The following is a 57719-nucleotide window of genomic DNA, read 5'->3' on the forward strand; positions in this document are numbered from 1 at the left end:
AAGCCAAGGCTGCCTCTGAGTTGGGGTCTCAGAGACATGGACCCTCGTTCTGCCACATTAGGTCTCCATGAGTGCTGGCAAGTCGTGTGACCTCTTTGAGCCTCAGTTTCCTCATTTGTGAAGTAGGGATAATCTCTCTTCTAGATGGCTGTAAGAATTAGAGATGATGGGTTTTATTTTTGCAGATAGTCAACCAAGGGTAGTGCCTGTTTTGTTAACAGGTAGCAGTGCCCAAGTCAACTCCATTCCAGTAGCTGAGGGCCAGGGGAAGGACTTGTCAGCCAATCACCGGAAGGCTGCTCCTCCTGGGCCCTTCTGTTTGAACCTTGCATGGTGCAAATCTGTGGCCTGAGATGGGGTAGCAGCTCCCACCTGAGCACTACATCCAAGAATAACTGGTGGTCAGACAAGCAAAGACTCGCCTCAAGGCAACAGAGTGCTGTCCCGTGGGGCCTCACCATGGTCTGGATGGAGTCCGGACGAGCCTCTTGGCTCAGCCATCTGCATGAGAGTGAAGCGGGACAAGAGGGACTGCTGAGCAAGCCAAACCACCGAGGCTCAGCTCAGCACAGGGGAACGGAGAGCCTTGTCAGAAACATGGGGACCCATTGCAGCAGCCATGTCTGGCTCAGACTCAGGTGGGAAGGGGGTTCTCGTTCCTCATGGAGAAGGAGGGGACTTTGGTAGGTGACGGTGAGCGGGAACGCTGACCACCTTCCTCACAGCCCTGTCAGTGTGGAAGTCAATTCCAGACCCCGGACTTGCTGGAGCAAACGCTCCCTGCACGCCCCTCGCACAGCGACGCCAGCATGGTGTGACACTGCTCACTGGAACGTATCGCTTCCAGGTTTGCCTGTAGAGGGCAGCCTTCAGTGCCCACAGCTCACACGGGCAGCTTGGATTCCAGGCGGTTTCTCTGCCCCTGCGCTCCTGGGAATTCTTGCAAGAAGGATGTGGTTTGGTCAGCCTGGAGAAGGGGGGCCTGGAAAGATCTTCTGACGTCACAAGTTCCAGGCTCTGCTCCAGACATGGCAAATAAGTGGAGGCTGCTCAGGCGACGTGAGGAGGGGCCATCGGTACGTGCAGTGCAGACAGGGCTATGGCGTGATTCCTACTTACCAGGCGTGCATAATATCTTGTTCGTTCAGATTGTGAAAAACTCAAAGCATATTGAAAAGTTTAGAGTATAATGATAAGAAACATAAGGGTGCCTACCACCTCGCTTTGTCCTATTTTCTTGACATTTTATTTTCAGAATTGAACCATAAGAGGTCCAACTGAAACATCCTGTCTACCCTTCCCGCTTGCATTCCTGCCCCTCCCAGGTGGAACTGCTCCCCGGAATTTTCAGTTCACCATTCCCACGAATGTCTTTACACTTTGGCTGTGTGTATCTACAAACTATGCATAGTATTGCTTTGCATCTTATTTTTAACTGTGGTAAAATATATATAACATAAAGTTTACCATTTTCACCATTTTTAAGTGTAGAGTTCAATGGTATTTAAGTACACTCACGATGTTGCACAACCATCACCACTGTCCATCTGCAGAACTTTTCATCTTCTAAAACTGAAATTCCATGCCCAGTAATCAATGACTCCCCTCTTCTCCCCTCCCCACATTGGCAACCACCATTCTACTTCCTGCCTCTGTGGATTTATGGTTTTTCATATAAGTGAAATTATACAGTATTTCTCCTTTTGTGTCTGGTTTATTTCACCTAGCACAGTGTGAGTTCATCTATGTGGTAGCATGTGTCAGAACTTCCTTCCTTTGAAAGGCTGAGTAATATTCCATTGTACGTATTCACCATATTTTGCTTGTCCATTCACCCATTGATGGACACTTGGGTTGTCTCCTCCTCTTGGCTATAGTGAATAATGCTGCTATGAACATGAGTGTACAAATATCTGTTCAAGCATTTGCTTTCAATTCTTCTGGGTCTATACCCAGAAGTGGAATTGCTAGATTGTATGGTAAGTCTATGTTTAATTTTTTGAGGAACCACCATGCTGCTTTCATCTTTTAAAATCTGATATACAGAGTATTGTTCTGTATCATTTGCAATTTTCTGCCTTTTTTTTTTTGGTGCTGATATGTTTCTGAGATTTAGGCATATTGAGATATGGATCTAATCTGAGAATCAACGTCTTTTCACTTATAACTTTAAGTATTGTTATTATTTGGACTTATTTTTACCATCTTATTTTGGAAGGTTTTTTTGTTTGTTTGTTCCCCTTCCTGTGTTTTCTACACCTATCAAATTTATTTTCCTGGTTTTATTCATTCATTTGTTTTCTTGGAAATTATAGATTTCATTCCTATTCTTTAGTGCTTATCTCTACACCTTTTCACATGCACACTGACTTTAATCAGAAACTCAATTGTCCCTGAAGGAGGAAGGGCCTTTGGGGTGCTTCAGCTCTGATCCCCCCTCCGCCTGCCGTGTTGTCATCCAGCACTTTCCGTCGCCCTTGTCTTCATTCCCCCAATCCACCAGCATCGCTGCTGGAGTTTCCACAATCAGTGCTTGATTCCAAATCCCGTGGGCTCACCGACTTGTTTGTTCTCCATTGCCTTTACATCTCACTTCTTCTGACTTCAGTTTCCTTTCTCTTAACATAAATGTGTTACCAGCTCTGACACCAATGATATATTATGGTAAACTCTCTCAATCTTCATCTGCAAAGGTCTTCATTCCCTTTCACTCATTGTGGTGGATTGTCACACAAAGATGGCCACCAACAGTTTTGTCCATCTCTCTAATGTACACACCATCTTCCCGTTGAGAGAAGGAGTTTATTCTACCCACTTAAATGTGGGCTGACCTTGTGACTTGCTTCGACCAATAGAATTTGCAAGTGACACCGTGCCAGGTCCAGGCTGAGGTCTTAGGAGGACTGGAAGATTCTACTCACCCTCTTGGGAGAGTTTCACCATGAAACTAAGTCCAACTGCCCCACTGGAGAGAAGGAGGGCCTGGAAGATGAAGGACGACAAAAGAAGAGGAGGCCCAGCCAGTCACCAGCCCTCCCAGTCCCTTCAGCTGAGGCACCGCACATGTGAGTGAAGCCATCTTGGAACCTTCAGTCCCAGCTGGGCCACATCAACCAAAACACCACATGGAATATAGATGAGCTGTCCCCACGAACCCTGCCAAATTGTAGAATTGTGAGCAAATGAATGGTGGTGCTTATCTAACTCCACTAAATTTTGGAGAGGTTTACTATGCAGCGGTAGATAACTGAAACACTGTTGAATGAATTATTTTTTGTGAGCACTTTGAATTTAGAATCCCACTGACTTCTGTCATCTAGCGCTACTGTTGAGAAGTCTGCTTTCTAATTGTTTCCTTTGTCAGGTTACTTTCTGTTTAAATTGAGATATAATTGGCATATAACGTTATATTAATTTCAGGTGTTCATCATAATGATTTGATATTTATATATATTGTAAAATGGTCACTATGATATGTCTAGTTAACATCTGTCACCATACATAGTTACAACATTTTTTTTCTTGTGATGAGAACTTTTAAGATTTACTCACTTAGCAACTTTCAAATACAGAATACAGTATCATTAACTATAGTCACTGTACTGTACATTACATTCCCAGGACTTATTTATTTTATCACTGGAAGTTTGTACCATTTGACTCTCTTCCACTCATTTTGCCCACCACACTCCCCCCACCTCTGGTAACCACAAGTCTGATCTCTTTTTCTAGGAGTTTGGGGTTTTTTTTAGGTTCCACATATAAGTGAGATCATTCAGTATTTGTCTTTTTTTGTCTGACATTTCGCTTAGCATGATATCCTCAAAGTCCATCCATGTTGTCACAAATGGTAAGATTTCCTTCTTTTTTATGGCTGAATAATATTCCATTGTATATATCTATACAACATTTTCTTTACCCATGCATCCATTGATGGATACTTAGGTTGCTTCCATATCTTGGCTATTGTAAGTAATACTGCAATTAACATGGGTTTTGAGCTAGTGTTTTCATTTTCTTTGGATAAATACCCTGAAGTGGAATAGCTGGATCATATTATACTTCTATTTTCAATTTTTTGAGAAAGCTCTATATTGTTTTCCTTATTGGCTATACCAATTTACATTCCCACCAGCAGTGCATAAGGGTTCCCTTCTCTCTACATCCTCGCCAACACTTGTTGTTTCTTGTCTTTTTGATAATAGCCATTCTAACAGGTGGGAGGTTGTAAGGTGACTTTTAAAATCATCTCTTTGTCTTCGATGTTCTTCAGTTTCTGTAAAATATACGTAGTATAGGCTTATTTTTATTTTTTCTGCTCAGAAATTGGCTGCTACTACTGCTTCCACCTTCTCTTCCTTTCTCTTCTACAGATATTTTTGAGTGCCTATTATGTGCCTCTTATGGTCCCCATTTTAGTGGAGGAGAGAGCCTGAGAAGGAAGCTAGCATGGATGGGAGCAGAGCTGAGATTTGGAGAGCAGGTCCTGAACACCTAGTTGAAACCTGCACCATGCCCCACCTAAAAGCAAGGGGAAGATCTGCCTACTCATATGTTCCCAGTACTGTAAGCAATAATTGTCTTTTTTGCTTAAGGCAGTTTTAATGGATTTTTATGCCATTTATAAATGAAAGAGTGCTAGCTGACACACACCTCATCCCAGTCTGATCTAGATGTCCTTTCTCTGTGCAATTTTACATTCATATCTTCATTTAATTAGTTTATTTTTATTTAATTAATTAATTAAATTCATTTAGTTTTTTTGTTTCCACTTGGCTTTGTTCCAAAAAAGATTTAAAACCACTTCCAAAGATGCACGAAATACAAGGTAAACTAATTTAGAAGTTAAGTATTACTGTGCTTATTGAATCTGAAGAGTCATATCTTGCATTCATACTGCAAAATTCTCAACCCTTATCTCTCTCAATACTGCCTCAGCCATTCTCTCTTCTGGAATTACTATTGGACAAATTTTGGATCTTTTCATCTTATTCTTTGTTTCATTTAACCTCGTTTTCATAATTTCTATTTCTTTTTTCTCTGGGTAATTGTCTTAGGTCAGCTTTCTAGTTCATTATTTCTCTTTTCATTTGTGTTTAATCTTCTGTTTAACCCATTTATTGAACTTTGCATTTCAGTTACTATATTTTTTATTTCTATAACTTCTATTTGGTTCTTTTTCATATCTGCCTATTCATGGTGTTTTATTCTTTTCTTATGCTTTCAATTCCTTGCACACATCTAGACATTTTAATCACATCTATTCTATAATATCTTTATAGTGTTTAACTACCATCTGAAGTTCTTGGGGTAGTCTAGTTTTGAGATTAATCCTGCTGACTCTTTTTTTTTTTTTAAGATTTTATTTTTTTCCTTTTTCTCCCCAAACCCTCCAGTACATAGTCGTATATTCTTCATTGTGGGTCCTTCTAGTTGTGGCATGTGGGACACCGCCTCAGCATGGCTTGATGAGCAATGCCATGTCCACGCCCAGGATTTGAACCAATGAAACACTGGGCCGCCTGCAGTGGAGTGCGCAAACTTAATCACTCGGCCACAGGGCCAGACCCTCCTGCTGACTCTTGATCATGGTGGTTGTTTCTTTTGTGCTTTCTTTCTTTCTCTCTTTTTTTATAATTTTGGATTGTGAGCTCATGTTTGATGGGGCTTTGTCCTTTGAACCCTGTGCGACCTGGGTTGAGAGGATGATATTCCAGAGTTATTTTGTGATTGCTTCTATCAGGCACCCCAACAGTATCACCCAATATGAAAAAAAATGTTATGTTATTCTCTTGTCTTGCTGCTGGATTCCACTTAAATAACCAAGAAGGTAGTGTAAACTCAGGCCCCAAACTCACATGAGGCATAGAACTGTGTTTAGCAATTCTGAAAAGGAAAATTCCATTTTCCATCCAGAGCTCAGGCTAAGACACACCTCTTTGCTATCGTCCTTGGCTGGGGGAAGGATGCTTTTCTAGCTCACCCTCTCACTGAGGCTGTCACTCTCAGGATTCTAGATTTAGGTGGGGACTCGGCCCCACCTCTCCACAGTGGTTGGGTGGTATTGATTACTACCCCACAGGGTAGCTTTGTTCCGACCCTCATTGAGTCCTCCTTTCTCATGAGATCAGATATACATTTAAAAGAATCTTTGCTACATTTTATCCAACATTTTAGGCATTTGTTGTGGGAGGGTTTTAGGTTACCTCGTTTTTGGTATTTTCAGAAATAATAATCTAGACCTCCCCCCAACTTGTCTGTGATTACATTAAAAAAATTAATGTGAAATCTTAATCTCATTTATTGGTATTCTTCTCTGTAGGAATAACTTCTTACACATTTATTGTAGGAAATTCAGAAAACTTAAACAAAACAAAAATATCCCATAATTCTACCATCTTGGGGCAACGTTTCTACATTTGTTCTTTCAGGCTTTTTTCTAAGCATATATCAAGATCTCATTTTCTAAGTCAAAAATGGATCATGCTATGCATATTATTTTATAGCCTGCTTTTTTTTCATGTAACAACATAATATGTGTGTTAATTTTCTTTCTTTTTTTCTTTTTGGTGAGGAAGATTGACTCTGAGCTAACATCTGTTGCCAATCTTCATTTTTTTTCTCCCCAGAGTCCCAGTACGTAGTTGTATATCCTAGGTGTAAGTCCTTCTGTCTCCTCTATGTGGGATGCCACCACAGTATGGCTTGATGAGTGGTGGGTATGTCTGCGCCCAGGATCCGAACTGCTGAACCTCGGGCCACCAAAGCACAGCACACGAACTTAACCACTATGCCACTGGGCCAGCCCCGTGTGTTAATTTTCTATTGCTGCATAGTAAATTAAAGAAAGCTAGAGGCTTAAAACAACACACATTATCTTACACTGTCTGTAGGTCGGAAGTCTAGACACAGTTTACCTGAATTCTCTGCTTCAGTCTCATCAGGATGCTTCAGGCATTGGCTGGGGCTGTGGTTTCATCAGAGGCTCAAGTGGAGAGACATTCACTTCTAAGCTCCTCATGTTGTTGGCTGAATTCACCTCCTTATATTTGGAGGACTAGAACTTGGGTCCCCATTTTTTGCTGGCTTTTGGCCAGTGGGGGCACTCAACTCCTAGAGGCCACGTGGTCCTTTCCAGAGGCCCTCTCACAATATGGAAGCTTACTTCTTCAAAGCCAGCAATGGAGAAAGAGTCTCTGACCCTCTGAGAGGGCCTAGGACCTCTTTCAAATCCTTCCAACTGATTAGGTCAGGCCCACCCATGACAATCTCTCTTTTGAGTACAGGCGTGCATCACTTAATGATGGGTATACATTCCGAGAAATGCATCGTTAGGTGATTTCATCATTGTGTGAACATCATAGAATGTACTTACACAAACCTAGATGGTACAGCCTACGACACACTTAGGCTCTGTGGTACTAATCTTACAGGGCCACCATATATATGCAGTCTGTTGTTGACCAAATGCTGTTATGTAGCCCGTGACTGGACTTCAAAATCAACTGAAATGGGACCTTAATTACACCTGCAAAATCCCTTCACCTTTGTCATATTCTATTGGCTAGAAGCAAGTCACAGGTCCCACTCACACTCAAGGAGAGTGGATTACACAGGCGTGAACACCGGGGGGTGGGACTCCGGGGGACCGCCTTGGTGTCTGTCAGCACACGTTTCTCTTTCCACTTCACATCACAGCAGAATGTATTCTACTACCGTGTAACGTGAACAGCCTCACGGCGTTCTGTCATATGGATGTACCGTAATTTATTTAACCAGCTCTCTATCACTAAACACTTAATAAACATAAGCGTTTAAGTTTACTCCCTTTTTTCCCTATTACAAATAATGCTGGAGAGAACGCCTTTGTACTTATATCTGCAGGCACAGTAGTGTTATTTCCTTAGAATAAATTCCTAAACATGGAATTGCAGGGTGAAAAGATTCACAAAATGTTAGGCTTTTGATACAAATTAAAAGACATTCTTTTTGAACAACAAAGAGTTGAGGCCTTTGCCCCCGGCATTGTGCAGCTGAAGATGAGCTCATGGCGTAAAGAGAAGCAGCAGCGTTTAGAGGAAGTGGGTAATGGTTGTTGTGTTGTACTAGTTCTCACTTGGAAGTTGAATAATGGGAAGGTGTGTGGCTGTGGTCCCGCGTCCTGCCCCTGTAGGAGCTGGGGGAGAGTTCGCATCCCTAATCCCCTACATTCACGGGTAGTGATTGTGGGTGAATTAGAGAGACTGAGAGCTCTCATGCGGCAAAGGCTGTAGCCTCGTCACTGTCATGGGGCACAGCACACATCTCCCCAAGGCCCCAATTTGTTTGGATTCATCCAGAATACACGTGACTTCTGATGGTGTGAGCTGGCAGACAAAAGGGCCTCTAATGTGCCCCAAAAGAACTTCACTGTGTCCCAGGCAGGAGACCAAATATGATAACTTCCCAGTAGGGTGGATCCCCAGGTTTTGTGGGGCCTGAGTTTAAGCAATTTGGGGGCCCTCTTTAAGGAAAAGAACAAAATTATGAATACAAAGTTAGGTTAGGGCCCTTGATGGGTCCCACGTGCATGAGGGGCCTGGGGCTTAAGCATCATTAACTTCGCAGGAAATCTGCTCCCTGCTTGCCAGGGCTAGGTTTGCCCTGCCCAGAGTCCAGCTTTGTTCGTTTGTTTCCAAATGTATTAAATTAGACATTTTCCCTTCTCGCCTTTTGCAAGTGTATTAAAATTTTAAGAATTGAGCAGGCCTTCAATAAAATAGTCATTTTTGGCAAAATTTTCCCAATTTAACCTTTCCCTACTCAAATCACTAACATGCATGACTGGAACACAAAAGATGCCAGACCCCACTAGCCTCGCTTGTAGTGTGGAGCCTGGGGCAGGGAGGAGGGTGATGGGGCAGGGGGAGGTGGGAAGGATTCTTCTAGCATTTACTGAGTCTGTCGCACCAGGCGCTGTGCTAGGTGATCACCTTGTCTTAGTTCAGCCTTTTGCCTGCCATGGGGCAGATACTCCTGGTCGCTCAAAACAGCTCCTATTTGAGGGGAGGAAATGCCAGGACATCACAAGTTGAAGTTCAAATATGAAACTGTTAGCAGAGTAATCTTGGCATAAACCCCACTGCATCAGTCAGTCTCCCAACAGGAAACAGATGGCACATTCAAAATAAGATAATTTGAGGAGGGTTTATTTACAAAAAAGATGTGGGTGTCAGGCAACCGCAAGAGATGGCGCAGTAACCCAAATTTAGTAGCAGCCAAGCATTGCCACCACGAAGCTTGAAGGGATGAGGGAGGAAATAGCTACTGGCATCCACAGGGAGAGAGTTGTACCTCGAGGCCACAGTGGGAGAAGGCATGATCATTGGTTGAGGGACACAGGCAGCTCACAGGGAGGGAGTAAACGAACTGATGTCGCTCTCCTCTCTCTCCACTCTCCTGCGGGGCTCCGCCAGGACACAGAGGGCACAGGATGTGGACCATACAGGTCAGCCTCCTGAGGCAGAGGGCAGAGTGGAGAAGGCAATGAGGATCTAAAGGGGCAAACAAAGGGTAAGGGGCATAGTCCCCCCTTTGGCCCCTCAGCATCCTCTCTAGACCTTTGTCCAGGGGGAAATCTCGCCTCCTCAACGCTGGGGACCCATAAAGTCCACCAGCTATCATATTACTGTGGGATGTCAACTTGTCGTACTCCCAGCTGAAATCACTGGTGTTCTTCAGATAAGGTAATGGGTAAAAAACGGACAAAAAGAAAGAACTACGGTTCATGAAATGTAGCTGCTACAGTCCCCACCTCCTTTACTGACCCCCAAGGCCACAGTAACCCTAGCTGCCCCCTTACACCTTCCATTCTCTGTTCTCCTTAACTTTCGCCGGCACCTTCCCGGACAGGGTTCTTTACCTGGTGGGGTGACCCGAATCTTCATTCTTGCAGAATCTGAATCCTTGGTGGCCTTAGTTTTTGGGTTGCCACAGTTTTCCATTGACTAGGACTATCGGACTAAGGGGCACCCCAGGGATGCCCGTCATTTCAGTTCATTAGCAGCCACCCTGTTTCACCCTGGCAGCCAAGGTAAATCACCCCACCCAGTACTGTGACCCCTTTCTTTGCCAGTTGGTTCAGTGGCGTGTGGAGCCCCGAATGAACTAGGGTGATTTTAGCTCCCAAATCATCAGAAACACAACTGTGTTCCCTGGTAACAGCTTTTCTTCTCTGGGTACCAAGACGTCCAACTCACCAATTTCCAGGTTGTGGGGAGATAGGAAGCAAACATTTTTCTAGTGGGTTATTAGGAATAATAGCAAAAGAGGCCATTCTCCTCTCTACCCCTTGTTTCTTGGACCCTCATTCTGCCTGTGAGGAAGATGGCACTATATGGCCACTAGTTTACGGCATATACTGTATCTTGTAGGACAGCACTCAAACCTCGCTAGGCGTTGTTTCTCAGCGGATGATTCCACCATTCCATCAAGCCAGAGTCCTCCAGGGGTCTTAACGAGACCAGGCACAAACCGTTAATCTCACTGTAATCAATAAACAATATTGACATCCAGTACCAACCTCCCTGAAAGTCATCGGAGCCATGGTTATAAAGCAACACTGTTAATCATTACGTTTTATGCCTTGACCGAGTGTCGGTGCCATACAAATACTTCAGCTGATCAGCTCAGGCCAATTCCAGGCCTGTTGGGACTGGCCTTCACGATGCGGTCCTCCTCCAGTGCTTCGTCATGAGCGACTCCCCATGAGGCCATAGGTGTATTTAGGCAGCACTTTAGAAGGTCACAGTATCTTAGTAGAGACCCTGTGTTCATCTAGCCATGGCCACAGATCCACGTGGTTCAAAACACTCGAGGACCATTTAGGCTCCATGGCACACTGTGGCAGCCTTGCTTACCTTGTTTCTGATGGTTAAGTACCTGGTCTTTGCCTCTCAGAGTCTCCTTTACTCCCAATGAAATTAGGGAACCCAGTTTCACCATCCCCACTGTCACCACCAATGGCTATCACAGTGCTCTTTGAGGACGCTGGTCCTCACCCCACCAATTCCTTTCTCAATGCCTCGGCGAAGGGCACGTCTTTTAGTCCTCACAGAGAGTACAGGTGGGGGAGGCTGAGCAGTCTGCGTGGAATAGATCCATTCCAATGCACTCATTACCTGGAGCCTTAGGATTCCTTTCCTGAAGAAAGTGTGCATCACAATCACCTGAAGGGCCTGTAACACAAACTGCTGGGTCTCTTCCCAAATACTGACTCAGGAGGTCTGGGTAGGAGTCTGAGACTCTGCATTTCTCACAACTTCCGGGATGCTACCGATGCTGCTAGTCCAGGTGCCACACTTCAAAGTTCTTCGGAACCACTGCTGTAGGCCACCAACAGTCCAGGCTTTAATTTGTCAAATTGCAAATGCTACTCGAGGCTGCCTCAGCCAAAACATTGGTAACTGTCTGCACCCATTACCTAATTCGGCTTGATCAACTGTTACCTTCCACCTGCTTTAGTCTAACAAGCTGAGAATTCGCTCCTACGTGCGTCCCCTCAGTTCTTGCTAATACAGATGAGCAAGATCTTGCAACTCTTCGGTGTAGAAGCAGAGCTTGTGCTTCTCTGAGAGCGTTGTGTCTCTCATCACGGGCCTGGCAGGATGAGAAGGGGAGCTTGGGGACAGTCGCATCAGCTACAGCCACTTAAAAGATTTCACGCAGAGAAAAGTTCGCTCCTTGGCTGGCGGGATGGAAGGGGGTTGGAAAAGTGGCGTGGTGCATTTAGGGGAATTTGGAGGTTCAGACCTTGGTTTATGTATTTATTGCAGACATTAAGAGATATTGTTGGCCCTATGACATTAGATCTGAAAGTGTCCCCACCCCAACCTAATTCCAAGAGAGAGGCATTTATGAGCTTTTTTCAATTTTTAAAAATAAACTTCTAATTTTAGAACAGTTTTAGGTTTACAGAAAAGTTGCAAAGATAGTACAGAGAATTTCCCTTTACCGGTTTCCCCTATTATTAACATCTTACATTTGTACTCCACATTTGTCACAATTAATGAACCAATGTTGATACATTTTTAGTAACTAAAGTCCATACATTACTCAGATTTCCTGTTTTTCACTTACGTCTTTTTTGTTGCAAGAGCCCATCCAGGATATCTTGACATTGTCACCCTGTCTCCTTAGCCTCCTCTTGGCTGTGACAGTTTCTCAGACTTTCTTTGTTTTTTATGACTTTGACAGTTTTTGAGGAGGACTGGCCAGGTATTTTGTAGAATGCCCCTTAATTTGGAGAGTCTGATTTTCTTCTCATGGTTATCCGGGGGTCGTGGTTTGGGAAGGAAGGCCACAAGAGGTGAAGCGCCCTTCTCATCACATCATATCAAGGCTGGATACTATCAACATGTCTTCGCTGTTGATCTTGACCTTGTTCACCTGGCTGATGTCAGGTTTGTCGTCTTCCATTATAAAGTTACTCTTTTCCTCCCCTCTTTCCATACTGTCTTCTTTGGAAGGAAGTCACTACGTGCAGCCCACACTTCAAGAGTGGGCAAGGTTACGAGGTTTTCGGCCTGGTTCATGTACGCCAAACGCGCCTTCCTGCATCTCAGAGGGCTGCCCCTGCCCCCCCAGTGGCCTTCTGCAACGTCAGAGACTGGCCAGGGCTCGCGTTTGAATCCTTGCTGCAACTGTGTAGACCTTGCAATCAGCCCCAGGGCTGGGTCCGCAGCTGTGTGTGTCCTGTGACTACATATGACTCCTTCAAATCTGCCCTTAAGGCCTTCGGGGACTCCTTGCATGCTCTATTTTTTCAAACAGCTTTACTGAGGTATAATTGACCTACAATAAACTGTACATATTTAAAGTGTGCAATTTAATGTCTTAACATATGCATATACCTGTAAAACCATCATTACGATCAAGATAATGAGCATATCTACCACGCCCAGAAGTTTCCTTATGCATCTTTATGATCCTGCCCTCCTTCCCACCTCCCTCCCAGCTCTCACAGCTCCTCACACCTATTCTGAGATTCATTCACGTGGTTTTGTATATCAATAGTTCATTTTTTTTTATTGCTACGCAGTATTCCACTGCACGGGTACACCACAACGTGCTCATCTCTTTACCCGTTGATGGCTATTTGGGTTGTCTCCACTTTTTGGCTATTACAAATAAAATTGCTGTGAACATTCATATATAAGACTTTACAAGGCCATACACTTGTTTTTCTTAGGTAAATATGTAAGAGCAGAATGGCTAGTTCATATGGTAGGTGTATGTTTAACTTTTTAAGATACTGCCAGCCTGTTTTCCAAACTGGTTATACAACTTCACATTCTCATAAGCAGTATAGGACAGTTCCAGTTCCTCCACGTCCTTGCCAACATCGTCTGTCTTTTTAACATCAGTCATTCTAATGGATGTAGTAGGTTAATGTGATTATCGACAAGGTTAGGTTTATGTCTGTCATCTTGCTATGTATTTTCTACTGTCTCATCTGTTCTTTGGTACATCTTTTCCTTATTTTCAGCCTTCTTTTGGATGAACTGAGTCTTTTTCATAATTCTATTTTATTTCCTTTTTTTGGCTTATTATCTATAACTCTTTGTTTGGCTTTTTTAGTGGTTCCTTTAGTGTTTACAGCATGCATCACTAACTCTTCACAGTCTACTTTCAAGTGATATTATACCCGTGGAAGTATGGAGCAAGAACCTTACCACAGTACGCTTCCATTTCTTCACTTTCTGATATCATTGGCATATATTTTCCTTGTACATATGTTATAAATCCAACACTATATCTTTATTATTTTTGTTTAAACAATGTACCTTTTAAAAGTATTAAAATAATAATAAAAATGTATGTTTATCCATGTGATCACCCTTCTCAGTGCTTTTTATTTCTGTTGTGTAGATCCATATCTCCACATGGTATCATTTCCTTCGGGCTTTTCCTTTAACGTTTCATGGGACAGATGGTGATGAATTCTTTCAGCTTTTGTTTTTCTGAAAATTTATTTATTTAGCCTTTATTTTTGAAATGTATTTTAATGGGTATAGAATTCTTAACAGTTTTTTTCTTTTAGTACTTTAAAGACGTTGCTCTACTGTCTTCTCTCTTGAATTATTTCTGATGAGAAATCTACTGTCATTTTTACCTTTGTTCCTCTGCACATAATGGGTCTTTTTTTTCTGGCTGCTTTTAAGATTTTCTCTTTATCATTAGTTTTGAGCAATTTGATTATGATATACCTTGTGGTTGTCCTCATATTTCTTGTGCTTGGGTCTATTGAGTTTCCTGCATCTGTGGGTTTATAGTTTTAATCAAATTAAAAATGGGGGGGGCATTATTTCTTCAAAAATGTTTTCCTTCCCTTTCTCCTCACCTCCTTTGGGAACATGGATTACACAGATATTAGGCCACCTGAAATTGTAAATCCTATAGCTCTGTTGATTAAAACATTTTTTTTTTTCATTTTGGATAATTTCTATTGCTCTGTTTTCAAGTTTACTGATCTTTTCTTCTGCAATGTCTAATCTGCCTTCATCCCCTCCAGTATATTTTTCATCTCAGACATTGTAGTTTTCATCTCCAGAAGTTTAATTTGAGAGGTTTTTTTTACATCTTCTATCTCTTTACTTAAGTTTTGGACTACCTGGAACACAGTTATAATTGTTTTAACGTCCTTGTCTGCTAATTCTAATATCTGGGTCAGTCTGACTGATCAATTATTCTCCTTATTATGAGTCACGTTTTCCTGCTTCTTTGCATGCCTACTTATTTTTTGTTTTTTTTTTAAAGATTTTATTTTTCCTTTTTCTCCCCAAAGCCCCCCAGTACATAGTTGCATAATTTTAGTTGTGGGTCCTTCCAGTTGTGGCACGTGGGATGTCGCCTCAGCAGACATTATGAATTTTACTTTATCGGATGCTGGATTTTTTATATTCCTATAAAGATTCTTGAACTTTGTTCTGGGATGCAATTAAGTTACTTGGAAAGAGTTCGATCCTCTCAGGTCTTGCTTTTTACGATTTGTTAGGTGTGACCATATCAGCACCCATTCTAAGGCTAATTATTCCCCATTACTGAGGCAAGACATATCTGAGTAATCTACCCAATGCCCCATGAATCGTGAGGTCTCCCAGTCTGCCTGGTGGGAACAGGCTCTATTCTCAACCCCATGTGAGCACTGAGCACTGTTCCCCCTACTCCTTTTGGGTGGTTCTTTCTCTGGCCTCAAGTAGTTTCTGCACATGCTTTGGATGATCAATACTCAGCCAAACTCTCAAGGGAGACCCTCTGTGCATCACTGGGGTTCTTTTTCTGTGTAACTCTCTTCTCTCTGGCACGCTGTCCTGCCATCTCTAGCTGCTTGGTCTTCTCAGAGTCTCGATTCTATTTCCTCAACTCAGGTAGTTTTCTGGGCTCCAGCTGGGTTCCTTTCCCTGCATCATAGCTGGGAAACTCTCTCAAGGTAGTAAGCTGGGTGATCACAATAATAGGGCTCATCTTGTCTTTCTTATATTCAAGTTTCACTGCCTTTCATTGCCTGGTGTCCAGTGTCTTGACAACTCTTGTTTCATACGTTGTTCATTGTCAGTTGTTTCAAGAAACAGAGTACATCTGGTCACCATTACTCCCTTTTGGCAGAAAGCGGAAAGGAGGAGTCCTCCTCCCCCACCCTTCACTGGTGTGTTCCTAATTGCATGTTTATAGTTTTTAACTTCTTTTCTTCTTCTATGTGCTCTAGGGTCCTATATTGGCCAGAGTTAAATCAAGGAAGCAGAACTACAATGAATATTATAGAAAAAGAAATTTATTACAGGAATTAGACTTTACTCCAGTGATTCTCAAAGTATGGTCCTTGGACCAGCAGCAGCAAGCATCAGCATTACCTGGATGTTTGTTAGAAATGCAAATATCTAGGCCCCACCCCAGACATACTAAATCAGCAGCTTTGGGGTTGAGACTCAGCAAACTGGTTTTGATAAGCCCTCCAGTGATTCAGATGCATGCTGAAGTTTGAGAACCACTGCTTTATATAATTGGAGGAGAGGCTGGGGAAGTATTGATCCAAATGGAGGTCTTGGAAAACCAGGGGAAAAATGACTAATCGGCCATCTTAAACACTAGGTTGGTTGAACAAGTTAGTGCTTTCAGGGAAATCTGGAAGTAAGGCACATCAGTTGCTGGGAACTAGGGTAGAAGACCATGGAAGGCTGTCGTCTCCTCAGAGCTACGCTCTGTGAATTGACAGCCAAGTGGTTTGGCAATAGGTCTGGGGTTGCTGTTGGTCAGCAGAGCTGGCAATAAGCATGGACATGGAGCAAGAACGAGGATGTGCAGCAGGGAAAAAGAGCAAGAGGAAAGTGGAACCTTCTGATACTTCTCTCTCTGTCTCATCACCTCTGACCATAATGACCTTCAGATGGTAATACCTGCTGCTTCAGTTCCACCTCCCAAACCTTGTGCAAATTTTCTTTTGGCCAACTCTGATCCCCAGCTGAACAGAAAAGGGCATTCTGGGAAATCTAGTTTTAGCTTAGCCAAGTTAATACACTAAAAATCCAATAAAGTAGAACTTCACCAGACAGGAGATTCTAGCTAAATGGACAATACAAAGCCACAACATTCCATCCCGTGTTAATCTGACATCCAGTCATATCTCTTTTAACCGTATGTAACATCCAAATAAAGAAAATAGCAAAATCATGCTTCTGATGAACATACTCCACTGTCCATCAAAAAATCAAAAACATGCAAACCCTTTCCCCAAAAGAGGATGGAAATTTCTTTCTTTTTTTTTAGATTGGCACCTGAGCTAACAACTGTTGCCAATCTTCTTTTCTTCCTCCCCAACCCTCACACCCGTACATAGTTGTATATTGTAGTTGTGGGTCCTTCTAGTTGTGACATGCGAGACACCACCTCAACATGGCCTAATGAGTGGCGCCATGTCCGCGCCCAGGATCCGAACCCTGGGCTGCCGAAGTGGAGCACGTCAACTTGAAAGCAAGCTGTTTTGGACAGTCTCTACTATCAGGTCTAGAGAAAAAAGCATTCACTACATCAATAGCAAAGTATCAGGTGGCAGGTAATGTGTTGATTTTCTCCAGCAAAACCAAACACACACACACACACACACACCCCTCTGGAACCACAGTTGCCACTGGCGTCATCACCTGATCACGTTTATAATAATCCGCTGTCATTTCCGTAATCCATTTGTCTTCTGCACAAACCAACTGTGTGTGTTGAATGGAGATATGGTAGGAACCACCAATCTTGCATCTTTCAAGTCTTTGTTGGTGGCACTAATCTCTGCAGTCTCTTTGGGAATGTGGTATTGTTGTTGGTTTACTATTTTGATAGTCAGAGGCAGTTCTAGTGGCTTCCACTTAGCCTTTTCTTCTATAATATTCCCTACTCCATGGGTCAGGGAACTAATTTGGGGATTCTGCCAGTTTCTGAGGATATCAATTCTCACTATGCAGTCTAGACCAGGATTCAGCAACCCACCAGATCAACTGTGAGATGGACTTAAGCCAAAACTCCATGGATCACTTGACTTCCAGAAGCCTTTACTCCGACCTGTAGCATTTTGGGTTTCCAGAAGTCTCCAAAAGTCTAGTTATTTCTTCTTTCCCAACATAGTCATGCTAGTAAACTGTCACAAACCCTTTTGAGGAAGACTAAAAGGGAGACTCAGCTTCCCTTTTCCTCAAGAGGCTCTGTTATCAGTGAACTGGCTCAAGCCTAGAAACTTCAGAGACATTCAACAGACTGGCTCAAGTCAGAATTCTGTTCATCAGACCTAGAGCATTTCTGTGTGTATAAATCAAGCAAAACTTAAGAAGCCTGCAATCTGCTTCAGTCCTAGGGACACTGTAATCAATTAGCTAAGGACAAAGGTATCTACAGATGAGGGCCCCTCTTCAAAACTCCCAAGAAGCCCTTCTCGTTCTCTTTGTATGTTAATCGCATATTCATAATTTTACTTTTTACCTATGTACTCCAAGGTCTATCGTTGCTCTAAAATTGTCACAGCCCTTTGACTTCTCTATGCCTTGTTCTTTACCTGCACTTCATCCCATGCTACCAGCATTGAAAATGTGAATTGTGATGCCACTGTAGGCCGTCATTACTCACATCCCATCCCATGCCTTAGGAGGTTATCACTGACCTCATCAAATATAACTAACCCAATCCCCGAATCTCATTTTAAGAACCTGTTTCCTGGAGCCACTTCTGGTACCAATTACTCTGTCTGGGTCCCAACAAGAACCAGAACATACACTTGTCAATAGAGAAATTTGAGGAGACTTTATCTACATAAGACCTATGTACAAAAGTATGGGCGTGGGAAAACCTACCAAGCGGAGCGGATAGTAACCAGAAAATGGGGGGAGCGAGTCACACAGACTCAGCAGCAGAAAACTTCAGTTGAGGAACAAAACAGCTAGAGGCAATCTTGCAGGGAGGGAATTAGAGGAATACAAACCCTGACCTCACTCTCTTCTCTCCTGATTTCCTGAGGGGGAATCCCTGGTGAGCAAAGCCAAATGGAAGCCAGAGCACAGAGGAAGTGTTTACGTGGTTCACACATGTCAACCTCTGGAGACAGTGACTGAGGAGGAAACAGATCCAGAGGCAGAGATACCCCCAGGACACTGTATTCTGTAAACAGATTAATAGGATAACGGACATACAACTGACAATCTAGGAGCTGACACCCTCCCACGTAGCATCTACAAGGAAAACTGACCTTAGGCCAGGCTGTACACATCCATTCTTTGCTCCTTGGATGGAAAGGTTGATGGCATGTCCCCGTACAATTCTTCATAAGCAGTGTATTGCAGTAAAAAAACTGAACTTACCACAACTTTCTTGACTACTGCAGCTTTATATGAGTCTTGAAATCAGGAAGGGTCCTCTAATTTCGTTCTTTTCCAAAACTGCTAACGGCATAGTTTGCCTATTTAAATCTTAGAATCGGCTTTTGGATATCTACCCAAAAAGCCTGCTGGGACTGACTGGAAATGCACTGAACCTATGTTATCAAATTAGGGAACTGACATCTTAACAATACATTCACCACATAACGTCTTGGTCAACAGACCTCGTATATATACAGCAGTGGTTCCATAAGACTAGTAGCATATAGGTATATAGTAGACTATACCATCTAGGTTTGTGTTAAGAACATGCCGTTTGCATGACGACAAAATCGCTTAATGACCCATTTCTCATAACACATCCCCGTCGTCAAGCGACACGACTGTATTCAGTCTCCTCTCTCAATTTCTTTAGGCCTGATTTCATCAGCATCTTTTGCAGCTTTCAGCATATATCCTTAGTTATGCCGAAGTACTTCTTTTAGGATAGAGGTGGGGGTGGTGTGTTCAGCTTTCTTAAGTGTCTCAATTCCTCCATTTAGGTCTTTTGATCTCCTTGATCAGTATTTTGTAGCTATGAGCATATAAATTCCATTCAATGTTAGATTTATTCCTAAGCAATCTTTGTGGGCACGTTCAGCTTTCTGAAAACATTACAACAATTCTGGGAGGTGATGGCTATTAACAATCCCCCCGGACATACTGTGACCATCTCTCTTCTTCCCAAACGATTATCTCAGGTCTCTTGTTTAAGCTAAGAAAACTGACACAGTGAAATGTGGATGGTGGGACAATGTCTAGGCTGGATGAAGGTGCTGATTTTATTCAACTGGGCTCACAATAATGTTGAGAATGTCTTACCGCTTCACCATAATGTGAATTTCTTGAACAAAATGCTCTCAAATGCAAAGATTCCTAAACAGCATTAGCTTGCTGCTAAGGACACACCACACACACAACTGGAGTTCCAGTGGGCTTTTATTGAGAGAAATGAACAAAAATCAAGATTTTATCAACCATCTTTTCTGAACCTTATAAACTCAGCAGAGACTCTGGTCCATATGTGTACATACAGCATAACACATCCCAACAAAAACAGAGCCCCACTGGAACATCTGCCAATTAACAGAAAGCCAATTTTCCCTTTTCCCAAATGTTTTCAAAATTTTGAGTCCTCACTGTTCACTTCTCAGTGGAACTGGTCCCTTGTGGCTAGGGACATTGAAATTCTATCCCATTTTTACTGAACAAAAAATAATTTTTTTCAAGTTTTAGTTTCAAAAAAGGGAACAGTGACTTTGTTTTCTCCAGGCATCCCTCCCCCAAAACCACTGGATGAAATACAGTAGCCTGTATCTTAGTAACCCAACCCTACCCCCTCCCTTGCCCTGCCCAGTATTGTCTACTGGAGAATTTAAATACACTTCTGTTGGAATCTGTCAGCCATGGAGGGGCAGAGTCCAGGTGCCAGGCTAGCTCCCTCTGACCTCATGAACTGCTATAACCTTTGGACACTTAACTCTTTATCCCAAAGATGAGTGTTTAGATCAGAAGGGAGAGTGGATTTTCTTTGGGAGCTTTAAAAAAACTGTCTTTAGGGATATAAAGTAGAACTACAAGCTCACCAAAGTCCACTTAATCACCAACTTCAGCTCCCGCGAGGCCAATAATTTTGCTTGACAAAGGGATTTTTGCCAGAAAATGATTCCACAACAATTTTTAAGATACACAGAATGCTGAAAAAAAGTGGCAAATTAAAACAACATGGCTTAATTCCCAAGAACTTATTTCACCTTTTTGTTACTCATCTTAAGGTCAGGAGTGTGGCTAAAGGCAGTTTCTGAAGAGGTTATGAGCTTCCAAAGTGTTTCTAAATCCTTAGTGCAGACACCCTCCCTTTTGGGGCACAGTAACCTCCCCTCCCACCCCTAATTTAAAAAAAAAGAAAAAGAAAAAAAACTAAACCAAATGATCAGAATGAGATGTTTTGATTCGAACAATTTACACTCAAAGCTTTGTGCTGAGTTGTCTGGTTCTAACCCAAGCATGATGGTATCAAACACAAAGCACATGGCGAAGGAAAGATGCTCCCATCTCATTCTGAAAACAAATATTGATAACCAATTGCCTCCCCCCTCCCCCCAGCCTTTGGGGCCAACCCATATTATGATGCTGGGACCAATCTGAAAATAATTTAGAGACAAACTTAGGTTTCCTCTTCCTTACTTCTTCCCATGGAAGATCTTTTTAGAATAAATTTCATTCCTAAGGGAAAGGCAAGAAAGTTTCTCCATCGGAAGGCATGGGAAGAGAAAGACAAAACATAGGCCCAGAGGCAGCAAGGTGTGTAACAGTCCATAAGCCATTACACAACTCTACGACCAGAGGCTAAACCATGAGTTGGACGTAATTTAAATACTAAAAACAGGGGACAGTTTTCATCCAAATGAACCACTGGAGAAATATTACCATTACCTAAAATAAACACCCAATACCAGAATGAACACAAAAACAATTCCCAATAGTAACAACACTCCTTATTCTGAGAGGGATTTAAAAAAAAAAAAAAAAAGACGAGACTAGGCTTTCACCTAGCCCTTAGAGCATCTTTCCATTTAATTATTCCTATTCAGGAGCCAAGCACCAAAACTGGACAGCTGCCTCGACAAGACTGTGTCCAGCAGTGGTGTCCCAGATAGCTTAAGTGCCACTCCTCATCAGAGGCTGTACTTCAGTAATACTTTCAATTTAAAGTCTGTGCTTTAAGAGGGACTCACAGGCACGTGGCACCAGGCAGAGCGCAGTCTGAGGATGGCAAAGGAGACTGCGCTGTTCGTTTAGTTGCCCACACACCCTCTAGCGAGACATAAAATTGCATTTCCAAGCTTTTTGCTTTTTTTCTATAATGAATGATCCCTCTTATCTCGCCAGAGGTGGGGGAGAAAGAGAGAGCTGCATCAGTACAAGGGCAATATTTTTTGGTCAAAAGTTGATACCTTTTAAATTCCCTCCCCCCACCCCTCCCTGGAAGTTATTTCCTTAATTAGGGCTTGTATTTAGTAACCAACATTGGCTGGATAGAACACATGTGGCCTGGATACCAAATAAATGAGCTTTTTCTTTCTTGGGTTAGTACTGTGCAGCTCTTGCTACAGTTTTTAAGGAGTTAGGGCTATGTCTGATCAGGAGGCATCTGCAGGATTTTGATGCTCAAGGAATTCTGGGTGAGTCCCAAACAGTTCTGCTTAGAACTAGGCAGAGTCAAAAAATGACTTTAAGTAAGTGATTTCTTTATCCAGATGAGTTCAGCATGAAAGCATATGCAGGACTTATCTTGTAATATTTTAGGGTTTTGAAAAACAATGGAATACGGAAACCAAATTTCTTAAAATTTTTTTGGCTTATTTCTTTTTTTTTTACCTTAGATGCCTCCTGATTGACCTAGTACACTGGGTTAAAGGGAATTAAAAATATTTAAAAAAAAAAGTTCACTGGTTTTGATTCATCTCACTCCTTTTGCCTGGAGATCAGGCCAAACATCAAGCATGTTGGGAGGGGCACAATTTAAAGCAACACTATTGACTGTAAAGCATTTGCCAGCAATTTACAATGCAAAATGACAGATAATTCTTGTCACAAAGCAAGAGGATGGCAAGCAGCTTTCTGTAGCATGAAAGTTAACAGCTCTCAGGGGTTGCCCATTCCTGCAAGTTTATGTATCAAGGTGGGCAGAGGGCAATACACTTACACAGTACAGGAGGTGATCAACAGAGAGGAAGCCCCGGAACTGCTAATGTTACCAAAGCTGGTACTGGCTAATATTCTGAAATGCAAATTCATGCTTTGTACATACACTGCTCAATGCTGCCACTCACTCGAATTCCCACACTGCAAGGCAGATTAATCTTTGCCCCCTTCTGTTGAGCTTGAAAAGTTCCTCAAACTTTTAAAAAGGGGGAAGAAGCAAAATCAGAGAGCGCATCTCAAAAACATCTTGAATTACAGGATTTTGAAGTTTCCTTGCTCTCTGGCAGGTTGCCTCCAAAGGTACCAGATGAGACACTGTGGCAGCAAACAGTGAATCCCAGACTTCTGGGTCCCTTTTCCAACTTAGGGTCCCCATAGAGGTCTGCTCTCTACAGTAAGAGGCCAAAGTACTTTTTAGAATTTAGTGTTGCGGAAAACTGAGCCCCTCTCATCTTTAGCTTCTCCCATAATCACTCTAATCCCCTTAATCCCAGCAACCTTCATCCAAAAAAAAAATATATATATATGTATATATATATATATATGAACCCAGAAAAAAACTTATTTACAAAGTTTATACAAGTATACACACCCAATTTTCTATGGGACACGCTTTGCCACAGAGGAAAGAGGGTCAAGGCTCTGACATGTCTACACATCAAGTGCCGTAACTGCTAATGGAGACGTATGTAAACCAGTCTTTAGTGTTCTGCTATAGAGCACAAAGGCTTGTCATATGGCTCCTGCAATGAGAGACTGCTCTTTCCTTTGGGAGCGATGATGTTTTACCTACTCAGCCCAGAAGAAACTTTTACTTCGGATTCTTTTCTTAAATACATGTATTTACAGTGCGGATGAAGTGCAGTGGCATACCAACTCCTCCACAGAAAGAAAGAGAAAACGGCGTTGAACATCACTAATATGGTTCATCTTCCAGCCCTGGGCTTGAGTATCGAGTAGAAAGGGAAGAGAGAGACTTCAACTTGAAACTGAAATGAGAAGACAAAAATTTTAAAAAGAAGGAAAAAGAAAAAAAAAGGGAAACAAAGAATTACTATGGTTGATTCCATGGGCTGTGTCTAAAAGATGATATTCTGAATGGTCTCATAGCATAAGGCACTTCGCACAAATAAGTAATAAGCTCTTCAGGCTTAAAAAACGGATGAATAATCAGGGAGAAGTTGAAATGCACTCAAGAGTCAGCTGTTGGAGAATTCTGAAATCGTAGACAAGCTTGTGTTCATCAGGATTCTTCTCTTTTTAGGGTTTCTCCCCTTCTCTTTCTCTTCCTTCCTTGTCCCCTTTCCCCAGATAACATTTTTTAAAAACCAGCAGTTAGTGCAACTAATGTTCAGTCAGCACACAGTGCAAACAAGTGGAACAAAAAAGGTAAATTCCTTCTTTTCAGATTTTTTCTCTTCACCAGTTAAAAAAAGAAAAAAATGTCTGAGCTCTTTTAAGTCTTCATAGTTCCAAAATAAAAGAAGATGAAAAACCCACAAAGAGAAGAGCATCCCCCCAAAACGATGTGTCACAGATCCGAACGAGCCTTCTGCAGTTTGTCAAAGCCTAAAGAAAGAAGGAAGAAACCTAAAATTAACATTTCTGAAAGCAATATGAACTAGTGTACATAGGTTTTCACAATCCCCATCCCACACGCTCTCTGTAATAGCTTTTGCTGAGTCTCTGCCTACGGTAGAATCCACTAAGGATTAAGGACTTTCTGTTAGGCATCCCAGGAAAAGAGAGAGCCTGGAAGTTCCGCTAACTGGCAGCAGTCATCCATAACAATTAAACCAAGAAAAAAAATTTTTTTCCCCCTTACATGAACTCAAGAGCCTGCCAACATACTACCAAACACTGGCTAGTTTTACGTTTGTCTCAGGGTTTTGTGTTTTGACATTTAAATTAGGAAAAAAAAAAAAAAGTGAGATGAGTAATTTGAAAAATTAGAAAAAAACAGGTAAAATGTTCATTGCTAATTTGGAAATCGTCATCTCTCAAATTATATCAGATCTTCCTTAGAAAAAACTCCAAAATAGCCTACATTCCTTTATGTTGAGCCTTGTTTTGAGCATTTCTACCAGAGCCTAAGAGTCACCAAAAGATGAAATGAGAGGGTGGTCAGGAAACCACAGTGGGCATTTAAAAAGACAACTATCCTCATAACCTGATTACAGATTTGGCTATAAGCTATTATAGGTAATTAAACCAGACTTATTAAGGTACCCATTAGAAATTAAGAGTGAATGCTAACAGAGATGACTGAGTGATACAGGAGTAGAGAATATTTCCATATTCAGAATTGCTGAAGAAGATTCTTTTTTGCTTTCAGTATTTTGGAAGTCTGAATTTGTCTTAAGCACTGCTTACCTAGCACATTACTTAGGAAGACTGCATTCACGGACTTTCCAATGAGACCACAACTTCACCCAAGAGATACTTCCCATTTACCATCGTTTATGCTAAGAGGTGTTCTACCTATGTTTCTATCATACAATCATGGGCTGCATAATGATGGTTTGGTCAACAATGGATCGCATATATGACGGTGGTCCCATAAGATTAGTATCATACAGCCTAGGTGCATAGTAGACTGTACCACCTATGTCTGTGGAAGCACACTCTATGATATTCCCACAACGATGAAATCACCCAACGACATATTTCTCAGAATGCATCCCTGTTAAGACACACGATTGTACATGGTGGGCCATCAAACTTCTCCTACGAAGGAGGATCTTAATTTCTTTCCTTTCTTTAAACATTACACTCACTCAGCTACTGTCCGGTACGCACATGCTTGTTAAGGTTTCTCATCTTCTACAGGCTCACTGTGGTATTCTGCCACATAGAGGCTCTTGTCAATGTTACTTGGGATAGGTTTAATTTCTGTTCCCAGCTGCTCCTCAATACTTTTCAGGTTGAAGCGATCATCATATGTGATCAAGTTGATGGCTAAGCCAAGATGACCAAAGCGACCTAACAAAAAACATTTAATTAATTTTAAAGAGTTAAACATAAGAATCAATGTGAATGTGTGAGCATGTAAGTGGCAAAATCATACAGGATTAACCTTTTTGTTCAGTGCCATATGGTCTCCCTACACACACATAACTCTACACCTTCATGTTTCACAACCCAAAATAGTACCCTATTTCACTTTTTCCAATGACAAAATGAATACTCATTTGTGTCAAAAGTTGCCAAAATAAACACACTAAATGGTAGTTACAGACTGCACCACCTAATGAGAAAAGTGAGGTTCTCATTTGTGAATTTTATCTCAAATCAAGCATATAGTAAAGTTACTTTAACTGTTTTTTTTTTTTTCTTTAGATTGGCCCTGAGCTAACATCTGTTGCCAATCTCTTTTCTTTCTCCTCCTTCTCCCCAAAGTCCCCCAGTACATAGTTGTATATTCTAGTTGTAGGTCCTGCTGATTCTGCTACACGAGGCACCACCTCAGCGAGGCTTGCTGACTGGTGCTAGGTCCATACCCAGGATCCAAACTGGCGAAACCCTGGGCTGAAGCAGGGCACGAGAACTTGACTACTTGGCTACAGGGCTGGCCCTAACTTTTCTTAATAAATGTTCTCAAAGAATTGAAAATTAGTCTTAAATATCAAACAACTAAATTAGATTTAATTCACTGTTCCCATTGCTACCATACTCTATTTCACAAAGGAACAAAATTTAGTGATTAAACTTCTCAGAAAACTTGCATGAAGAACATCTCCTTTCTTTTTCCTCACCTGATCTTCCAATACGATGGAGATAGGTCTCTGCCAGCTTTGGGAAGTCAAAGTTTATTACCACATTCACAGCTTGTATATCAATACCTCGGGTAAACAAATCTTGGGGGAGGGAAAAAAAAATCTTCATTATATCTTTCAGTTTAAACATGCTTCTTGGTGCCACTATACTGTTTAACATATATTTTTAGTGTAATCTAAGTTTATTCACTTTATTCAGTAATTCAAATACATTTGCATATTATTGGCATTACCTTGCATACACATTATTATAAACACTTTCTGCTCACAAGTTACCTTTTCCCAGTCCTCTAAGAAAGTTCTAAAAAATGATCTACTAAGGTAATTGTGCATATATAGTAAAAGAACCAGGATGGCTGGTCTCTTACAAACTCATAAATGAGTCTCAGAAGCAACCAGTAGTTTTCTTTAGTCTACTTTTTAGTATTTAATCCAAGATTCAAACAGTAAATTATTTTTTAAAAGTTTGTTATAATCTAGAATACTTCAAAAAGAGGTAATCCACTAGCAGTAATTCATGCTTTGTTTAAAATTCATTCACCCCATTCCGCTAAATGATTTCCAACAGGTCTGAGAGAAGCTAATACGCAAGGCCATTCCTTCTTCTCTGAGTCCCACAATTACTATGCTAATTTAGGTTCTGAAAACTACAAGCAGAAACAAATAAAATAGGCTAATAACTAGGTTTCCCTGCTTCTATCAGCTCCATACTCCAAAATAATCCATGATGGCCATGGTCAGACTAGGATTTCTAAAATACTGCTTTGAGTTTCTAACTCATCATTTTAAATTGCCTGCAGATAAAATGTAAAACTGACATTCAAGGTCCTCCACTCTATACTTTGGTCCTAACATACTTCTCTAATACATCTCCTCAAACCTTCCTCTCCCCTAAACTCATCCACTGATCCTTCCTTAAACATATCCTCTTAGCCGTCTCTGGATCACTTTTTCTTTTCTTTTTTTTTTGGCTGAGGAAGATTAGCCCTGAGCTAATATCTGTTGCCAATTTTCCCCTTCTTTTGCTTGAGAAAGATGAGCCCTGAGCTGACATCTGTGCCAATCTTCCTCCACTTTATATGTGGGTTACCGGCACAACACAGCTGACTAGCAGAACAGGCCTGTGCCTGGGATCCGAACCCACAAACCTGGGCCACTGGAGTGGGATGAACATCAACCACTTTGCCACAGGGCTGGCCCCTTTGGATCACTTTTTATACCAGTTCCCTAACCTAAAATTCCTTCTTCTGCAAGTCTAAAACCTATCTAGTTCACAAAGCCAGTGAAAATTCCATCTCTTCTCAGATCACCTCAGCTAGTTACTTCCTTCTCCTACAAAAATTTAAAATTACTCACTATACATACCTCACATTTGCAAATTACCTTCACTCCCTTGTAGATCCTGCTGAATGCCTGTTACTGTAAATAGTTTTACTGCCACATGGCCATGCTCATTTGTTTATGTATTGTCTAAGGATGCTTTCAAGCTGGAATGGTTGAGCTGAGTAACTTCTAACAGAGACCATATGGTGTGCAAAGTCCAAAATATTTACTATCTGGCACTTTAAAGAAAAAGTTTACAGGTCCTGCCTTAGATTTAATGTTATCTTTTTATCTGATTAAACCACAATTCCTTGAAGAAAGGGGTGGTATATTACAAGAATTTATTTACACATTTTATACATATGTCATTAAACACATATTGTTCTGAAAAATCAAAGGAGAAAGCACTTCAAAAACATATCTAAGGACAATCAGGCAAGCAGTGATTAAGAATAAAACCAATTAACTACAATAGTAATTCATATCTATGTGTAAGTACTGTAAGTAGGAAGAACTTTTTCTTGAAAAAAAAATTTTCATACTCAAATAGGGAAATGCTTAATGGCAAATGTCACCTTCTGTTTGCCTATACATTCTGAATTTGCTTAACAATTCTAAGCATTTCACTGATGAACTATTTGCCCTTCTGGTTTATAGGGTCCCCAAGTGCAAGGAATGTGTGTATATATTTTTTAAATTTTTAATTGTGGTAAAATACACACAGCATAAAATTGGGGAGTAAATATAGTCACATAGCACCTGGCAAAGAGTAAATAAATATTCGTTGAATACAAATGTATTTTTTGAACGAATAAACTACAAGAGACAGTCGTTCAGAATTCAGTTTAAGGCATCCCCATTTTACAGATTAAAAAAGTAGCATAAAAGAAAAATATGACTTGCCCAGGGTCATACGATTAGAGGTAAAAAAGAGTAGGACTTGGACTCTAATCTTAAAATTCCAGGAGTCTAATAGTCTCCCCACTAAATCAGGTATTTTACATTTTGAGTACTTCAATATAAAGGTCAGAACTGCTGATAAAGTAAACATAAATGTATTAATTCACAGCTGTATTAACTGTCCTTTCAGATGTTAAGGCAGAGAAACAAGATAAACTGGAAGCACGTAAAATATCTGACAGCCCCTTTTTTTGATTCTTGTCAATTAGCCAATTTAATACTCTGCTAGAAAAAACTGAGTTTATTTCTAGAGCAGTGTTTTAAAAAACACAATTCTGAATTATTTTCAATCTTGAGCTGGGTGGCTATATGGGTGTATACACATGCAAAAATTTATCCAATAACATACTTATGATCACTATATGTGTGTGTGTGTGTACCTCAATACTTAAAAAAAAAAAATTTCCAGGTTCTTCTCTCTACTCAGAAGTCTAGTTTAGACATTTTTTTTTTGCACTTTCTCCCAAAATCCCCCCAGTACATAGTTGTATATTTTAGTTGTGGGTTCTACTTGTGGCATGTGGGATGCCGCCTCAACATGGCCTGATGAGCACTGCCATGTCCGCATCCAAGATCCAAAGTGGCGAAACCCTGGGCTGCCGAAGCAGAGTGCCCGAACTTAACCACTCGGCCATGGGGCGAGCCCCTAGTTTAGGTTATTAATCTCATACAATTACTAAGATTATATTCTCAGTGTAGAGACGGAAGGATACTGAATCCATGTGCTCTGAACGGACTGTCCACCTGCCTCCCCAGTTTGCTTTTCTTCATGTACTGAAATACACACCAAAATACAAGCTAGTCTGCTTCTGGCAAAAAAATTAAAAGGCCACAATAAACAATTTCCAGAACAGTTTTTTAACATAATTCATTTTTCCTATGCTATATATAAGTCACTCGTCTGCTAAAACTATTCAGAAAACATACAAATCCCAAAACTGGTTTAAAAGGTAGAGATGAAGCATAAATACGAGAACAAGTCTTCTGCAGATTCAGATATGGAACCTAATTTTAGCAGTTAACTAATCTCATTCTCAACTTCGAAATTCTAAGTGGTAGTAAGGTAGCTGGACTATGTCACTGGCTCTGCTGTATGATATGGACAGAGAAAGTAGAGTAGAACTAAGGAGAAAAACAATGAGTAAAGGAAAGAAAAAATACTTACCAGTGCAAACAAGATTGCGGCATAAGCCATTTCGGAAATCATGAAACACACGATTTCGATGTTCCTAGGAACAAAGTTGATGCATTTGATTTGATTAAAAGTTATTCATACAGCCCCAAATTTTCCATAATTTCTCCTATCCGAACAGTTCTTTATACCCCAAATTTGTTCACACAAATGAGAGATGAGCCAATTCAATATGCATAAACTAAAAAGTAAAAAAAATTAACCATAGTTTCCCATGGGAATTAATAAGCAACTAATACACAACTACGCATATCTCTATGTAGCACTTAATTCTTAAAGGTATTTATCTTTTGCCTTTTTTGTTGGAGTGGATTTAAAGTGACAATTTTCACCACATTTCTGCATATCTACTTTTAAAATGTTTCAAACAGAAGATGCCAAAAGTTTCACTTGACCAAAAACATCTATTTATTTACCTTTTTAGTTATTATATAACAAAAACTAAAAAAAACGGCTTTCCAATTAAAAAACAAAAATGAAAACACATCCACCATGACTAGAGTATAAGTGATCAATCTAGCATCTGGCAAACTCGTCTCTCTTTTCACTGTAACGTTTTTTCATTCTGAAATATTCTCTTTAGCTTAGTACATTCATTTCCTATGAAATTTCTAATACTGAGTTCCTATGTGATGGTACAGGCATACATCGAAGATAGCAGGTTCAGTTTCAGACCAGTGCAAACAGAGGAAGTATCACAATAAAGTGAGTCACATGACTTCTTTGGTCTCCCAGTGCATATAAAAAGTATGTTTACACTACACTGTAGCCTATTAGGTGTGCAATAGCATTATGTCTAAAAAAAACCAATGTACACACCTTAATTACAAAATAATTCATTGCTAAAAAATGCTAACCACCAGCTGAGCCTTCAGCAATTCATAATCTTTCAGCTGGGGGAAGGTCTTGTTGATGATGCTGATGGCTGCTGACTGCTCAGTGTGGTAACTGCTGAAGGATGGGGTAGTTGTGGCAATTTCTTAAAATAAGACAACAATGAAGTGTGCTGCACTGATTGGCTCTTCCTTTCACAAATGATTTCTCTGTAGCAGGTGATGCTGTTTGATACAGTGTTTTACCCACAGAACTTTTTTCAAAATTGAGTCAATCTTCTCTAACTCTGCTTCCGCTTTATCAGCTAAGTTTATGTAATATTCTAAATCCTTCAGTGTCATTTCAACATCTTCACAGCATCTTCACCAGTAGTTTCCAACTCAAGAAATGACATTCTCTGCTCTTCCACAAGAAGCAATTCCTCATCCATTAAAGTTTTATCAGGAGGTTGCAGCAATTCAGTCACATCTTTAGGCTCCACTTCTAATTCTAGGTCTCTTGCAACTGTTTCCACATCTGCAGTTATGTTCGCCACTGAAGTTTTGAACCCTTCAAAGTCATCCACGAAGACTGGAATCAACTACTTCCAAACTTCTGTTAATGTAGGTATTCTGACCCCTTTCCATAAATCACGAATATTCTTAATAACATCTACAATGGCGAATCCTTTCCAGAAGGTGTTCAATATATTTTGCCCAGATCCATCAGAGGAATCACTATCTAGGGCACTATCCATAGCTTTAGGAAAACTATTTTTTAAGACTTGAAAGTCTAAACACTTTTTGGTTCATGGGCTGCAGAATGGATGCTGTGTTAGCAGGCAGGAAAATAACATTAATCTCATTGTACATCTATCTCCATCAGAGCTCTTGAGTGAACAGGTACACTGTCAATGAGCAGTGATATTTTGAAAGGACTCTTTTTTCTGAGCAGTAGGTCTCAACAGTGGGCTTAAAATATTCATTAAAACATGTTGTAAACAGATGTACTGTCATCCAGGCTTCGTTGTTCCAATTATAGAGCACAGGCAGAGTAGATTTAGCATAATTCTTAAGAGCCCTAGGAATTTTGGAATGGTAAATAAGCACCGGCTTCCACTTAAAGTCACCAGCTGCATTAGCTTCTAACAAGAGTGAGCCTATCCTCTGAAGCTTTGAAGGCAGGCATTGACTTCTCTGTAGCTATGAAACTCCTAGATGGCATCTCCTACCAATATAAGGCTCCTTCGTCTACAGTGAAAATATGTCATTTAGTGTCGCCACCTTCATTAATCATCTTAGGTGGATCTTCTGGATAACTTGCTGCAGCTTCCACGACAGCACTTGCTGCTTCATCTTGCACTTTTATGTTATGGAGATGGCTTCTTTCCTTAAACCTCATGAACCAACCTCAGCTAGCTTCAAATTCTTCTACAGCTTCCTCAACTTAGCCTTCACAGAATTGAAGAGTTAGGGCCTTGCTCTGGCTTAAGATTTGGCTTAAGTGAATGTTGAGGCTGGTCTGACCCAGACCACTAAAACTTTCTCTGTATCAGGATTAAGGCTGTTTTGCTTTATCACTCATGTATTCACTGGAATAGCACTTTTAATTTCTTTCAATAACTTATCATTTGCATTCACAACTTGCCCAACTGTTTGGCACAAGAGGCCTAGCCTTTCCTATCTCGGCTTTCGACATGCCTTCCTTCCTAAGCTTAATCATTTCTAGCTTTCGATTTAAAGTGAAAGACGTGCAACTCTTCCTTTCACCTGAAGACTTAAAAGAGGCCATTGTAGGGTTATTAATTGGCCTAATTTCAATATTGTTGTGTCTCAAGGAACAGGAAGGACCACGGAGAGGGAGAGAGACGGAGCAATGGCCGGTAGGTGGAGCAGTCACAACACCACATTTATTAAGTCTGCTGGCTTACATGGGCACAGTCCAGGGCACCCTTAAGCAATTATAATAGTAACAGCAAAGACCACTGGTCATAGATCACCCTAGCAAATATAATGAAGAAGTTTGAAACACTGGGAGAATGACCAAAATGTGACACGGAGACACAAAGTGAGCAAATGCTTTTGGAAAAATGGCATCAATAGACTTGCTCTACACAGGGTTGCCACAAACCCTCAATTTGTAAAAAATGCACAATCTACAAAGCACAATAATGTGAAGAGCAATAAAACGAGGTATGCAACTGTATCCCATCTATGACACTAAGCTGCTTTGAAAGACAAACGTGAGTTGGTTAATATAAGTTCTTCATCTGCTGGTCTACAGAAACAAACTTCCTTTCAAGAAATTTCCCAATGTTATAGTTAGCTCACACAAAAAAATGCTGTCTTGTTATAGTTTTGAATTTTCTGTTAAATCAAGTTCTGGGGGCCGGCCCCATGGCCGAGTGGTTAAGTTTGTGTGCTCCACTTCAGCAGCCCAGGGTTTCACCAGTTCAGATCCTGGCCACGGACATGGCACTACTCATCAAGCCATGCTGAGGTGGCATCCCACATGCCACAATTAGAAGGACCCACAACTAAAAATATACAACTATGTACAGGAGGATTTGAGGAGAAAAAGCAGAAAAAAAGAAGATTGGCAGCAGTTGTTAGCTCAGGTGCCAATCTTTAGGGAAAAAAAGGGAAGAGATTTTCTTCCAAAAAGAAAAAAAAAACCCCAAAAACACCAAGTTCTGAAACTTAAAGATTGCACCCTTTCCTTAAGCCGAACAGTAGAGCAAAAATATATGGGCTGAAGAGGTACATGAATTAAAAATCTAGAGCAGTGTTGTCCTACAGAACCTTCTGCAATGATGGAAATGTTCTATATCTGTACTTTCCAAAACTGTAGCTGTTAGTCACATGTAACGTGGCACTTGAAATGTGGTGAGACTGAGGAAGTAAATTTTAAATTTTATTTAATTTTAATTCATTTAAATTGTCACATGTTCCTAGTGGTTACTGTATTAAATAGTGCAAATCTAGAGATTACCTGGAGAAGGGAATAAAATCTCACATGTGTACCATGCTTGACAGTTTACAAAGCACTTATTATATATTATCTCAATCTTCCTAACAACCCCATGAGGTAAGAATTTGTATTATTACCATTCTATAGTTAGAAAACTGAAACCCCAAGAGGTTAAAATGAAGGGTCCTTCACCTACTAAGGAATAATTTCTTCTTAAACTCAGGGCATTTGGAGGAGCATTAGAACAAAACAAAATCCAAGAAATATTTAGAAAAAGATGTAAAAGAAATCTGTGCAGGTTCTAGTTTTACACTCACCTGCCTCATTTTAGCATGGATATAGAAGCAAGAATAACCCAGTTGAGAAATCTTCTTGGCTAGCAATTCAACTCGCTGAGAGGAGTTACAGAAAATGATTGACTGGTTTATCTGAAGCTGAGCACAGGAGAAAAAAAAAACCATGAGAAAAACAAAAACTTCATTTACTTTGCGAAATCTTAAAAATACGGACTGGCAAACAAATGTTAAAAACATGGTCTAAGACTCAGAACCTCATGATACAAGAGAGATGCAAAACAGTAAAAATTATAAACACTATTCATTTACTTAATAGTCACAGACAATAATTTATACATTTTACTGTAGAAGAGTATGTATTTAATAAGGGACACACACACACACACACCCCCCAGGAATAAAATACAGTCAATTCTCATTATTTGTGGTAGTTGTTTTCTATAAACTTGCTCCAAAAACTGAATTAGTGAATACAGAAGCACTGCTCCTAGGGGAAATACATGGTTAGGTTCCTATGATCCTGTGGTCGTAAGTTTCCCATCAATGGATCAACAGATAACCTTGTTTTATGTGTGTTACTGGTTAAAGACACCTTATTTATTCACGGCCAACAGCACTATAACTCAGGCCTGTACAAAGTTTGCCCAATACATACTTTCTTCCTAAGGCATATCAGTCTTCCTGTGCTTAGGAGCACTGGATAGCATTTCAGCACTATGTACAGGCATTTTAAATAGTGAAAGCAAAAACAAAAAAAAAGCACAAAAATGCAAAAAATGTGGCATTAAATACACTGGGAAAAGGATATTCGTTTATAGGATGAGAACTGAAACAAGGCGGCAGTGTTGCCTTGTTCATCCTCAGCTGGGAATATGCATGACGACTCAAATTTTTTCACCATACTACACATCTGCAAAGGACTTCAAAAGCATGCAAGAACTGATTTGGGGGCTAAAAAAAAATTGTGGTGAGTAGGTGAATTTGCAAAGAATGACGATTGACCATAATTACTATGAATAACGAAGACTGACTACAATTAAAGTCAAATTATTTTAGAATCAAAAGTGCATGTGATTTGTCAATCATACAGTATCAACTTCAGATCAACAACTGAAACTGCCTTTTAAAAAGGGAAAGCTAAGAAGTTTTTTTTTTTTTTTACATCAAAAATGGTGGGAAAACTGATAGAATTATCTGCTTCATTGGGGTTAAGTAATGGACAACATTCAGCAGCTGAAGCCTGTTACTTACCCTGGAGAAAAGTGTGTTGAGGCAATGTACTTTTTGGCGCTCAGTTACATATGCGTAGTACTGGGTTACTCCCTTCAAAGTTAGTTCCTCCATCAGGTTAATCTCATAAGGTTTCTGCAAATGGGAATTCTGAAAAAAAGAAGAGTCTTACACTTAAACGAAAGCAGAGGGTGGCTCTTAAACTCAAAATATATCCTATATATTTGTCTGATAAACTCTTGCTTTAAGGGATACAGTTCGCTTCAAAAACAAGTATACATAATCTGTCACAGAAGAAATAAATTAACATAAAATGGGAGATATCTAACATTTAGCTATATAGCTAAATTACTATTTTGTACTTTGTATATATGATTATTTTATAATAGATTTACCTAGCATCAATGGCTATGTCAGCCTGACACCAAAAGCTAAGTGAACAACGAAGAATTCATCAAATTACTACTGTATTCTTTAAAAAAAGCCAAAAACCTGAAATAATCAGCATAAAGTACAGACTGGAAATAAGACGTAGTTATGGATAAAGGTATGCTCAAGGGCAACAGGACAGCACCGCTTCCAAGTACAGATTTTACTCACCATGAACTTCTGTACACTAAGAGGGAAAGTAGCAGAATATAATAAAATCTGTCTGTTTTTAGGTAGCGTGAGAATAATATCCTCCATTATCTGCACAAAATCCTGTGACAGCAACTTATCTGCCTGCAGTACAAAGAGAAGACAATTTTAAAAACAACGAAGTAATGTCTAAGGTCTCTGATTAATAAGGCATCATCCAATAAGAGCATTCATGAAATGCTCCTGGTTGTAGACAGTAAGTTCTCTACAACAATGCATAGTCCAATGGCACCATGACACATGCCCAGCGACTCAGAAGGGGAAATGTCTATAATATCCATCTTTTAGGGGAAAAAAAAATCCTAGACAGATATAATCCTTCTTCCCATAAGAGAATTTTAATGTGATTTGCATTAGAGGCAGTATGGTATAGTGCTTAGAGGTACAGACCGCACAGTCAAATTACCTGGGTTCAAAGCTTGTCTCCTTCATTTATTAGCTATGTTGGGAAGTTACTTAACCACTGAATACTTCAGTTTCCACAATTTTAAAATCAGGATGTCTACTTACTGTAGTAAGCACTTTACAGGATACCTACCTTATAGGGTTGTTGTAAAAATTAAATGAAAGAATACGTAAAGCACATAGTGCTAGCACACAGTGACTAATAAATGTTGTCTTTCATTACTCAAAGATAAAAACCTGATCTGAATTAGACCATGATCGACCTGATCCAGTTATCTAAAACACAGACCAAATATGAAAGTGTGTAAAGCGTTTAAAAAGTATAAAGTGTATAAAACACTGCTAGATCTCAAGGATACAGAGACGAGTAAGTTCTTAAAAAGCACTTATAACCTGGTGAGATAACATACATAACAGAACGAAAAACCAAACGATACAAAGTCATATATGCTAAATCAGAGGTTAGGGACATCACATGCTTTTTAAGACATATCACTGAATGGAAAGACTTAGAATAAAACTGGCTTTGAGGTTATTCAACAACTCCTCTTCTTGAAAAAGAAAAATAAAACCTAAACTACCAGCATCCCTAAGTACAAGACATAAGGCTGAACTACTTCTATAAATGCCTATCATCTACTGCCTTTAAAGGACAAAACACGTTTTATAAGCAAATTATTTCGAACTGACAAGAGTCATGCATTTATTAGAAGGTCATAAGCACAAAAGAGCTTTTGCTTCATTCACTGGCAGTTATAAACAAAGCACAGAATAGTTTCTTTCCAATGAAGAGACATTACCTCATCCAATACTATCATCTGGACATGATCAACTTTTGCTACTCCTTTCTTGATAAGATCCAGGATTCTCCCAGGGGTAGCTATCACCACGTGCACTACATAAGATTAGAAAACATATTCTTATTAATTTTAGCTTGGGCAACAAGGATATAGTAAAGTTTTATCATATCATCATATATATACTATTAGAAACGTTGTAGAGGAAGGAATACTACACAGAGAGGCAAGAATGTGTTTTAGGATATGGATTTCCATTTCATCTTAGGTTGGCCAGAGAATACTTGTTTGTTTCACCTCTACCCAGGGTGGGCTACAGCTTCCCAAATCACCCGCTCCAAATAAGGGGCATACTTTTATCTTAAGACAATCTCCAATGAATAATAAAAGGTATACCAGGCTTCTGATACAGTAGTTTGCCTCTAATCTAGAGCAACAGTCTTTAGAAGACTGTTAAAAGGATCAAATGAGATAATCATTTTAAATAACTGTGCAGTATAAAGAATATAGTAATTAAATAAACAGAATGGCAATCATATATAAAATTCTGACTAAAATTCTATGCATAATTTTATATATAAGGATCTCATTCTTGCTGTTTTATCTTTTTTCACTCAATAACGTATCATGGAGAATTCTTCAAGCAAATGAACACAGATCAGCTTCACTCTTTAATAGCTGTGTGCAGGTACATCAGACTATACCCCAATGTATTTAGCCAATCTCCTCTGACATTTGGGTTGTTTCAATTTTTCAATACTACAAACCACACTGTAGTAAACAACCTTGCATTTGCCCTATTATTTCTTCAGGAAAGATTCTTGAAAATATACATTTATAATTTTGAAATATAATGCCAAATTACCCACCATAGAGACTGTATCAATTTACACTACCATGTTGCAAGACAGTCTATTTCTTTCTCCACAAACTCACATTATTGCTTACTAATATTTTTTAGCTTTGCCAATCAGATAGGCACAATATCAATTTGCTATTTTTACTCACATTAAAAAAAAAACCTAGTAAGGTAGAATATCCTTTTAATTACTATCAATTTGTCTTTTTTCTCAACTGAAATGGTCATCTCCTTTATTCATTTTTCGACTGCAATGTTTCTGTTCCTTATTAATTCTTAAAAATAATTTTTAATATATTACTGAAAGGAAACAGCTGTGTGTGGAATTGCACTCAGAGAAGCAGACCACCTTACAGCAATCATTTCCTACCTGTGTCATCAAGCCTCATTATGTCATCCCGTAAATTGGTTCCTCCTGTGGTTGCCATCACTTTGGCCCCTCCCATGTGTTTGCTGACCTGGATGCAAATTTGACTGACCTGTAGAGCAAGTTCTCTAGTAGGAACAATCACCATTGCTGGAAAACATCAAGCAACAGAGAAAAGAGAAAAAAAGGACACTTATTTTAAGAGTTTAAGAAGCTACACAAATACTGCTCCTTGCAATCTAGATACTCAGCCATATTAAAATTTGAATCACAATAGGCCTGATTCTGAAAAGTCAAATGAGTAAATCTCCTTAAAAAAAAAAAAAAAGAGAGAGAGAACCTATTATAAGTGTTCCAGATTTAGACTTTCCCCAGCAACACTGCTATATAAATCTTGTACTCTTCTTAGTTACAAATCTTAAAAGGGTTCTTTGAGTTGGCAACCATTAAGCTCAAAGATCAACTTAGTTTTTCAGTAAGAGATTCGCTAAACACCCAAATTGGAAACTCCTGCTGCCCAGGTTCCATTTATATCATGTAAAAGCAGGTAAAGGGAAGACGGGAGAAATATTTATAGACCAAGAAAGCTGAAAATTGAAGAAAAAGCTTTAGAGGTGAAAACTTAACTCTGTTAGCTTACTCTGGGTACAACTATGGAAACTTGTTTCTTCCCTACTGCCTAAGCTCTTAAAAATCCCCAAACCATAAGGCTTTAAAGACAAAAACTTCATGTTTCTACAAGGAACTTTGCAGACACATAAGCCACAAGAAACAATTCAGTTCCACAGTTTGTAAGTAGCAACATCAGATAATTTAACTTCTCACAATCTTAGCTTTCCTATCTCTAGGGCAATAATACTTATTTTGCCAATTCCACTGGAACATTGTCAAAACTGTGTAATATGTAAAAGTACTTTGACAACTAGCAATCTCTTTAAAAAGTTAGGAACCATTTTTACAAGACAACCAGGCCAGGGGCTGGCCCCGTGGCCAACTGCTTAAGTTCACATGCTCTGCTTCAGCGGCCCAGGGCTTCGCCGGTTTGGATCGTGGGCGTGGACATGGCACTGCTCATCAAGCCATGCTGAGGCAGCATCCCACATGCCACAACTAGAAGGACCCACAACTAAAAATACACAACTATGTACTGGGGGGCTTTGGGGAGAAAAAGGAAAAATAAAATCTTAAAAAAAAAAAAAAAGACAACCAGGCCAAAAGGTGTGAAAAGAAATAGTAAATACTAATTCCAAACTATGTAAATTCTGACAAAAAAGATGGTAATGTCTTCCACATAGCTCCAAGTTTAAACTGCCATTTTTAGTTTAAACAAACAACTAACCTTGTATATTGTCCTTCTTTAGGTCTAGCCGTTCAAGTAAGGGAATGAGGTAGGCACCGCTCTTGCCTGTTCCATTTTTTGCTCTAGCTAAAATATCCCTACCAGATAAAGCAATGGGAATGCTCTCCTCCTAAAAGAGACAAGACAATGCAAGTTATTTGTGAATAAAAACAGGATGTAAGCCAACTCTTCCCTAACATATAGTGAAGGTATATACCTCTTTGGTATTGCTTTAAAGTGTCTTACATTTGCATTTTACGAGAATAAGTAGAGATCAAGTAAATGAGCAAGACCAGTCAACACCACCATCATTATCAACCAATATTTACCAGAACTGCTTACAGACTACATATTAAATTGTATCCCAATATAATAAAAAAAGGTCTATGTGAGTGTGTATGTCTAAGGAAGCTGAGCATCAACAACAAAGAAAGAGGAGGAACTTGGCCTGACACATAAATGGTACTTGATTATATAGAGAAAAAAGCAAAGGACATTGCACAATTAAAAACTGGAGACAAAAATGGCACAAACAATACAAAGACTATATATGCTATTTTGAGATCAGGAGGCCAATTTGAGCACAATGAAAAATTATAGCTTGGACAATTTACCCTTACACAAAACAGGAATAGACTGTAAATGTTTAACCTCGGGTCCTAATTGATATTTATTCATTACATTACATAAACTTCAATATCTGTATCCTGAAACATGATCAACTGGAGGTTCGATTCTATTCCAGTTATCTCAATCCATGGTCACATCAACCTAGGGTGACTTCTTGTTTTCATATTTAGCTTACTTTGTCATGAGTGTTTTGCAGAAGATAACATTTCCTATTAACTTAGGACAAATTTCCTAGACAATAGCAAAGGATTCCCAACAATTACACATATACAGAGAGAAATTAAAACAGCAGGACAGGTATAAACAGGCAGGAAACAGAACATTTCTATTTCTAAAACTAAAAATTTTAAATTTCTAAAACCAAAAAATTAGGAAAATAAATTAGAAGACTCATAATCACTGTAATAATTAGTTCTTTCTATGCCTCAGCTAACAATCAAATGATTTCTAGCACTTTCAGTCTGTTATTGCAGAACTATCTAAGTCATAAGCATCATGACTCCCATTTCTCACCACAGCACTCATTCTATCCAGAACCCCAATCACAGGGGTCAGGTGGGTTCCACACGGTCAGGATAACCAACATAGCTGCCAGAACAACTGTGAAAATGGTCCAGGGACATTACTGTTATCTTGTTCCTACAGCCAGCATTAAACAGTCTGTTTATTATGGTAAAGCAGGTCAAAGAAGAAAACTTTGGCTTTGACCCTTTGGTTTTAATCTCTTCCCTCCTACTTTGAGTCAAGTGTTAATCTTCAGTTGTTCTGAATGCCCATTATTCCCATGGGTTCATTCTCTTCTACGGTTTTTAAACAGGCTACTGGCACACTACTCAGTTCTATGGCAGAAAAAAGGCTAGGTGGTCTCCAAGGGTTTCCCAATGACTTTCTGAGTCACGTCCTTTAAACGTATAAAACTTTTGAATGAAGTGAGGCAGGGTAGAATTAGATTGGGGGTATCCTAATTCCTATTTTGAGTTCAACTTAGATTAAAGCAATTGACTTCTATTCCTCTGCTCTCTTTGATACAGCTTATGCTCTACAGAAACTGTTTAAGGATAAGGCTTTAATGAAAGTCAGTCAGTCTGTAAGTTAACATGCAGTGAAATACATTTTGCCACACATGGTGGTCATTATGGCAGTCAGGGGATTCAGTACATCCACAGTCTCTGACTACTGTTTCCTAGGAAGATTAGTTAATATGAAGCAAGGGAATTCAAGTCAGGCTCAGACAGCTTTGAAATCCAAGAGGAAATCATGGGGAGCTGCCAGGGAGAAGAGAAAGGAGGAAGGAAGCCAAAAATTCTTTAAAAACTTACTGTGTGCTGGGCACTATGATAGGTACTTATATACATCATTTATACCCTTCCAAGTTAGATACTTTTCGTTTTACAACTGACAAAATGGATCCTCAGGGATTAACTGTTTTGCCCAAAGGGCACAAAAGCAAGAAATGCTAGAACCAGGATTTGAAGTTAGGTCTGCAAATAACAACATGTAGCCCAGGATATGAAAAAATCAGAACCCTCATAAACTGCTAGTGGGGATGTACAGCCACTTTGGAAAACGGTCGGGCAAAAGGTTAAACAGAGTTACCATATAAACCAGCAATTCTACTCCCAGATATGTACCCAAGAGAAATGAAAATATCTCCACACAAAAATTTGCAAATGAATGTTGATAGTGGACTTACTCATAATAGCTAACAGTGGAAACAACCCTACCAAATGATGAATGGATAAACCACATGTGCTGTGGTCGTACAACGGAACATTATTCAGCAATAAAAAGGAATGAAGTACTGATACATGCTATCCCATGAATGAACTCTAAAAACATGCTAAGTCAAAGAACCCAGTCATAAATGTCCAGAATAGAAAAATCCATAGAGACAGAAAGCAGATTAGTGGCTGCTTAGAACTACAGGAAAATGAAGGGTGACTGCTCAAGGAGTTTCTTTCTGGGGTGACAAAAATGTTCTAGAATTGACTGAAGTAATGGTTGCACAACTGTGAATATATTAAAACCATTAAATTGTACACTTTAAATGTGTGAATTGTGTAACATGTGATTTATATCTTGATAAAGCTACCAAAAGAAAAAAAAAACAACAAACAATCCCACAACCTTAGCTCTGATTCTGCCGCCTCAGGTCTCCAAGTCCATGTTCCATTGTAGGGCTGGGGACTGATCCAATATGTATTTGTTGTGTTTTGGTTACCCTAATACCCATTTCCCTTTCTTAGGAGCACCCTAACTTTCTTCTGAGGAATTACGTCTCTGTCACGCCAATAGATAGTCTAGCCAACCTCCTTGGTCAAATGGCAGACAGTGACTGAAACCAGAGCAGCTGAATGCTCCTTTCTAAGAACTTAAATTGTTGTAGTGCATATACCAAGCTATAACAATGTATAGCTTCCTAAGCCCTTCAGAGCTGCCTCAGATCTTGGCCAATTCCAACTGTGTTTCTCCAGACTTCTTAATATGTGAACTACTGATATTCTTTCAATAAATTTCCCTTTGCTTAAGTTAGCCGAAGTTCATTTCTGTTGCCTACAACCACAGAATGGTATACTTTGCAATTTCCTAGTATTGAGAAGCATTTTACAAAAGCGTGGTTACCTAAAAAAGCTCAAAACTGCCCAGCTAACTGCTTTTAGAGGAGCAGCTTCTTAGTTCCCAGAGCCAACTGGGCTTCAGAACCTTAATTTCAGGGGGGAAAAAATGGTACCATGGAGGAGGTAGCAATGGCTGTCACAGATATCTACTGCTACCTGAATAAAGGAGATGGAAGGCAGTAATTTCAAAAATAACTAACTTATGGAACACACCCCAATTTTACCTTAGTAACCAATGGGGAAATGCATTTAAAGACTTTTTTGACACTTTAGGAAACAATTCTTTTAGCCATAATAAATCCATATTAGGAGGAATGGTTTACAAAAGAATTAAGAAAGCTGTAATTTCTACTATAAATAATGAACTATTAATCCTTATTAGATCTGGTTGACAAAATAATTTCTCAAAATAATTTGAGATTCTCGACCTGACATGAAATTTTATTGCTAATGGTTAAGGAACGTCCATATTTCCCTCAATAATGAACTACTGGCATTTCATCACTTTCTTATCTAAAAAATCTTCAAAAGCTGTGCCCAGGGGTCTGGAAGGAAGAGCTGTCACCTCTCATCTCAAAATTAATATAAGGTTTCCCAATGTTAAGCAGAACAAAACAGTAGGTTCTTAAGCCCTCCAAAGAAGTCTGTGTTCCTATAAAGCTATCTATGCCTTTAGAACAGCACAGTTACGCTCCTGGGCACATCATTCAGACCTAGAACTAGAGTCACAGATGGCTGCACCAAAGGTAGATGTGTAGGAGCAATCTACAGTATATCTGGTTCCAGCCTGTGAGTGTAAAATCTTCTTGTGAGAGGATATGATTTCAAGTGCCTCATTTTTCCAATAATCTTATGGCCAAACTGCAACTAAGTTCCATCTCTTAAAAAAGATTCAAACGCAGACACCTATCTGATCAAGAAGGCTTTTCTATTTGGGAAAAAAATGCCTGGATAAAACTGTAAAACTAAGTACTATAGAAGACAATAGCTATATTGGTGGGGGGAGGGGGGACAAGTAAGGAGAGAAGGCAGACAAGAACAAAATGAACAGAAGGCCAACAGTCATGAGGTCAGATTTTACTACAGAATTTCTAAATTTCTTTTTTGGTTCTAAAATCCTAACATTTATGGTTACATTGAATGATTTCAAGAAACATTATCTTGTGTTTTCCACAGATTCTGAGGCAAAATAACAGTGAAGAAAAAGGCAATGTGAATGGTGGTCTTAGGTATCTAATAATACATATTCATACAGTGCTTTGCCATTTCAAACATATTTTGTTATATATTACATTTGATCCTTACAATAAAAACCCTGTGAGGGAGATGAGTTATTATTTCTACTTTACAGAAAAAGCTAGATGTCAGCCTGGCTAAGTGGCTGGAGAGTTAATTGGCTATATACTATACCAATACCGAGAGTGCAAATAACAAAGTCAATTTTAAATTTTAATACAAAGGTGGGAAACAGGAGCCAATAACGGTGCATTAAGATTAAAGTCTGCTGGACCCACAACTAAAATATACAACTATGTACTGAGGAGATTTGGGGAGAAAAAGCAGAAAAAAATTTAAAAAGATTGGCCACAGTTGTTAGCTCAGGTGCCAATCTTTAAAAAAAAAAGAATTAAAGTCGGCTAATGAACCAATCTCCTTTTTTTGATAAAACTACTATAGGGAACAATAACCTATAATATTTACTGAGCATTTAACATGTACTAGGCACTGTACTAAGCATATCAACATGAATTATCTCACTTAATCTTCACAACAACCCTATGGTTATACTATTCTATCAATTTTATAGGTCAGGAAACCAAGGCTTAGAGGGCTATCTCAAATAATCAACTTAGAAAAGAATGGAGCTGGGATTCAACCTGGGCAGTCTGACTGCAAAGCTAGTGCTCTTGTAACACTTCTCTAGACCAAGTTCACCTACAGACATATGTTAACCATAATTTCATCAAAGCAGTCTAAAACAACTGAACATCTGAAGGCCTAATTCCTGCCATACACCTTGTTAAGTACTGGAGACAGAAAGTTGAACGATATGGTCCCTACAGTAGAAGAGCTCTCATAACATTTTTCATTTCTGTAGATAAAATGGATTAACATGACTACATTATAGAAAAGTAGAGGGGCCAGCCCAGTGGCACAGCAGTTAGGTTTGTATGTTCTGCTTCGCCAGCCTGGGGTTCACAAGTTCGGATCCCGGGTGTGGACCTACCCACTGGTTATCAGACCATGCTGAGGCAGCATCCCACATATAAAGTAGAGGAAGGTAGGCATGGATGTTCGCTCAGGGCCAGTCTTCCTCAGCAAAGAGAGGAAGATTGGCAGCGGATGTTCGCTCAGGGCTAATCTTTCTCAAAACAAAACAAAACTGTAGAAAAGTAGATTCCTAAGTACTTTTAACATCGGCACTCAAATTGCTTATATGATAACGAATAACCTTATCTTGATACTTTCTCCAGCCATAATAAATTTCTTTCAGTTTGTCCACAAAGGCACACTCTCACCCAGAGGCTATCACTATCCCAGTGTTCTCTGCTTGGAACATGGATCACTTCTTTCAGGTTGTTCCAGCTTCTCCTAATGATTACACAGATGTGCAATTTCAACTAGAAACTTACACTGAAATTATCTGTACAATCAGCTGTCTGCCACCAGACTGTGAGGGCAGGAACTCTGTCTTGTTCATCACAACATCCCCAGTGTCTAACACTAACACTTTCTGGGTCACTCAAAACATGTTTCCTCAATGAAAAAGTGTTCAATGCCACGGTTTGTCCTTAGTACAGCTTGGACTCAACAGTTTCAACTTACGTGAAGACAACAAACAGGTTTATCAAATTTGTATATGTATACTACTTGTTTATGTCTACATGTATGTATGTGTGTAGATGTGTATACATACATCTATTTCCTTGCTCTTTCCACTGAAAGGGCCAAGGAGCAGAGTGCACCTAGTGCTCAGATCTTGGTCTCCATTACTGCTCCCCACAAATTGGAATCAGGGCTCCTTGGAGAAATGGCTGATTCCAAGGCTGGGGCAGGATAGGTACAGATTAGCTTGGCATCATGATATACCAAAAAGGAAGTGATTAAGAAAAATGAAGGGAGTGGGGAAGGGTAAACAGGTGGAGCACAGAGGATTTTTAAGGCAGTAAAACTATTCTGTATGATACTGTAATGGTGAATACATGTCATTAAACATTTGTTCAAACCCACAGAATGTACAATACCAAGAGTGAACTCTAATGTAAACTATGGACTTTGGGTGATAACGCATCAATGTAGGTTCATCAGTTGCAAGAAATGTTATCACTCTTGTGGGAGATGCTGATAATGGGGGAGGCTATGTATGGGGGGGGGGCAGGGGTTTATGAGAAGTTTCTGTAACTTCCATTCCATTGCTATGAACCTAAAAACTGCTCTAAAAAATAGTCTATTAGAAAAAAAAATGAAAGAGGCACATTACAAACACACAGGAACCAGCTTGAAGGAGCTCATACTGGCCAAATCCAGGACAATATGAGCACAAAAATATGACTGGGGAAAAAAAGGAATCATGAGTCCAAAAGGATAATATATAAAGACAAAATGAGTAGCATAAGGAAAGGCTCTTTACAGGGCAAATATGGAAGGAGTGCTAGAGCTGGAAACTCATAATCCATGAGAGTAAAGAAGAGATCATGCAAGAATCATCAGTGGATGCTGAGACGGGAAATTTTGATGAAAAGTAGGGTATTTGCGTGGTCTTAAAGTGCTCCCCACAGACTGCCTATTAGTTTAAGGGACGGGGGGGAAAAAGCAGTAATTATGCTGTAGAAAAAGCACACCATTTTGACAGGGTACTCAAAATTAAAATCACCAATGAGGAATAGATGGACACTGTATATACCTCCAAACGTGATACCCTGAGGAGGCCATAACATGACTTCCACAGTATTGTGATTAAGAACACATAACCTGAATCTAATCACGTGGAAACGAGACAAACCCCAAATGAGGAATGTCCTATTAAAAAGGGAGGCTCTTTTTAATGTCAATGTCATAAAAGACAAAAAAAGGACAAGGGAAATGCTCACGATTAAAAGAGGTTAAAGAGACATAACAACAATATGTAATACTGATCCTAGGACGGATCTTAGACAGAAGAGAAAAAAAAATGCTATAAAGGACACTTTGGGGTCAACTAAAAATTAGAATACAAACGACAGATGAGACAGAAACATTGTATTAACGTTAAATTGAAGATAACTGTACTATGGTTATACAAGAGAATATTCCTATTCTTAGGAAATACACACTCAACTATTTAGAAGTGATGAGCCATGATTTTGTAACTTACCCTTAAAAGGTTCAGAAAGTGTATGCATATATTTGTGCGTACATACACGAGAGAAATGTTGGTTTGTTGTATCATGCCCACAGAACAAAAAGAAAAGTACGTAATGCTTAACTCATAACATTAAATGTGATAAAAAGAGGAAACATACCTGAATAGGAGATGGCTTTTCCCAGCCCATTTCAAAAATTCCCATCAGTAACTCCCGTTTCAAACAGTAATCTTCAAACTCATTTCCTTTTGTGGAGGTCACATCCTACTCAAACAAAAAAAACAAATAACAACAAAAGAATAACAAGTACAACTGAGTTCCTTTGGTAGTTAGTATGCTTAAGAAAGTTTGTTTGAGAGACTAATACTTTATCTACCCCATTTAAAATATAAATATATGCAGATTAGTTCTCTGTCTTGACCCATATTTCAATATTCCTGAAGAATAACCACTATCTTTTTAGGACACACAAGCCATTTGAAAACTATGTTTTGGGGAAAGAAGATGCTGTGGTCATTTTCTTCTAAGGACTGGTGGAATACTGTTACTTCTGTATAAGTATCATGCTATGAACTGCAAATCACAAGAAGTGAAGTTAAATACTAGCTCCACCACTCATTGCCTACAAATATCCTAGTCTAAACCAGGGTTTCTCAAGCTCAGCACTACTGACAATTGGGTCAGAAAAATCTTTTCCCTTTTTTTTTTTGAGGAAGATTAGCCCTGAGCTAACATCTGCTGCCAATCCTCCTGTTTTTGCTGAGGAAGACTGCCCTGAGTGAACACCCATGCCCATCTTCCTCCACTTTATATGTGGGATGCCTACCACAGCATGGCTTGCCAAGTGGTGCCATCTCCGCACTGGGAATCCGAACTGGTAAACCCTGGGACCGCCGAGAAGCAGAACGTGCGCACTTAACCGCTGTGCCACTGGGCCGGCCCCAGAAAATTCTTTGTTGTAAGGGGCTGTCTTGTAGCATCCCCCTAGGTTTGATAACCAAAAATGTCTCTAGCTATCGCTAAATATCCACTAGGGGACAAAAATCACCCCTGGTTGAGAAACTGGGCTAAGAGAACTAACCTCTTGACTTCCATTTTCTCATGCACAAAATAGGGCTAATACTGAGCTTGAATCTTACTGTGTTGCTGTGTGCAAAAGAGAATTTTGAGACTATGCCTTGAAAACTATAAAAGTATTCGATAAACTAGGTAAGCTATATATATCTATAAATACAATATTTAACATACAGACATACATTATGCTACTATTAATATAAATCCTCCACATAGTGGTAATTTTTGGCAATTCATCACATGAATTTGGTGAATCATCAAATTCACAATTTCAACTTACGTAAGAGTAAACACATGATGCCTATTGTTATTATTAAGTAACTATTCCATTTTTACAGTTTCCACATCATTTTTCTACTTGAATTTTACAACCAACTTACCGAAGTTTTGATTCTTAGATCCTTTGGAGGGAGTTTTAAAGTCTTTTTCCAGTCATCACCAGGTCTAGAGAGAACACAGTAAAATTGAAGCATCAGAACTAACAGCATTACTATTCTAATAATACAAAGATGATTCATCTCAATTATAATTAAGTTCTAAAAAGTACAGTAAATTTAGTCTACTGCCATTTACTTAAGAATATAGTTAATAGAAACAAATAACTTGAGAAAAACTGCTCTTCTTACAAAGAACAATCTAAGGAGGGTAAAAGCAAATCAAGAATAGAAGGTAATAAGGCATCCATCCTCTTAAGAGAAGGAGTGTAGTATATTTGCGACTGTTACCACAACTGGATGTTTTGTTTGACCTATGGAGATTATATGTGTGTTTTAATTTAAATTAGCTGCCAGCATCTAAAAATTAATAGATTTCATGTAAAAGTCCAGATTCTGGCTTTTCTTAAAAAACTGGAAGCTTTAGCCACATTGGTTCCAAGTTTCCGCATGGCAACAGTTTGATAGAGCTTAATAACCGGAGTTTAAAATCAAGCAGCTGACCCCTTTAAATAGGGCAAGCACCCTCTCATTTGGCACAGTCTCCTATAGGCATCTGAGTCTGTAACTTCTGGTGACTAGTTAAAACCAAGGACTCTAAAGTTTCAGACCTGAGTTCAAGATCTGACTCTACACTTACTAGTTCTGTGACCTTGCAGTAGTTACTTTTCTAAGCCTCCATTCTCATACATAAAATGGCTTAAGAATTTTATCAAATAATTTATATAAAGCACTCAGCACAGCGCCCGGCAAAAGAGAACTCAATACTTGCTTTTAATGAACATCTCTCTCAATCTTTTTTTACGGGGGATGCTTCAAATTACGAAAGAAAAAATATATATAATAGAAAAATTTCTTTTTGACGAGGTAAAACCCTCAAATAATACCCAAAGTACCTAATAGAAAAAATATTGTCAATAAAGCAGACAATGCTTTCAATTGTGCTGTCTTCAAAAGAAATAAAAGTTTTCACTGATTTCATTATAGTGACTCTTACGTAATCAGAGTCCCCAAAACATCTCAAAAGTCTTGATTTAGAAAGATGAGCACTTATTTTACTTATAGCTAGCTCCCACATAATCCAAGATACTCTAACACAGCCATTTGCTACCAATTCCAAGAGTACTAAAGCCTTTCACCTCAGCCTATACCACACAAAGTTTCTGAGCAAAAATGTCAACTGAACATCCTAGTAGGCCAGCTTCCCACATTGTCAAATTCAATAAACAGTGAATAAAAATGCAGAAGATACAATGCAAAATCTGCCCACAAGGAATTTATAACCTTAGGTTAAAAGCACTATTTAAAATGAGAAATAAAGTAACAGAGATAAGTATTAGAAAAGTTCTGAGACAGCTGATGGGATCTGGAAGCCCTCATGGGAGAGAGGACACTTAAACAGATTTAAAGAACCCACAAAATTGAAAAGAAACCATTAATCCTAGGAAAAGCAAAAAAGACAAAGCAAAATCCACTGCTGCCTCAAATCAGAATTTAAGTGGAAAGCACTCATAATGAAATAACACGGCTTTACGTTTCTATCCTTAAGGATTAAAAATAACCTAAATTTTGCTAGCCTATTAGTTTGTCAAGATGAACTACAATTTAGAAAATATTCTTAATTTCTACACTAATTAAAGCATTCACCTTAAAAGTAACAATATGTATTAATGCCAATTTTCCCAGTGACCAAACCAATTCTGTGGGAAATCAATTCTTAAATAAGTAGGAGGCTGGCCCTGTGGCCGAGTGGTTGGCTTCGTGCGCTCCACTTCAGTGGCCCAGGGTTTTGCTGGTTCAGATCCCGGACCTAGCAACCACTCATCAAGCCATGCTGAGGCAGTGTCCCACAGGCCACAACTAGCAGGAACCATAACTAAAATATACAACTATGTACTGAGGGGCTTTGGAGAGACAAAGGAAAAATTTAAAAATCTAAAAAAAAAAAAAAAAAAAAAATTCTTACAGGTAACTAGTGAACCACATAGCAACAATCATCTATATGATATCCTGGTAGCTGTAAGAGCTATTTTTTTCTTCTTTCTATTGAGTTCACAATAGTATACATCGATGTGAGATGTCAGTTGTACATTATTTCTTGTCCATCACCACATAAGTGCTCCCCTTCACTATAAGGGCTATTTTTCTTTAGGAAGTGCTTCTTAAGCATGGAAGAGATCTCGGTTGTAACAAAACACGCACTTAAGTTCAGGGAACCAGTTTCATCATCTTATGAAGACTTCTAGAGCTTAAATCAACCTATACGGTTAGATTCTTAACAACAAAGTCAAACCTCAAATGGGGTCAAGAGTCTTAAATGTAAATTTTCTATTAACTGACTCTTTACAGTGATAGTTATAATTCAAAAAATTTCAAGTGTACACTTAAAGATGACAAGTAGCCTACCAACTTTCAGATTTAAAAAAATATATATTCTGCAGTAAGATGAGTTTTTAGAGTTGGCAAAGGGGCTTGGGACTATTCAGAGATGAGTGCTTCCAAGAGTTCAAAATCCTGAGTTCCCCAAGATATATAACTGCTTGTTAATTTCTATGTCTGTAGGTGTAAAAGGAGAAAGCATATTTTTTTAAAAACTAGAAAAGCAAACAAAGATCCTAAACTAAAAAAAATGTTATGGATAATTTTCTGTATTTTTGAACTTCAGAAGACTAGGTAAGTCTTAAAACTTGAAATTGCCTTTAACTGCTATTTCAACTAGGGTATGGTGCAGTTATACCATCAAGGGAAAAGCCATAATGGCAAAACCAAGATGAATCTGAGTTAATTATGAAAGCCCAAAATGTTTATAAAAAATAATCTTGGGGGCCAGCCCGGTGGTGCAGCGGTGAAGTGCGCACATTCTGCTTCGGCGGCCTGGGGTTCGCCAGTTCAGACCCCAGGTGCGGGCATGGCATGGCATGGCAAGCCATGCTGTGGCAGGCATCCCACATATAATGCAGAGGAAGATGAATGGGCATGGATGTTTGCTCAGCGCCAGTCTTCCTGAGCAAAAACAGGAGGACTGGCAGCAGATGTTAGCTCAGAGCTAATCTTCCTCAAAAAAAAAGAAAGAAAAAAAAAGAAAAAGAAAAAAATCTATACAAATTAATGTATATCATCTGTGCCTATGGTTATGACTTAATAAACCTGAATTATGACAGAAATACATTATTCTATTGCAAATATCTACCAGCCATAAAACAAAGTCATCTGTCCTCTATTTGTGATCAAAAATGGTTAAATTAAGGTAGACAAAGTAGTCAACAACAAAGTAACAAAAGGAAATCTCTTTGGTGCCCCAAGTGTGTTCAGTATTTATTCTATCACTTACTTAATAGTGGTGGTCATACTCTGTGCTTGCTGCTGAGTGCCATTATTGATTGTGTTGGTGTTTTTCAGCTGGTTCATCTGTTGCTGTGTCTGTGTGCCCCCTCCTCCAGGGCCACCGCTGGGCTTCACAGGGCCCCTCAGCTGACCATTTTGACTGGACAGACCCATTATAACAGGGTTCTCTGTTCTGGCCGTGCTCATGCTGTATTAATTGTAAAGATGTCTCTTTCAAACTTTAAAACTTTTGAAAGTCAGTAGAGAAACTGTAATAACAGTTTATTAGGCTCTCCAAAACGAAGAGATAAATATAAGTCTTGCTCAGTATATGAGTCCTTTATTGCAATGCAGGCAAGCACCTGTAAGTCTCTGAACGGTAAGCAGCAGTAACTTGCTCTCATGCACCAAATCAACTTTTTATTTTTTAGAAAGCCCTCTAAGAAGGTTGAGTTATATATTTGAATTCACTCACTTCAATCTGAAACAAAGAAAAAGTTAAATTAGCAAACACAGAAAAGTTAAAAAAACACAAGTTTTGTTTCCTTTTTAAAAACTCCTTTAGAACGCTCCTCTTTTAAAGAATTAAGAATACATCTGCACTTAGACCAAATCACTAGCCAGCCTAAGAGAGACACAAGACGAACTGCCTCAAAAACCAAACCCACACTGAGACCAATCTCAAACATTTTAAATTGTCAGCTCGAAGCAACCCAGAGATTAGGTAGAAAGGTACGTGATTAAATTAGCATTAGTTGTCAAATGACAATCTTGTCCCTTCAGTTTCCTCCCTGATGATTCCTGAAAGCCCCTGCCACCTCTAAAAGTCAATGATTCATTACACTTAATTGTACTACAACTCAACGAAGCATCACACAATTAATTTATGTAAATCTACATACAAACAAGGCAAGACAATTAATTTTTTTTTCCTATTTCTGACAGCAGCTGAGAATCCTGGAAGACCTAAGTGAGCTCTTGACTTAACTTTATGCTTTCAGGAAAAAAAAAAAAAATTGTGCCCTATGTATTTCAACTACGAAAATTAAACTTTATGAAGAAAAATGCATTCTTTTTTCCCTTAAGTTTTTGTCCTTTAAAACAACACCTGTATCAAGCAAGGGACATAGATTATGTCTATATGTCAAAATGCTTTGCTTAAGAAACAGCCAAGAAAATCTTTAGCTACCTTAATAAAATGTAAACACTAAAAATCTATTAGCTACATTTCAATATAACACTTTTCAAAAGGTATATCCTAACTTAAAATAGCATTATTTAAAAAAAATTATAAGAACACGAAAAGAAAATTACTGTGTTAAGAAATCTGTGAAAGGCTAAAAACACTAGTAACTCTAATCAAGCTTTCCAAGAAAGCCAGAGTACTAATAATTGTATTAAAAAAAGAGCTGGTCAACCTCCTCCATTTTTAATTATTCCTAAAATCGAATTCTTATTTTAAAATGTAATAAATGAAAACTTAATTTACAAAGGCCTACTCTGTTGGGTTTGTTTTTTTAAACTACTTTACATTTCTTACCAAAAAATACACTAGCTTACTAATTAGTGTTATTTTTGCCATATGCCAAGGCTTCTCAAACACTAAACATTTTTCTAAAATACTCCTTATGACTTCCTCTGTTTAAAAATTGAAAAAAAGTCGCTCACAAGTAAATCCTGATGATCACATACACAAAGCTGTATATTTGGAAGTCTCCCAGAATGTGACTGACTTCTTAAGCAGACCGTGGTTACAACCACCTAATTTCAGTTCAAGGCAGTAAATGGTTTCCTGTATTGACAGGTTTATATTATGATCAACAATATCATGTAGCTGTTAGCAAAGCACTAAGAGGATGAAGAGGGCAACCTCTAAAGATTAAACATTATTACAGTCCATCATGCACGTAGGACTTCACATCTCCCTAGATCCAAAATGTGACTGTGATAACTGCTCCTCTCTTTATTAAACTGAAATCTGCACTGCAGCTTTGTCACAGACAAGGAAATATTCCTCCTACCCCTTCCCAATTTAGATTTGCAATTTAGATTTTCAAAAATACGAACAAAACGTAGACTAGTTGGGAGGAGCCCCTTGCGGAGTTAATTACAGCACTTCCCAGATTGTAGTTAGCAACTGACAGTTTCACACCCAAAACAGTATCGCCATCTCCAACAAGAGCTTTTGTTTGCAAATGCAGCGCAGTTTCTCTAAGCCCGGTCTGCAAGTTGGAGTGACTGTTTTATTTTGAAGGAAAAAGGGGACCGTGTTAGAGAAAACGGAGTAAGCGATAAGGGAAAGGAACAAGCCAATTATTTGAACCCCGTAATTCTAAGGCAGTCATTTCTTACTCCCCCCTGCCCCCCAAAACGCACACTTCAAGTCAGCCCCCTGTGACCATAAACACAAAAGGGTTGAGGCCCTGCAATCGAATCTGCGCCACAAGAGCAGGGAACCAGCTCCGCGAACAGGAAACAATAGGGACTCCCCCCTACAAGGCCCCAAAGAGAAACCCTTTACTCAGAAAGGCCCTCCTTTCCGCCACGGCTGGGGGCTCCCTAATACCTCTTGTTATCGACCTACATACAAGGCCTTACTCCGATGAAGCAGCTGCCCGTCCTCTTCTAAACCGAGCCCTGCGATACTGCATGTCCCTGCCGCCCCCTATAGGGCCGCCTGGTACCCTATAACCTCCACCATCCCCCGAAGCCCCTGTGGTCCCACATTCTCTCATCCTCTACAAAGCTCCTCCATGTACTTTGCCCGCTCCTTATCCCGAGCCCGCCGCCGCGACATTCCGTATCTCCTGCTCAGAGCCCCTGCCCCACAGCGGCCGCCCGCCGGCCTTCCTCCCCAGGCCCGGCCAGGCCTCAGGCCTCCGCCTCCGAGCGCCCCCCGCGCCGGCCGGGGGGCTTCCCGCACGCCGCCGACCTCGACCCCACCGCCTCACCCCACTGCCCGCGGCTCGGGTCCGAGTCCTGCCACCGAGGCCACTCCCGCTCGGCACTCTCGGTCCTTTATTGTTGACTCGAAGCTCCCAAAATGGCGGCGGCTCCTTCCTCCTCGGAAACCTCCGCCCGCCCCCGCCCGGCCCCTAGCCTCTGCCTCCGCCCGCCCCCGCCCCCGCCCCGCTCAGGGCCGCTCGGCTGCGCAGCCCGCGCCCGCCGGCTCCCCGGGCCGGCCGGCCCTACCTCCGCCGCTGCCCGCTCTCATGGCGCCGCCGAAGTCGCCGCCCGGGCTGAGCTGACTCGGCTCCGCTCCCCCGCCCCGGCCCGCCGCCCCCTCCCCCTCGCCGTCTCTCCCCCTCGCCGTCTCTCCCAGCCTCCCCGCATGGCGGCGGCGGCGGCCCCGCCTCCTCGCAAGATGGCGAGAGCCCAGCCGCCGCTGCAGCGCCCGCCGCGGCGTCACGGCGTGTCAGGCTTCGCGGCAGGAGCGAGCCGGGCCGGGGAGGCGCCCTAAGGGGAAAATGGAGGACCGTGCTCTCCCTGCGACCGGGGCCCCGCGGGTGCCCGCGCTGGGCATAGTTGGAGGGGACATACGAGTCCCTTCCTGAGGGAAAGGAGGCTGCTTTGCCACAGCTGAGGAGACGCGACTGGGGCATGGTAGCTTGGAAGAGTCCGCCCGGTCTTCGGCCCTCACAGCGGCCGCTGGGGGTCGTGACCAGAGGGGGATCTACTCATTGCGGACCAGGGAGGCGTTCCGAGAACGGCCTCCCGGGCAGCGGCGTGGGGATGGGAGAGCTGACCTGCCATCGCCGGCGGGCCCAGGAGGCTGCTGCAGGGCCGAGCGGGCCGCGTCCGAGCCCCTTAGGGGCGCGCCTCCGCCCAAGAGCGCGCGGAACTAGAGGCCGGGAGGCACCGGCGGGCGCCCGGGTGTGGAGGCCGGAAGGGAGGCCGGCCCGGAGCGGAGGGCACGCCGGGGCGGGGGTGCGGCGGAGAGGCCCCCGGAGAGCACGCCGGGAGGGGGGGCGCGGCGAGAGGGCGTGCCGGGGGGGCCGACGGGGAGGACCGGGCCGCGGGGGAGGGGGCGCGCTGGGCGGCGGAGGGCGCGCCGGGGGAGGAGACGGGGGACCAGGGCAGCCGCCTTCCTCTCCCGGCCCACTGGGCCGGCCCCAGAGAGAGAGGGGGCGGGGGAGGCCGGGGCTCCGCCAAAGGAAGGGAAAGCTGCTGAAGAGTCAGTTCTAATGGAAATGGAGTTCTTTAAAGAAATGGGGAAGCTGAAGGCCGAGGGTGACTCTTTCCTCTCTGACCCCTCTAGAAAGATATTTATGTATTTGTTCCCATAAATACTTTTCATATTTTCATAACGTCTCCGTTTATCCTTAACAGAAATAACAGGAATGCTGTCTTGTTCCAGGTAAAACAAAAACTTGAAGCTAGAAAGCTAGCTAGGTCAAGGTAAAATGAAAACCTGGGTCTTCCCCCCGCCGAGAGACAATATACAGGACAATGGCCAGACCATAGGTGACAACAGAACCCCGACCCACAACCTCTGCAGCAGCCAGCGCGAGAAGGCAAACAACAGCCTCTGCAGTGATCGGCCCAGAGCGGGCAGGACTTGGTCACTGACTGCCAGCTTCCCTAATTCTGCCCCTGCTTCCAACTCGGGACCAATCAGAGAGAGCCAAATCTGCCCCCCAAACCAATCGTACGACATGCCCCGCTTCTGGTCAGCCCGCCTCCTGCTTCCCCGTGCCACTAGTGTCCAATCAGAGCGTACCTGGAGCCTTCCCGTTTTTTCATTGCGTGCTCGTGAGTCTCTACCAAACTAAGTCTAGCTGCCCGGCCTCCTTGCTGTAGCAAGCTCTGAATAAGTAGCCTGTTCTCATTTGATGATCTTTCTTTATTTTGGCACGGTCAATGGAAAGGTGGCAGAAGAGTGTGGAAAGGCTGTTCTTACAACTTTTTAAGTTCTAAATTTGGAACATGTCATCTCCCACCGAGATTTTAAAACACCCACTGCTGTGAGGGAGTAACCCTGCACCTTGTGCCCATCCTAGAGAGAGGATGGCTAAGAGGTTCCTTATTAAAATGCTAAAAGTGTGAGGCCTTATTTGCCTCACTGTCTTTCTAAGTAGCAGGAATGTGAAGGGGAGGAGGGCAAGAAGTGAGTGGGAGGGAGAGAAGCCTAAGGATTTAAAACAGGCCACTGCCTGGTAGAGTCTCTTCTCCTAGACCTCTCAAGAAATGAGAGCAGGCAAAGAAAAGGGCTTTGCATTCACAAATATTCTGTTACTTTCCAAAGGGGCCTGATTGAGGTCATGACAAACAGAAGTGAAGAGGCAACCTAAAGTAAAATATGAAATAGCTGCCCATTCTCCTAGGAATCCTGCCAGGGGTAAAACTTTTACAGTTTCTGCATGAAGTTCTTATAAGATAGTCAGATATTCTTACATCTTATTTTCAGATTTCTGGCGAGAAGTATGGATGGTATAGAATCAAGCTATAAACCCTTGGATATTTTCTTCTGGGATCAATTTTAGTATTTGATAGGTCTAATCCAAATATCTCAATACATTTTTTCTCCATAGTTCATGCAAATTAACAAGAATCATAGAGGGCCCAGCCTGGTGGCCCAGGGTTTCCTGGTTGGGATCCTGGGTGTGGACATGGCATCGCTTGGCAAGCCATGCTGTGGTAGGCGTCCCACATATAAAAAGTAGAGGAAGATGGGCACGGATGTTAGCTTAGGG

The 57719-nt window shown here is 40.5% G+C and overlaps 1 protein-coding gene across 6 annotated transcripts; it reads right to left on the bottom strand.

Moving 5' to 3' along the window:
- Positions 1–19850: 19850 nt before the first annotated feature.
- Positions 19851–56026, bottom strand: DDX6 (DEAD-box helicase 6). Of its 6 annotated transcripts, none has more exons than XM_070625026.1 (14): positions 55773–56026; positions 52034–52507; positions 48649–48712; positions 47354–47458; positions 39604–39733; positions 38268–38414; positions 37042–37136; positions 35798–35920; positions 35219–35347; positions 33989–34105; positions 29862–29925; positions 26393–26494; positions 25437–25619; positions 19851–24206 (listed from the first exon to the last, which is right to left on the bottom strand). In XM_070625026.1, the coding sequence occupies exons 2-13, from the start codon at positions 52231–52233 to the stop codon at positions 25444–25446; spliced, it is 1452 nt and encodes a 483-aa protein (XP_070481127.1). In that variant the 5' UTR covers positions 52234–52507; positions 55773–56026; the 3' UTR covers positions 19851–24206; positions 25437–25443. The 6 variants fall into 6 exon arrangements, with proteins under 6 accessions (XP_070481127.1, XP_070481130.1, XP_070481126.1 ...); XM_070625029.1 differs by having other exon boundaries at positions 25415–25619; positions 55773–56006; XM_070625025.1 differs by lacking the exon at positions 55773–56026 and adding an exon at positions 55219–55356.
- Positions 56027–57719: the final 1693 nt, after the last annotated feature.

Source organism: Equus przewalskii, chromosome 6 (assembly GCF_037783145.1).
Source record: "Equus przewalskii isolate Varuska chromosome 6, EquPr2, whole genome shotgun sequence".
Classification (NCBI taxonomy): Eukaryota; Metazoa; Chordata; class Mammalia; order Perissodactyla; family Equidae; genus Equus; species Equus przewalskii.

What these genes read in the sequence shown, in the direction of transcription:
- DDX6 (XM_070625026.1), bottom strand. Translation starts at nt 52,233, where the DNA reads ATGAGCACGGCCAGAACAGAGAACCCTGTTATAATGGGTCTGTCCAGT. An exon ending in ATCTAAGAATCAAAACTTCG is followed by an intron (nt 47,459 to 48,648) that starts GTAAGTTGGTTG and finishes TTGTTTGAGTAG; the next exon opens with GATGTGACCTCCACAAAAGG. An exon ending in AAAGAAGGACAATATACAAG is followed by an intron (nt 38,415 to 39,603) that starts GTTAGTTGTTTG and finishes GATGTTTTCCAG; the next exon opens with CAATGGTGATTGTTCCTACT.